This window comes from Musca vetustissima, unplaced genomic scaffold, assembly GCF_032173495.1.
Source record: "Musca vetustissima isolate MV318-11 ecotype Yass unplaced genomic scaffold, APGP_CSIRO_Mvet_v1 utg12664, whole genome shotgun sequence".
Taxonomy (NCBI): Eukaryota; Metazoa; Arthropoda; class Insecta; order Diptera; family Muscidae; genus Musca; species Musca vetustissima.
The window spans coordinates 1-64,377 of NW_026885900.1; the positions used below are offsets into that span (position 1 = coordinate 1).

Below are 64,377 nucleotides of genomic sequence, written 5' to 3' on the forward strand. Positions count from 1 at the left end.
TTTTCTGGAAGACCCAATTGGAAAGTTATTTCTCGGAAATAAAATTCTGGATTTCAATAATTGAAATATAATACGAGTAAATAACAATTTCTAGTTAAAATCTAAAGATGGACATTTTGAAGTAATTACGGACAACGGAAACTAATTTTTCTAAGTAGGTTTCAAGTGACCATATTATGCCATTGTACAAAAATATTACTTTGTTTTATTGTAAAATTTGTCATCTCAAATACATGTTCCTATTGGGTATCCAAAGAAATGCATCTAACTTAACTACATTGCTAAAAGGTATACACTTTTTTGCATAAATATTTAAATTACACACAAGCCACCCACCAGCACTCTTATATACACACACACACACACTGACAACATACTTAGAAGCAAATATTGAGGTTGTTGTTGTTACTGTTCTTGTGGGGTTTTGTAATTCCTTTGGTGTAAAAACAAGTATATTTGCATGTTTTTGTTGTAGAAACATGTTTGCAAAAGTGTATGTAGGTATGTGTGTTTAATTATAAGATGTTATATTTTTGGTCCATCGAAATGTAGTCAAAAACTGAAGTAAAGCAAAGTAATGTTTTATGTTACAGAATGCTTAAAGCATAAAAATGCATTAAAAATTCATTAGACAATGACTGGATGTTTTGCAAGGAAAGGATATATAAGGAGACGAGCAAAGGAATTTTAATGTTATGGTATTTTAGTAGTTTGAAAGGAAAAAGGAAAGGGAAATTAAGTGATTTAATGAAGAATGTTCAAAACAGAGGGAACTCATTTGAATCTATTTAAATGTGGAGAAGATTATTATTAAGTATATTGGATAATAGGGGAAGTTTTTAAATAAAAAACTATTTTTATATTATAGAAGAGGGAATGCTTGGCAAAGACTGAAAATGGTTGGTGGGGTTATTGGGAAAATTAGTGCATTTTGTAAGCTGCCTGAGGACCACACCAGTATTGGTCCTTCAAAACATTTCTTCTGTATAGGTTCTTGAAAGAAAATTTTTAATTAATCTACGCCTATAAAAATTCTCGAAAAAATATTTTTAATAAAGTCAATAAAATAAATTATTATTTTTTATAAATCAACGCCTATATTGGTTCTCGAGAAAATGTATTGGTCCTTCAAAAATATTTTTTTTATAAATCTACGCCTATATTGGTTCTCGAGAAAATCACAATTCAAATTTTTTTTTATAAATCTACGCCTATATTGGTTCTCGAGAAAATGTATTGCTCCTTCAAAAATATTTTTTTTAATTAATCTACGCCTATAATGGTTCTCGAAAAAAAATATGTTTCATAAAGTCACGCCTATATTATTTTTTTATAAATCTACGTCTATATTGGTTGACGAGAAAATGTATTGGTCCTTCAAAAATATTTTTTTATAAATCTACGCCCTATATTGGTTCTCGAGAAAATGTATTGGTCCCTCAAAATTTTTTTATAAATCTACGCCTATATTAGTTCTCGAGAAAAAGTATTGGTCTTTTAAAAAATATAGTTTTAGGAATCCACGCCCGTATTGACCCTTAAAAAAATATTTTCGAATATATTCAGGTATGTACAAATATATATTAATATGAAACGCCCTCAAATTATATCACACATATTCAGCAAAATTTCAAAATTTTTCTTTTGTAACCAAAAAAATATAGTTCTCACAGTCGTGTGTCCTATTTAAATGGTTGTCAAATAATCCTTTGCCTGTCATACTAACTACCATATCATTATACGGATTATACGCTACAGCCATCAAATATGAATATCAAATTCTGACAGAATTCAATCAAAAAAAGAAAAGCATCTCTCAATTTGTTCCCATCGAAACGTGTCATCCATTTCTATGAAATCGGAAACCCATACTCTCGAATTAAACGCTTATCCTGCAATTATTTGATGGTAAACACCCTGAAGAGGAGAAAAAACAAAAATCTGACACACCCAAACAAAAAAATCTGCATACTTTTCAAGTGAATCCGCTGTGATTCACAAATAATATTAAAATGTTCATTTTTGTGATTGACACTTTAACTACCACCTCACCCCGGGGGCAAATTTGACAAGCGAGAGCTCCGGGATTAGTTAAGCTTGTAGTGTTAGGTCCTTAAGAACACAATACACTGCAGCTAACAAGGATAATGCGCACAACAAATAAGGAGAATAGAAGAAAAAAAGATTGTTGTATTTAAGATAATTATGGTTATTAAATATGAAATCCTTTTTTGGTCGTTGTTCAACGAAATGATACGAATGTCGTTATGCATGACAGCCACAAATAATTGGACACCACAAATGTCAGACACTTTTGCTGGTTATCCTTGGTAACACCATTATGGTTTTTGTTTTGGGTTAACGAGACGCGTGCTATGACTATGGTTTCAAAATATCATTTCATATTCGACAATTTAATCACAAAATTCGTAAGTACACACACACACACACATATACCAGTACATACTGAAAATCACCCACAACTCAATACCAAAATTATTGGTTAACAATTTATTTAGAACTATGATCACAATAATAATAGTTAATAGGCCAGTTTCCCACCCTTAGGGTATTTTCATTCAATGGTCTTTTGGGTTAAATATCCTATTACATTCAGAGCATAGGTAGCCGAATGGAAGGGTGACTTAAATCTCCAAAGTTATAGTTTTCTTTACGTGTGCAAAATTATGTTTGCGTGAGTGTGTGCACGGCATTAAATGTTTCCTTATGCTCATGGCAATCCCAAAGGTCTACTAGAGATTGTTGTTGCGCCTGATGTTTCCTTAGAAAAAACACACGGCAAAGAACACGATTTGTGGTGTTTGTTTGCCGGTGACAGGACAATCATAAATATGTAAGTGGTCTACTAGGTATGATACTACTACCTTGGGTTTTGAGGGTTAGCATGTTGAAAATTACATAATTGTTGATAAAAACCGCACAGGTTAAAAATAATCAGCAACACGATTATGAACACCAACCAATATTGTTCCCAAAGGACCCAGGGAAATCTGTTGTTACTCGGAGGAAGGGGGGGAGGTAGTTGGGTTAAATGCCTGGTGAAAGTTAACGATTTTATTGTGAAAATATGTTTGCTGTCTTGGGTGAAAATTGCGATAAGGAAAGGGGAAAAGCGGGTTGGAAATTTAGGGGAACAATTATGGGAATTATTGAGCTTAAGGTCGGGAAAAATATGGACTTAAAATTTCAACAAATTTTTTAGGGACGGATTTTTTTAATGTTTTATTCAAATATACAACCGAAAAATAATCGTACGTATAAATATTGGATTGTTAAAATCTATTGGAACTAAAAATTAAGTTTTGGGGAAATGATCGAAGTTGACCGGCATGTTATCAGTGGCAATACCGCCCAGGAGCTAAAAATTGACCATAAAACTGATTTAAATCTTTAAACGGAATGAGAAAGACCCATTTCTTAAACGAATGGTGACGAGATATGAGAAATAGATCACATACGATAACCCTGTGCGAAAACGATCGTGGTCAAAGAGCGGTGAAGCACCTCAAACGGTGGCCAAATCAAGACTAATGACCAGGAAGGTTCTGCTATGGATTATGGCCAAATGCTAAATTCTGATCTCTCAAAAACAATAGGGGTCTTCTCTGGTCCGAACCGGCCTTACATGCCAAATTTCATGAAGATTGGTCCATAACTGTCGCCTGTAGCGTTTTTATAATTTATAATAAATAGTGGGACGGACACACATGTCTAGGCCGAGATATCCCAATGTTATAGTCAAGATATGATAATCGACATTTTTAGGGGTGGTTCTAAAACCAATATTTCGATGCGTTTCAAAGACTTGAGGACTCTCCAAAAAATTGGTCTACATTGAAATTGTTCTACGTTTTGAAAATGAAATGGGACCTCCATATGGTAAATATGTCAAAACATTGATCTATATTAAAATTTTGGGCAAACATTTTTCACTTTTCAAGAACCTAGAATACCAAACTACAGTCACTTCTGTTCAATGGGTCGGAACATCAAATCATGCTCACACATTGACAATACTCTGCGAGGAGTTACCTTTCCTTTTAAAATCAACTTCTTAAAATCTGTGTGTCCGAACTACATTCACTTCGATTGAAAAATGGGGGCTATGATATTTACCATTTTTAAAAATGTCTGTTTAATGAAAGTGTGTATTCGACTAGGTCCACTAACATTCTTACATATCACACCAACATTTTCCCAGAAAACGATATTATAACAAAAACTCACAGCTTCATATTTCCAGGATATCCCAAATGTGATTCAGCATACCGACAACATCACTCCTATTGACCATGGTTGGTTTCTTCTCTTTTTTCTTCCATTGGCAATCTAATAAAAATTGTGTTGAGCTATTCCTTTCAATTCGGGGGTATGAAAGGACATTTGAATGGATGACATAGGACATCAACTAAATAAATGAATGTCCTGTCAATCTAATGAGAGTACTCTCTCTCTCTCTACGAGAGAATGTGGAGACAACAAAACGATTTATTAAAATAATGATTACATACACACAAAGAATTGTATACAACAACATATCCTGTCTTTGGGTTGATTTTTGTTGTTTGTATGAGACATTTTGACGACAATATGAGTAATTTGTTTTCTGGCTTTTAATGGTCAACTGGAGTTTTTTGTGTGCCATCCATTCTCAACGATGCGTATAGAAAAAGAATAATACTTAGCATTGCTGCAAAATACTAATAATAATGATGATAGTTTATATATTTTTTGGTTTCATTATTATAACCCTCAGCCATTACTCCATGTTTAACATCATTGTTGTTGTCCTTTGCATCCGGAAACCGGAAGTCAAAAAGCTTTGGCGAAAAAGTCGCCATGAGAACAACCATAAAAATAACTCTGGATCCCAAAAAGGGAGAATATCCCCGTTATAAATTTGCCATAGACAAATGCATCACCAGGCAACAACACAATAACAAACAAACAGACTTCCAAACCAAAGGACTATCAAAAAAGGACCTCATATGTTATCTTCATAAGTGGTTTGTTAATTCACATTCTATAGTGGCAAAAGCTGACAAATATAATTTATATTAGAAAACTACAGCATACTAGAGCTGATGCATAGGACAACGACAACTCCACAAATCCCACACCAATGGACCATAGATTATTATTTGTCTGTAACAAGGACATCATCATAATTCATTACTTTGCAAGTTACGTGAGTCTATATATTGCGTACTATACCCATCATTGTGAGTGTGTTAGAGTTTCGGTGTATGTGTATGTCTGTCTCGAAAAGATACTACAATTTTTATATCCCATCCAGATGATGTCCTGCCAAAGGATATTAAATGTGCAAGCAATGTTATGTGATACAAAGATTATGTTGAAGAGCAAAATGTTGGACGACGACTGAATGGCCATTGTAGGTATGCATGTCCATGAATAGTTTTGACTTTGGGGCAGAGGATTGGGTAGAAGGTGTAATTTGTCATTACATTACATGCCAACAGGCTTTTAATAATAATTTTATGTTCTGTTCTTCTTGTGCAAATATTAAAATATTAAATGCTACCTTATGTGCATATTATATTTTTGTATGTGATAAAGATATGGGATACTGGCAGGATGCATAATAAAACGTATTAATCAAAGGGATCATTTATATGCAAAAATGAAAGAAAATATTAAAAAAATAAATTCATGGGAAAAATATTCAATTCTTGAAGATGTGATACTTCAAGTTATAGTACAACAACCAGGTAGTATATTTAAAGAAACATGATTTGCATTATTACCTAATGTTCAACACCCACTATTCCAAACAAAAAAATCACACATCTACAAAATTCCATTCACATCATATCCCATTCCATTTCATCATAATAAACCAATGATTCACTAATTTGCATATCTCAACGTTTATTAACATAAATATTGCAACACAAACTACATCTTTAGCGACTTTTTTGCCACTCCAACAAACCCGACTTTTGTCAAAAACAAAATAAAGAAATAATTGATGCTGTCAAATAACCAGTCACTGACACAAATTTCGTTTTTGAGGTTATCAACCGGACCGTACCGTAAACTTGAACCCATCCAAGCCTAACCTAAATTCGATGATAAATGAATAACACTGTAAATTAACACAAATCCATTGACAAATTTAGCTTTTAGTGTCAGCATGGGGAATTTCACTTTCAATGACAGAGTTAAATGGTTAAATACAACGGTAAATATATATTTGGTTTATTTATTTGTTAAAATGACAATTTTTTTTAAAATAAAAAAGTAAATGATTTCTTATGGAAAAGTGTGTTGTTTATAGCTATAAAATTATGAATTTGACGTTTATATATGTAGGTCGAACAACACAGGAAGGGACAGGACAATCATATATATATGTAAGTGGTCTACTAGGTATGGTACTACAACCTAGCGTTTTGAGGGTTAGCATGTTGAAAACTACATAATTATTGATAAAAACCGCACCGGTTTAAAAATAATCAGCAACACGATTATGAACACCAACCAATATTGGTCCCAAGGAAATCATTTGTTTGCATGATGAATGTTAAAAATTATATTGTTAAAGATTATATGGTTCGAACGATTAACATTTTTGCTCAAACAAATCACATTTTTATAGAAGGGATACCTCTAATGAATATTTATAGAAGAAAAGCCGATCTACGGGATATATGATATATGAGCAAGATTCGAAGTATGAAATATAGTTCCTTATATCAGTCCATGCTAGTACATAAATCCTTCCGATTAGATCCTTTCTTCTTCTGTAGGACACTGGAAGATTTTCTACTTACAGAATATTCGAAAAAAAAAAACAATCTGTAGAGAATTTCAAGAGCATACCTCTTTAAAGTCTGTAATACAATTGAATACACCATGAGCTGGATTTTCGAAGGAGACTTGAGGATCCAAGAAAATATTCAAAATTGACAGATTTTTCAATTCTCGTCCACGAACGTGTTAATATTATTTTATTATATATAGGTCTCCGAGAAGGTCTTCTGACTATTGAAGACTTTGAGAGGGGGGTCTACGCAGTTTTCGATTCCAAGCTTCAATAAAGCTTTATTATAATACGTTTTATGCCCTAAACAGGTATGTTGTCAGGGTATTATAGCGTTGTGCAGCCCCAAGTGTTGTAAAGCCGTGAAATATTGGTCCTAGACCCATCTTTAAGTATACCGATCGTCATATCTCAACTAGCTGAGCGATCAAGACATGTGTTTCTGTCCGTCTGTTCATTAAACGAAACACCGCCAGAAAGGGAATCTGGCCAAGGAATAAGTATGACTGGTGTGATGAATATCTATCAATATTAAGCGTGTTAAATGGACTCAGACTTTTGTGTGAAAACTGCCAAAATTTGCATTGTATGGCGAATATATTTACTCCTCAATGACAGAGACCCGAGAAGTTGATAGTATATCCAAGAGGCGTGGGAGTTGTATGTAAATATTTCAAGGTGCCTATGTGTTATGATATTGTTTAGTATTACTATTACCTCACTAAAGGTCGGAAATGTCACGCTGATCGCTTTGAAATTTTACATGAAATTCCGGTTATGGTAAAGGGCGACTTCTATAATTTCCGGTGATGTTGAGATGATATTTAGGGGTTGTAATGAACCGGAAATTTTTTTTGTCAGGTATTTTAGTCGCACTTGAGGTCATTATAGTAAGCAGAATATCACGTATTTTAAACGGTGTAGGAGATCTGACCAATTACTTAGAACGGCTGTTTAGATAATGATCGGTCAATATTCCGAAGGTCAAATCAACCAAAACCAAAAGTTACTAAATTTTTATTTTAGGAAAATATGCCAGGGTTAGCAAGTGGAAGTGGAGCTTTTGATCTATAATCGGTCAAGAGGATGCAAATATCGCGAAATATTACCCAGACATAACATATTCGTGGTAGTTGTGTAGGGTCCGTTCGATTATACTGCTCCGCTCAATGGGTTTAAGTTGGCTTCGCCACAGAGATTCACAAACTACTGACAGATCTTATAGAAATGATCGGGAAATTAGACAGGTATTTTTTATACAATATTTTACCTTTGGATGAAGATCTTTTATCTAAAGATGTCTTAATAAGAGGAGTTTTTGAGTCCTCCTCTGATAGTAATATACATCCTTTGGCCATCGAATCTTTTTTTTTTCATTATAAAACTAAATATCGCCTTAACCTTTAAACTATTCATTCATACTTTAAAATATTTTCTAAATGTTAAATACCCATAAAAACCTCCTTCGTAAAGTAGTACTTTTTATAAAGAAGATACAAAAAACAGAATTGTTTTCTATAAATTGACCTGTGTGATATTTTAAGGCATTAATTTTATTAACTACACTCAAAGATATAAAGATATTAATTATTGCATAATGATTTTAATATTATTTTACCACCTTTTTTAATTAGGTCCAAATTTTAATTTAATTTAATTATCCCAATTAAATTTAACCTTCTTCAAAACTAATTTGTTCCCAAAGCTTTCCACATTACGAGCCTATTAACAATTAATTACATTTTCATTTCTGCTAAAATTGCATTTCCGTAAAAAATTGCTGTTTAGCACCATCATCATTAACCAATAATCGTCATTCCCCAAAAATTACATTCACTCAACTTGAGATTGTTACCACAAAAGAGATCATTGCCATATCATCCACAGAGTTACTCCCCTCTTGCATTTGGCCATGAAATGTTGTAAACAAAACATTTTCTTCGTGTTTTTTTTTTACACAAAAATCCAGTTTAAATAAAACCACTTCCAACATGTGCGAGTTGTCAGCGTGTTTGGTGGCGATGGGATGGTGCTGGTATTACTTAATATTTATCGCAAACAAACAAACAAATGGAAATAAATAAACAAATAAACAGAAAAAAATACTGCTGGTGGTAATAACAGCAAATTGTAGTCGTTGTACTCTTTCCTACCAATTTTGCCGTTTTAGCCAACTTCAACGTCAACAACATTTATTGTCGTCTGTCTAAGTAATGCCCGAGCAATTGTTGTTGCTAACAATTGACGATGACGACGTCATAGTTTCTTGTACTCATGGTGCGAGTAATTTTGCAATGTTTTGGTTTTTTGCGCCATGTGAACTGGTTTCGCTATCGGTTTCGTCGTTGTTTGTTGGCGTTGTAACTTTCTCTGAGCCGGAATTTTACGGTTCATGGCTTAATTTTGTTTTGAGTCATCATGATCAGCACCATCATCCTCACCAACAAAACACAAAATAGACGACGGCCTTCCAGTTATCAATGAGTCGACCATCAGTCAGTCAGCCAGCAGCAAGAGTTTTTTTTCAAGATTACCTGAAGTGTGTTTTGTAAGCTCACCCTACCGGCTTTACTTGCTATGTGGATCAAAGTGCAGTAGTCTTCCCTCTTTGGTGTATTTTTTGGCACTTTGGGGCAGGGTATGGTGCTGATTTTATAAAAAGCTTCGCTTGTTTTGTTTTTTGTGATGGGTTTTTGGTTAAAAGAGTTGTTAACGAATTATGTTAATATGTTTATGTGGAACACACGCATACACAGACACAATTCCATAAAAATTGAATATATGAAATAACAACTACACATATTTTTGTTGGATGTTGTAATACTTGTTGGCCTGTCCAAATAAAATATCGCATACACAATGGAGATGATTTATTAAAGGCCGAGGTGTGTACAGAGATATGAATGAAATGAGTGGGTTTTGATTTTGAGAAAGAGTGAGATAGAATGGGAAGATGATGGGAAAAATAACTCAAAATAATATAAATTTGTGATGTGTAGGGAATAGAGAAATTTATAAAAATGTATATATCAAAAATCTATCAGTATGTATATTTTATCAAAAATCCCTTTTGGCGCCCATTAAAAATAGCTTGAAAAAATCAGGAAAAAAACGTATTTAAGTGAAATAAATTAAAATTGAATAAATATGAATAAATTTAAATTTACACAACTTTTTAAAAAATTTGGCAGTTTTTATATGGCGCCCAACGTAAAACGGCAAATATGGCGCCCAACGTGGGGGAGCTGAAATCTTCTTCTGAAATTACTAAAATAAATTAAAAGTGTAATAATGTTTAAATTCTCCAAAAAAATGTTGAATTTTTTTAATTTGGCAATTTTCAAGTGGCGCCCAACGTAGCCGCCGTACTTCAGACATGGCTACATCAATTAAAATGATAAAAATTTTAAATTTACACAATTTTTTAAAAAATTTGACAGTTTTTATATCGAGCCCAACGTAAAACGGCAAATATGGACAACATATGTTGAAAGCTTCAAATTTCTGTGGTTTTCCCGACAATTTTATAATTTTTAATATTTGGCGCCCAACGTGGGGGGGCTGAAATCTTCTTCTGAAATTACTAAAATAAATTAAAAGTGTAATAATGTTTAAATTCTCCAAAAAAAAATTTGGATTTCTTTTAATTTGGCAATTTTCAAGTGGCGCCCAACGTAGCCGCCGTACTTCAGACATGGCTACATCAATGAAATTATCTTCAAAACGGCAAATGTTGGTAATCTTCAAACCATAAATATAGTTTTGAATTCGTAATATGTTGCAAAGATCATTATTCCTAAATTTTTCCTGACAATTTAAAATTGTCACTCCTAACGGGAGACTATATTTTTCTACATATTGGCATAAGTGGTTAACAACTACTATTGAATCAGGTATTTTCGTGGACCGATGTCCAACCGAAGTGATAGAAATTTAAAGTGCAACACGATTTTTATTATATTTCGAAGAAATTGTTGTTTTTCTTTTCAAAACACTTGACAAAATTCCCATCAATCATACGCCTACCCTATGTAACTCAGCAAAAATCTCAAAAATGGTATTTTGACTCACTTGTTTTGAGTAAATTTCTCTTTTACTCAACCAAAACTAGACATTTAAAGAAATTTACATTTCACTCAAGCGGCAATCGACATCATCATCATTACCAACAACATTAAAATCGAAGCACAACGACCGGAACTACCAACAAACCGAGCATGGAGCCAACCAGCTAGTCGACAATGTCTCTACCAGTTGTCTAAACCATCGTCAGCGCAAACGTGCAATAAACTTGAAAGCAAACGGCCACAGCTACGCGCAAGCGCGTTAACGTTTCGTTTTTTGTGGGCTAAAAAATAAAATAAACACGACACAGTAACAAATTATAATAAAAGCAAAAGTGAAACAGACGGGGAAAATAAAAGTGTAAGTGCTATCGAAAAATTTGTGATTGAAAATTTCCAACAAAATAGAGGAAAATTAAATGAAAAAAATGAGCCCAACTGAAACGAATTGAATTATGTATCTCCCCTTTCAACAAAAATTAATTGCAACATCGAAACGAAATGAAAGCTACAACAGTTACAATTAAATTGAACAAAAAAAATCTGCAAATAATGATATTAAAACATTACAAAGTAACATACGTACAACAAAATAATAACAAATGGATGATTTTTTATCGAAAAGATACAAAAATTGTGAATAATAACAGACACAGTTTCGAGTGTAATGCGGTCAGTCACAAAACATACACACAAAACCAAAAAGGTTAAAAGAAAGTTTACAAATACAAAGAAAACAGCAACAACAACAATAAAAGCCAAATGTTGACATAATAAAACTACAAATTCTCATAAAAAAGGAAAAAAATATTGTATTTAACAAAAAAACTAATATTTTTTTTAAAAAAATATGTTCAACATACATACAATTTAATTAAAAAACAGCACACATTTTAATATTACATAAAGTTTTTAATAATAAAAATAAATTAAAACAAAAAAAAAATAAAGCAACAACAACATGACGAATTTTTTAATCAACATTTTGTGGTTTAGTGCTATAACTCTGGTCACGTTTTCTTTTTTTCTCATATCTATGATAACCAAAATGGGTTGCATTCCCACCGGTTTTTTTGTCTGTTTGAAAATCTAAAAGTGTGGAAATTATCAAGCTCAGTGTCATTGCCTGGTCTCCTAAATGAAAGGATATTTTTTGTTGCCAAATTTAAAAATGAAAACAAAATGAGGAAGAGAAAGAGTTTTCAGAAAAAAACAAAAACATTTAAACAACAGGAAAATCTACTTGGAAGACCCGTTTTTGAAAATGCAAAACACGTACATTTATATTATGTTGACATTTTCCAGTAAGCATGTTATGACATGCACAAATGACATTTCCGTTTCCTTTTTTATGTTTAGCATCTTTTGGGAAGATAAAAAAACACATTGGAGAAAATATATAAAACAGGGGAAGTATTGAAAGCTTTAATCTTCGATTGAAAAGGCCACTTCTATCGTATGGAGTTAATCGAGCGAATACTTAAAAGACGTGAGAGTATTGTGCCATATACGTTTCCCATGACAGATCGGTTCCAATTATCCTAAATCAGTACAAAGGGTTTAAAAACTTTGTGTTTAAAAAGATAGTGGTTTATATGAAACCCAAGGAAGCTCATATATCCGGAGATGGTCCTGATCTTCTATTTAGTTATAAGTGATGGTATTTTGAGCTAGAGAAGGTATCTATGAGATGTTATTCATATATATTATGTTAACGTTTAATATAATCTAACTATAGAAGACCTTTATGATCTCTTCTATCCAGAGAATATCTGCTGATATTTGTGAAGGCCTTTAATGCAAAGAAGTCTTTCGATCTTCTAGGAATAAAAAAATCCTCTGAGGGTTATCTATAGGAAGAAGAACTGAAATAGGTCCCATCGAAATTTTCTATAGATACATGAATAGGTTTTCTTTTACACGGAAAAGGTCCTGTAAATCTTCTGTAGAAAGTGAAAGCTTCTCCTTCAGACATAAGACCCCCTTTAAGTATTTTTTAGATAGAAGACCCCCTGCAAGGATTGCATAGCTAGAACAACACTTACTGGGTTTCTATAGACAGAGGATTTTCTATTCGTTTTCTGTTGGTCTTCTATCGGTAAAAAGTCTCATTAAAATTAGAAATAGAAGTCCTCCTGTACGTTTTCTATAGGTGGGTATGTTGCCCTATAGATACAGATATAGATAGATATATTATCAATCAAGAGGGAGTCTTCTGTTGATTGAAAATATATTGGAGGTCTGTATCTATAGAATGGGTCCACCTATCTACTTATAGAAGACAGGAGGTTTTCTATTTCTAGAATATTTCTATGGGTCATTTATAGATGGAAGGCCTACAGATGGCTCCCTACATATGAAAAACATTATCTATCTATAGGAGACCTCTGGAGTTATTCTAGCTATATAAATCCTATAGGACGTCTTCTGTCTATAAATGACCTAAGGAAGTCCTCTATCTACAGAAGACTTACAGGCCTCTATAAAAAAGGACATAAAGGGGGTCCTCTTTCTACAGAAGACTTAGTGGGGCATATTGAAGTTCTTCCACCTATGTAATACTTATAGGAGGATTCCTATTCCTAGAAGATGTAGACCTACAAGATATCCTCTATCGGAGAACTTATATGGAAGTTATGTCAAAATATGAACATCGGCTATCAAAATACCTGGTCGGGACCTTTAAATTAAGGCTGTTAAAACAATGGATATGTTCTTTGCCCTCCGTATTGTCAAATTACAGTCATTTTATTTGGAAAATATGGATAGGACCTTTAAAATAGCGAAAATTGGGAGGGATCATTATATAGGATGGATCCATATATCCCAGTTTTAATACCAACGATACTAGGAATATGTAGATTGTATGTACAAAGTTCAATAGATCTATGGTATATATTCCCATCTCTATTGAGATGGGAATATATACCCATTATTGGGTCTCCAAAGAATATTTCGGTTTGTTGCTATCAGGGTAAATATAATATATACACAGTTAAAGGGTTTACAAATGAAAAATTTCTCAACGTCCCTCTTGTAGAAGGTGAGAACAGAACTTCGGTAATATATTTGTCCTTATTAAAATATAGATCCAATATATAATTTTCTCCGATTATAAAGAAGTGAAAAACAAATGTTCTTTTATACAAATTCCTTCGTTGCAATTATGATTTTGCAGTATACTTTCCAAATGTATTACTTTCCTAAATATTTCCTGATTTAGTTGATTTCTTTTAGAAAGGGTTCCTTCCCCTGAGTACCAAAAACATCTCTTCTTCCAATTCTTACACCATCCTTAACTAAAAGAATAAACGTGTTTACGAAAAAAAAACCATACCATGCCACAGAAAAGAAATAAAGACACAACTCCCCATGGCAAAATTTTTGCAGCAAGGACCAACAAAACGAAGCCCAAGGATATGCTACATGCTACAAGTGTTGTCAAAAGGTTGAAAGGTTTGTGTGAGAAAATCAACCCGCAAAAGAAATGCACACAAACACGTAGCTACATAACTAAAATTTTGTGACTCTGACACCTGCTGCTACAGCAATCTCCTCAGACCTCCCCCCGCGGTGAATTTGGCAAAATATTATCCTATCCACCTTTTTGAACTAGGGGGAGCAATTGTAGAAAATGCATTTGAATTTTATGCTCGAAAAACATTTGAAGTTGCAACATTATTAGCTGTAGCAAGTTTGGAAATGGCGAGAGCGAGAAAAGCCAAAGCTTGTTCCTTTTTAACTAACTCGAATATTTATATTATGGCTGAAAACTAAAAGTGCAAAAAAAAAACAACATGGAAAACTCTTTTAATTTTGGTAATTCCAGTTTCTGGCTAAAACGTGTAAGTTTTAATTAAAGGAATAACCCAAAGATATTTACCAGCACAATGAAAAAACTGCATGGCAATTGTTGCTTAAATCCAGCAAAATATAGAGAGTTTAAAGTTTTTGGTTTTATTTTGGATTTTGGGAGTAATTGTTGGCTTATTGAAGCAATTTCCAAAACATTTCACCTTAATTTCCAATTTGTTGGGCAAATGAAAGGATGCATATGCCTGAATGTATTTGCAAGGGTTCACTTCCCTTTTTATTGAGTTGGCTGGGAGAATTAAGAATGACAATTTGCTTTTCTTTGTTTCAGAGGAGTTTTCCTTTTTCCTTTTTTCTCTCTCCTTTTACTAAGATGGTAATTTATATGAATTTTCCAAATGTGACTTTGCATAATCATTTGTTATTATAAATTTTCCATCTCTAACACGATGACAAATGTGGGGGGTGGTAAGAATGAGACTGAGAGGTGTCGTTGAGAATATTCTTATTTATGTGCAGAAAATATGGAATGGAAACCCGTTTGGAATTGTGTGACATGAAAAAAATTGCCATATCCTTATTCCCCCAAAGGGAATTGTTGGTAATGTTAAGAAGCAATTGTGAAAATCATGCAATTTATGTGCACCAGGAATAGCTACAAGGACATTGGGGGTATATTTGGATATTGAGGTGTTTGTAACCGAACAAGTGGGAGATTTTTCCTTAACGTCCATCTCGTAGCAACTGAGAAGAAATATTCCGTCATATCACTATGACACAAAATCGACCTCAGGGTCTGGAGGTGGAAAATTTCTTATGGGAATGAAAGCCCTTGGATAGTATCTTAAAAACCTTACAAAACAAATTTACCATGAACCAAATTTTTGAGTTATAGCATGATGGACTGGTTGCTGGTAACTCTAAAGTTTACGATGAAAATTAGTTTGATCATTGGTTGAGGTTATTGCAGATTAATTTTATGTTTGGTAGCTCTAAAGTTCGTGAAGAAAAATCTATGTATCTGTGTTTGGGCTATTACAGATTATTTTTAAAGTGACTTTTCTTCAGTCAAATGGTATGTGAAATATTTTTCTAGAACACATCCTCCCTCTATATCGAATTCTTCTGCGTCTTTTTAGTTCATAGTATTTCGAACCTTAAACAAAATACCACAAAACAAGATTTGTTGACTTGAAATCTAGTCAGTTATACAATTTCAAAGGATCAACACCTTTTCAGTAGACAGACATAGGTCTGTACTGGATTATTAATCTGAAATTGAATCTATATGTCGAATACATAGGTTCGGAATCTCGGAGGTTGAAGAGCCTCATAAGAGGGAACATCAAATATAGAGATCACACCCCTTTTAAAAACTTTGAAGCATCTGGTATTTCGACTATTCAGAGGCTGAAGGACTACCACACCGAAATAATTTTATATTTTTAACATAGACCTCACCATTCAAAGGAATTGGATCTCGCGGAATTGCCATATGGGGTTCTCAGATTGTAAAAGACCTCCTGGCAGGGCTTTGTCAATATAGGGCATATTCATAAGTCAGAACTCAAATTTGAGTAGAAAGTGAAATTGTCTCCGATTCAAAGCGGAATACTGCTGTCAGTAAGAAATAAATTCCATTTAAAATATTTTGAAAATCTTGGCCGCGTCTGCCATGCCCTCATAGATGGAAAATTTAATATAACGCCAATTTAATTCTATCACAGAATTAAGTATTATTTTTAGTCCCTAATTTCTATCCTGCGAACTTTAATATAAATTCCAGGACCACTTTATGTATATTTTCAAAATGATATAGGATATCATATGGTCGACCTCATCCGACTTTAATCCTTTCATTTCTGGTTTTCTACTCCTTGATATGCTAAGACTGTTGCCATTTATGAAAATGTTTAACGTGATCCCTGATATTCTACTACCCCCTAACAACAAAACTTGTGACTGTGACTATTCCGACTACTTAAGGATAATAACCAAATTATGTGCTGCAGTAGCTCACATTTATGAATTGTTGTACTGATGCTTGTCACAGCAAATACTGCTGGTTCTCCTGAGGAGTAAAAAGTAGAGAACTGAATGACAAAATAAAAGAAAACTTGCAACTTATTAAAACGTGTGACATTTTGTGCAATGATTACCGTTGTGGCCCCGGCATACAGAACAACAACAAAAAATGGATACTTGAAACGTGTGAAAGCATGAGTAACAGGATAATTCCTAACCTAGAAGCTGTATGTTAGTATTTATGAAGGCATTTTCCACACAGAGTATGTGATCTGAAGGCATTGATAATTTTTAGCCAGAAACCTTATTGCAATTTCTTTCATTTGTTTTGTTTGCATGAAGTTGTGACATTTGATTGTCAAGTCTGTGTATTTTTTCTGTTTTTGATTTAGATTTTTAATATAATTTTCTTTTGTTTTTCTTCTATTTTTGCAGAAAGAACCCTGTTTTCCATCTCAATTGGTTCGTTTTGCTGACTCCAGTATAACAGCATAATAATCACTGGATAGTGCAGCAGTAGCATCAGCCATTGTCGTCCTCATCAACGCGTCTCATTGTTGTCATCGTCAGGCAAATGTCAAAATGTTTCGTTTGTTGTTACCATCAACAACAACAACGATATCAGGCAAACAGCAACAAATTGCCATACTAATTATATCATTTTTTCTTTGCGTTGATGGCATACGTAATGAGGGTAACAATATGTTGCCGCTGCAACAGCAGCAACAACAACAGCCAATTGAAAATTCCAATTATCAAAGGTAAGTACGGCACATACATAGACATTTTCAACATAAGCAACAACAACACAAAAAATTCAAACGAACTGTTATAACTAGGAAAAACTTATGGCAGAAAAGAGCAGCAGCAACAACAACAACACATTCAAAATCAAAGTGGAAGCAAAAATTAAAGCATCAAACATAGCAACAACACAGTTGAAATGCGTACGGTTTTAGAACTCAAGTAGTTGAGAGCTTGGAGGAAATTGTTACGAACAGAGTCGACAGTTGTATAACCTACATTTAATAGAAAAAAATAGTTCTGAATACGGCTTTTAAGAGCCCTTATGTGTGTGTGTCATTCCGTCTTCTGAATATAATTTGTAAACTCGATACAGACCACAGTTATGGACCAATCGTCTGCATTTAGGTTGGGTTCTGGCTAATAATTCGTTAATATTTAGGGGATGAAATGGACCAACAACTTAATTTTTGTGTTTTTTTTTTTTTTTGTTTTTTGCTCTAAAGGTCACAACACATGACATTTTACACCAGAACGGAAAATCTGAAAACTGACAAAATCTGTATTCTGTGTGTATTCTAAAGGACATAAGTTTATAGTATATCCAAGAGGAGTGGTTGACCTCCAAATTGATACCAATTATATTGTTGTATCTACTCGTAAGAGTTATACGTAAATATTAAGTTGAGGAAACAGAAATCCATTATTTTTTCGGCAGATGTATCTATCAAACAATTTCAGATTTATGCTCTTTGGAAGATTGGCATTGCTTAATTGTCTGTATTTTGGAATAATGAGTTCCCAGACCATAAATAACCTCTTTGCAGAAGTTTTCTACATATGTCCTCAGACCTATGTTAAAATAAGGACCTAATATTAGGACTTTGAAGTAGCTTTATTTGTTTTTCTGCTTTGGGAGAATAAAAAACAATGGACCTATGTTAAACCACATACCTGTTTTAGGAATTGTGAATGTCAAATTTGAGTCCTCCTGATCAGAAACTACTTTGATATATCCATTAAAACCCTTATGATATTAACCTGGCACATATTATTTTCATTTAAAGGAAATTATATAGAATATTACTTTCCTAATCAAGTCTTTTGTGAACTGTTTCCAATGGAACGATAAACTAAATATACGCCAATCCCACATGCATAGTCTAGATTATTTCACACAAATAAACGACGGCACGATGAAAGTAACACTGGTAGTTAGTTTTGCTAAAAACGTTATTAAGTCATCAAACAGACTGTGAACGAAAATTCACGGTAACATAAGTACAAGCATATTAGTAGAACACACACATACACTCACATCTATATAGGATTTTTTATAATAACATTTAATAAGCAAACAAAAATTTACTTTACATTTTCCATTTCTACTTTAATTTCAGTTCTTCGGCATTTAAACCTTCACCTTTACTAGAATTTACACTGGACGATGTTACCATGCCACATATGTTGGCAGCTGGTGGTGGTGCCGGTAGGCCATCTAGTGAAGATGCCAAATATCCCAGCAATATACCGTCAACACCCACATCTCCCAATGCAGCGAATAACGATAACGAAAATGATAATCGACGCTATTCAACCTCGTACACAAATGGCGAAAAGCCATTCTCATTTTCTAATGGCCAGCAACCGGCAACACAATATCAGCAGCAACAACAACAGCAGCAGCACCAGTTTGCCCAACAACTAACCGAAACGCCAATTTATATTTACAAGGATCCATATACAAATGAAAATTATCATTATACACCAACTGAGCCCAACAGTTACAATAAGGATGTGGTGGTTACCTCGCCATATAATCAGCAGCCAAATGCCCAGAGTTTCCAGTCGGGATATTCACCACCTTCAGCCCCCTCTGGCACACAAGATAATCAAGAATATTTGGTGCATTCAAGCATGATAGTTGGTACGCAACAACAATCGCTGCCACCCGCCAATAAGGATGTATATCTGAAACGTCCTGGCATGGTATACGATGAAAGTTATATCACACATCCGAATGCTGTCGTAGAGAAGAAATCCGAAGTTGCGGCGGCGAAGAAAACAAATAAAATATCCTACGATTCACATGATTACCCGCCGCCAAGTTATCACCAGTTACAGACATCGAATTTCTTGCCCACACCAAATCCGGAAGGACCGGTCAGGGCAACGCCACCGCCAGTTATAAGAGATACACCGCCACCTCCTCTAAGGGCAACACCTCCGCCACCGCCTTCCTACTCGCAATCAGCTAACAATTATTATGCTCGCCCCACATCATCACCGCCAGCCTATGTTACACCACGTCCTTCTTCGTATAGCGATGAATATAGGCCTAAGCCTCCAACTTCGCCATTTGGCCAACAATATTTGCAATCATCGCAGAATGTCTTACCTAATTATGTAAACAATTTGGATAATTATTTATCGAACAAACAGCAAACACAGTATTACCGGCCTGAGCAGGCTGGTGGTCCTCCAGCCCGTCCTCCTGATGCTTTGCAATATCCACAATATGAGGAGAGCATACCACCTCCGTACAGACAACAGCAACAATATCAACAACCATCCTCTTACCCACCTTTTGAACAGCAACATTCAGCCTATCCCCCTTATCAAAGTCCGCAGTATCCCAACAGTCCTCCTTCCCGCCCTCCTCCACCACCACAATCACAACCACCATTTCCATCAAGACCATCTTATAATAATTATTATGACTATCAAATTGGCGAAGTACCACCCCAAACCCAAGGAGCTTTTAATTACCCCTATCCCAGACCACCACAACCTCCACCCAACAACAACAATGGTGCCTATAGACCACCATATGTGCCACCTTCAACCACCCAGCAACCGAGTGGTTTGGCCACTCTCGTGCAGTATGCACCACAGTTCACATCCCTGCTTTTGGGTGGTGGTGGTTCCTCCTCGAACAATAATAGTCCATTAGGTAGCTTGTTAGGTGTACTAACGGGTGCTGGTAACTCCCCGCAAACTTCGTCGTCTTCTTCATCGTCATCATCTTCGCTGCTCAACCGTCGACCCATCAACTCCCAGCTCATTAAGGCATTGGAGAACATTGCACGCAATGACGATTTGCAATGTGTGCCAAAAGTATTGTGCCAAATGATTGCCTCGCAAACACAACGTGGTCAGCTGCCCAGTTTTATAACATCACCGGCCATAACCAAGTGAGTAGTTGTAGTTGTTGTTATTTGTAGGCATACATTCATTGTAAATGTCTTATAAATTTTAGTGTTAATGACAGGGCAGGGAAAATTGTGGGTTAGAGAGATAAAAATTGGGTCACAATAGGAATATCGAATATTTGTATACCCTACACTATTGTACAGGACATTTTTTGACTTTAAACATTTTTGTAGTATAGAAAGGGTCAATGGGAAATGCGTCTGGGACCTTCAAACCTCATGAAAGAGCGGGGCTATGTCAAAACGAAAATCTTTATTGTAGACTGTGTGTAATACAGTCGTCTTATCCTCTTTGAACCTGATGTTCAAAATATGTATCCGTCAGTTGGAAAAACTTGGCTCGGGTCTTTAAAATACATAAAATTGGATCGGGCCCTTACATAGGGATAGACCAAAGGATGGGCGTAATCTGAAACCGAAAGACAAATTTTGTAAACCTATGTCAATATAGGGATCTATATTGAAAATTATTTTCAGGAGTCATTCCATCCTCTAAAAAATAGAAAATGAATATTATAAGCTCATAAGTTGTATCGAAAATGGGGGCTGTTACCAATCGTGGGCCGATATATCACATTTCAATACAAACATGGATGAATTATCCGAAATTTTTATAATTTATCTACCATAACATTTAAATGTATCTTCTCCTCCTTTTCAGTTTCTTGGCTGCATTCCCTGCTTCTTCGCCGGCATTAATTTACGGCAGAGCTGCATTACTGGGTATTAGTGGTGGTGACCGAAGTTGCCATCAAACCTATGTCAAATGTCCCAAAAATGAGGTAAACAGCAACAACTTTTTCTTTTAGCTTTCAAATTGAATTTTTAATTGAATGCCCTTTTTTGTCTATTCCTTCTTCTTTTTCTTGCAGATCGAAATCATTAATTATTTGAATAATTATCGTGGCGGTTTCTTTAAATTCTTTAGCGAACCGGATGACCAAACATTTAATCAACAAAACGGAAATCATGAGTCTGGCGGAGCCACATCATTGTTTAGTATTTTGTCTGCCTTGACGGGAACACCCGCACAGCCACAAGTTACTACACCCAGACCTCGACCCAAACCTCAACCACAGGCACCATCTTCCGATATAACCGAGACCATTGGTAATTTCTTTACAAATCTATTGTCGGATTATATGGGCGGTGGTGCTGTGGTGGAATATCAAAGGCGTAGTATGAGACGCAAACGAAGTGCGGCCGAAAAACGTGTACGTTTCGAGGATAACGATGATGATGAGAATTTTAATTTTGATGATGATTTCAATGATGAGGAGGATACCGAAGATACAGAGAAAAATGTTGAATTTCAATATGAACCTGAAGATAAAAATGGTTCAGAGTCGAGGGTGATACATCGTGTAACATTGTCAAAAGGTAAACGCCTGAAATTCTTTCCCGAAAACAATGACGAAGAAGCAGAAAACGATAACATCCATGACGAACAAACAGAAAATTTAAGAAAAGTAATTGAAAAATTTAATGCATTTAATAAAGAAAGGAAATTAAAGTTCCCCTCCGAAACCTCCGAACGTGAATATCTTGATGTGGCCGAAGAGAACATAAGAGGTGGCAAACAATTAGATAATAATCCAACCGTGCAACAACAAATAAACTATGGTCATCAATACAATAATTATGAACAACAAAACTACATTAGGGGGCAGGATAATACAAATAAAATTAAATTTTACAATGATCCCGAGGAACATGGCAAAGAGCTGAGGGATTTAAGTGTGGCCGAAAGCCAACACAGTGGTAAGAAAATTCGATTTCCAGAACGTGAACCAAAAATTTTAAACAGGCCACCGTATGCGGCCTCCTTTTCCTATAATCAGCAGCAGCAAACACCTCCGGAGTATGGAGAAAATGAAGACCAATATCAAACAACACAAAATCAACGGCCCAACTACTACAAAGAATTAGAAGAAGAACAACAACAAGCAGACCTATATAACAATCAACCCGAATACGAGCAGCCTCCATATCAACCCAATCCCAATGATTACAATCAATATCAAGCACCAACCACACCACAAAACTATTATGGATTTAATCAGGGCCATCCACCAGGCGCCAATATTTATAATACCCACCTGACATCGTTGAATTCGCTTAACAATTATGTTAGTAATTCGGCAACAAATCTTAACTATTTTCTAACTACCCAGCCACCTTCGAATGCAGGAGGTGGATCAAATTATTTCTTGCCCACACCTGCTCCAGATAATGATGAGGATAATGATTTTGATAATCATTTGTACAATAATAATAACAACAACTACAACTTGGCAGCAAATCATCAAAATTATAATCCAAACTACAACAGCAACAACAACAATTATTTCAACAAATATCAAAAATATACAAAGACCAAAATCCAAAACTATAACAGATATGAAAAATACACGAATTCGAATTCAAACAATTTAAGTCCAACTCAAACATACAACAACAGCAACAGATATAGGCCAGTGTACAGCAGTCAACAGCAGAGTGGTGTCTATAATAATAACTATAACAACAACAACAGCAATAACTACAACAATCGTTATCACTCCTCCTTGTACGATAGGCGTACAACAACGACGACCACAACCACCCCCCGACCCAATGACAATAATATATATGTCACAAATGCTAGAGGTGAAACCGAATATTATATAAGACCAGATGGCCGTAAAGTTTATTTATAAACAATTTCATATTAACTTATACACATTTATATGTATTTGTAAAGTGTTGCGGTTTATTGTATATTTATATTAAAATTATTATTATTTAATGTAGTCTAAAAATGCATTTATGTAAATAATCAATGTATAGTTTGTAAAATAATAAATTATTTATATTTATAAAACATATTTGAAAAGAGTTGTTATTGCTTTCATTTCTTTATTTGATTTAGTTGATTGTCATCCTAAAAGTATGCTTTAAATTTGGTTAATTAAATCCATGCACTTATGGTGCTACTGTATCATGGACGCATACAAGTTCTACACTTGTAGATGTTAATGGCGATCTCTAGATATAAAACGGAGCAACATTATCTCACAATTCCATGAAGGGGGACAGGGAAATGTAGGAATAGGAAGAATATTCGAAATGTTGATTTCAATATTCACCTAAGGTAGACTGGTAACAATTTTCTTTTCAATTTCATAAAAACACAAAATGCAAAAAAATTTTAAAAATCTGAGGAAAACTCCCTTCGATATAACCCTTGGCCACAATGTCAGATTGTATTGACCATAACTTCTAAACGAATACGCATGCCTTCACAGTTAAACAGATCGCAATTTTCTCTTTAAAAAAATTATATGGAAACGATTTTTTAGGTCCTAGTACTATTCAACTAAAAAATAGAAGAAAACTCAACTTTTCCTTGGGCCACATTGTCATTTACTATTGACAATTTATCGCATTGGCAGCTAATTTTGGTGTTCTAAAATCTTTATACTACTATTGAAAAGACTAAAAAAGAAGTCGACTGTGATCTTTAAGAAAATCGCAAAGTCGACTTTTCAAGATCGACTTTTGATTTTCTTCATAAATACTTGGTTTTTTATCACAATGCCGAAATTTCCCTAAAATTTCACATTCCAGAACTTTATATAATCTGTTGGCAACAATTATTATACAAATTTTTACAAAATCAAAAAGTCGACTTTTTACTCAAAGGCAAAAATCGAAATGTCTAAAAATCGACTTTTTGGTCAGAGGAAAAAGTCTAAAAGTAGACTTTTACCGCACGACTATATATTCCTACTCTATACCTCATTAAACTTTCAATATGTCTAACATCTGTGTGAGTTAGCAATCTTGAGCGACCAGATGTGATACATTTCGATTATATATTTCGTCTTTTACGAACAATTTGTACAATATTATGAGATAATTTTTTAAGTATTTAGCTATTTGTCTGCATGACTGCCCAATATCAGTCGGATGTACTATTCGATCTTAAATTTTAAAACTTATATTTCTGATGTTGTGGATACAAATTAATTATCAATTTGTATTTTAATAAAAATTTAATTAAATCGTGAAACTCGACTAAAACTTTTTAATGTGCACACAAAATCGATATCACGCCAACACTGAATCAAAAATACCGGTAAATTATAAATTGGTACTTGCAAAGTAACATAAACCAACAAGAGCAAAAGTGTACGAATTACAATTTATTGTTATCGTTCACAATAACCAGATTTTCTAATTATTATTTTTTATTATTTTTTGCACAATGATATAATCTAACAAATAGTTAATAAACATTCCTAGTTTCACTGAAATATATTTGCTAAAACAATTTTCATAGATATTACAGTAAAAAAAAATACTTTTGCTCGCCAGTGTAAATGGAGAGTCGAAGAGTGTTGAAAAAGGTTAAACAATGGTACCTGATAAACGAGTAGAGGTGGAAACCTGATTGGTATTTTGGATTAATTTTGAAAAAGTTGAAAAGATAGCTCTTTTAAACATCAAATGAAAATATCACTCAGTTAATAGAAATCCCAAACGAAGTTGAGGGAGTACATCTCCGGTTTCAGAATTAATATAATATAGTATCACTACAAACTAGTTGATCTATCCAAGTTAATTCACCTCTGTTTGTTGTTACCACCAATACATCTAAGTTACGAACCATACATTATATTTGTGACTAGTAATAACAAATAATAGAGGGCAGTAGTAGTTAGACAACTTCATCCCACTTACCTTTTAAAATCCTATCGCTCTGCTGTATCAATCAATTTATAGAGTTAACACTCCATATATATTCGAAATTATGTTTTTTTTAATATTCACTTTTCTATAACACCGAATTTCGAATATTATTTCTTGGCTAAATTATGTATGCTTTATCTATGCCCACAAAAATGGAAACACCTTTTATGGTTGAAACCCGAACTACGTGATAAACACTTTTAAACCGAAAACACATATTTATCTATCGAAGCTTTCGTAGTAAAACAAAAACAAACATAACCAACACTAATTCACCGGGAAACGTAATATCAACGGAGAGGATGTGGAGCTTTTGCTCTCTTTAACGCGAAAAGGCGGAAACGTTGTTGCAAAGGGATCATACTTTTTTTCATTAAAAGCTTTTTGTAGCCAAACGCGTAGAGATTTCATTGAACAAAGCCTAGGGGATACATACACACACGAACACTAACAACATATTTGCCATTTTTTGCAATCGATAATAGAATATTCCATAATACATTTATTACACAATATGAACGGATGGATTTTACACATTTGTTTGTATTCAACCTTTTCAATTATTTCACAAACATATTATTATCTCACTTTTCTTTAATAATTTGGCAACAAAAACGGACCGATCACAACAACGGACGTCTACACTTTATGAACGCGCTGGAAGAACTAAATGACTGGGCAGTTCTAGAACTTACTCTTGCCGATATGGGAAATGAGAGCGGCTTAACGAAGATATAGCATTGTTATTTTTTTAGGAGTGTGGTTTCAATGGAAAATGGAAGAAATATGGAAGTTAATAGTGTTTAAGTTATTTTATATTAATTGAATTTTTTCAGAATATATGCGGAGTAGCACGACGAAACATTAAGGGCTGAAAACGCCACGAAACAACAAAATAAATGTACGTCCTTTGATGTAAAAGCCCAAACATAGGCCTATTGAAGATCATTTCTTTATAAATCAATTCATAGCGGCTGTTAAATAAAATAAACTGGATAATCTGTCTGAAAAATAGGTGAAAGTGAGGTGATGAAATGAATTTTCAGTTTTTAAAAATACGTTGGGTTCATTTGGGCCCTAATGTTTTCAGTTTTTAAAAATATGTTGGGTTCACATATTATTTTTTATGTACATTTATATACTCGATAAGAATAAAATTATATTTATATTTAAGATAAACCTTCATAACAAATAAAAAACAGAATATGTCGAACATCGTTTTGTTGTAGCTCTCCATACAGTAGAACCCCTTAATATTGAGATTTTATATATGTTTTTAAAACGAATTAGTTTTCGATATTTTTGGTTCTCATTAAGTGGTAAATCTTCTTACTATACCCACATTTGGGTATAGCGCCCATATAACGAAATGTCCAATTTTCGGAATTTTTATAATTTCAGATACGCATTTACAATGAATTAGTTGATAATCTTGGCGTGAAAAATCCAACCATTCGGCATTCCAAATTCTTGGATGGGGAAATCCAAAAATTTTGGGGAAGATGTTACCTTGCAACTCTAACTGATCTGGCATTTGTTTGTTAATTATACCTTCTGCCTTTTTGCTTTTTTAAATTTAATACCGTTTGGTCCGTTAATTTGTGGTGGTAAAGCTATATTCAAAACATTTGGCAAATATCACTATATCACCTTTGAATTTAACACTGGTCATCATGATAAAGATCCAACAAAATGGTAAAATTACAGATATTGATAACCCTGCTGTGAGTGAATTGAAGTTGTAGATTTTTTTGTACCTTTACTCTATTGAATCACAAAATCAACATTCCCATTCCCAACAACCATACAAGTGTGTAATATTAGAAAACAATCCTTAACATAAAATTCTTACCTTGAAGAAATGCCCATTTCTTTACTCTCCATTTCCATTTCTTTGCTCTCCTCAACTCACGAGAGCTATAGATATCAAACGACGATGGCGGGGACTGCGACGACAACGATTGTTAAGAAGACCGAGGAAGACACGAAAAACATAAACAAACGAAATGAAACCACGGCATGACTACTTACTTAAACAAATAGTAGAAAGAAACACATAGCCCAACTTTATTTAACACAACATTTTCTATTGGCAAATAATTATTTTTTAATTTATATTTTAATGATTTGATAAATTCAATTAAAACATTTGAATCAAACACTTTTCACTTTTCCAATAACTTTGATTAACAAGGAGGAATGCAAACATTGATAATGATAAGGAGGCAAAAGAACACACAAAGAAAAAACGTAAACAGAACATAGATGGTCAACATGCAAATAAACTAAAACGCGATAAAATTAACAGTTTCAATAACAATTTTGGATTCACTGAATTGGTTTAAACTAATTATAAAAGTTTACAAATGACGAATCAATAAATTATTGCCGAAATTACAGAGAACACGACTCGCGAAACTCCCGACAAATTTCACGCGCCCGGTTTGAATGATAACACACAAAACAACTGAAGAGAAAATAAGTGTAGGGTTGCCCTTTTCCATGTAATTAGATTAAAAATGTGATGGACTACATTTAGTCATTTAATTTAGGAATTAAGGAAGTATTTAATAACATGATTTAAAATACTTAAAGAGTAATTGTAACTTCCAATAAATATTTATTTTTATTAACTATTATTGTATGGTATTGTAATGTAAGGTAATATTTATTGTCGACGATAAGCAATTTTAGTTAGCATATTTTGAAAGAATTCAATACCTAGTAAAAAAGTGACAGTCGGTGTTTTTGACAGTTATTTCAAAAACTCTATTTCAAAAAATAATGCGAGCTCTATAGTTATTTCAATAGACGAACAGAGAGACAGATGGACAAGGCTAAGTTGACATAGGATTTTATCAAAAATATGTTTATGAGTTTTGCCAATAAGGGCGATGATCATTTATTATTTTTAAACATTTTCTCTTTTGAGTCGAGCTTAAGGATCGAAGTTTTTGAAATGAAATGGAAATCCAGCCACCGTTACGCTAGGAGTTTCGTCTTTTGAAATAACGATAGGGCTCGAAATGTTTAAGATGGAGTTTTCAAATTTGATATATTCTTACATGTCGACAACACCGAACAGATATTTATTGGAAGTTAAAATAACTCTTTCTATACTTAAAATCACGTTATTGCTTGCTCCTCTAATCTCGAAATTAAATGACTGAATGAAGTCCGCCATCAATTACATATTTGATTTAATTACATTCATTAGGGCAACTCTACAATTACGCACTCTTCAGTTGTTTTGTGTGTTCATTAAAGCCGGGCGCGAGTGTTTTGACGGGAGTTTCGCGAGTCGTGTTTTCTTTAATTTCGGTAATAATTGAATAATAAACCATCTATAAATTTTTATATGTTTCCTAATTTAATCGCGTTTTTAGTTTAGTGTTGAGTTTTTATTTACAAGTGGTCCATCTATGTTTTGTTTTCGTTTCTGTTTTTTGTGTGTTCTTTTGCCTCCATGTCATTATCAATGTTTGCATTCCTCTTTGTAAATCAAAGTTGTTGGCAAAGTGAAAAGTGTTTGCAACAAGTGTTTTAATTGAAATAGTCAAATCATTGAAAATAAATAAATAATTATTTGTCAATATAAAATGTATTTCCTTGATTTCGTTTGTTTACCTTTTTCGTGTCAACCTCGGTCGTCTGAACAATCGTTGTCATCGCAATCGCCGCCGTGGTTTGTTTGTTTACGTTTTTCGTGTCATTCTCTGTCGTCTAAAATCGTTGTTGTCGCAGTCGCCGTCGTTGTTTGATCATAAGAGTTGAGAAGAGTAAAGAAATGGGACATGAACGTTTCTGCAAGGTAAGAATTTCATGTTAATGATTAATTCTAAAATTTCCCACTTGCATGGTTGGCAGGGATGGGGAAGTTGATTTTGTAATACAATAGAGAGATGGGACAAAAAAGAATGGGTGTGGGGTCTTAAAATAATATGTTTCAAGAGGCCAATAATGTGTGGAGTTTATAAATGATATTGAAGATAATTTTACATAAATTCTTTCATAGTGCTAGTTAAATAAAAAATCTGAAAGCGATATTTAATATTTAATTTTTAAAAAGGTTTGGGTTCACATATTATTTTCTATGTAGTACTTTTAGACAAATAAAGATATAGACATCAATGTGTCCAGGAAAGGATAACGTAATTATTCAAAGCCGAAAACTAACGAAATATTTGTCGTATACTTTGAATTCTATGTCTATTATATTCGGTCCTTGTTTTGATGTAACTACCCATGTAATATTACTCACAATTTTGAGAATTTTGTATACGTTTTTAATTGTTTTATGGTTCTCATTGTGTGGTAAATCTTCTTACTATACCCACATTTTTTATAGCGCCCATATAACGGTATACCTAATTTTAGGAATTTTGAAGATTTCAGGCATGATTTTCCTAAGTCGATAATATGTGTTATTAAGGGGTGGAACACCATCCTAATAAAAATTAACAATATCCCTCCTTCTTCAGTTATAGCCTGAAATAGCTGTAACTAATATATTCACAGACAATTGTAAATATGTTTACAGGACCCCTATATAAAGATACCACAATTTTTTCGATATTTAAATGGTCCCGAATTTTTCTATCTTTTAATTTTCCTGTCTTTTAGGGAACAACCTACTTTTATTCATATTTTTATTTATTTATTAATTATACATTACTAATTAATTTTAAATTTCACTTACAATTATATGTTATACGTTACTCCTTTCTAAGTTGGAATCCCCACTTGTATTTCTTTTTTTTATTTCTCTTTTTTTTTAATTATAATTCCCTTTTCTCCAATCCCTTTTCTTAAATCGATTCAAGGTTAGATTTTATCTATCGTTGATCTTTGTTTACATGTTCACTCCGCTACATTGGTAATTGTTGTTGTTGTCGCTTGCATATTATATGCAAAAGCACAAACAAACAACAATTCTAAAGACACGCGAAGAGCCTTATGCGTCATGGTCTTGCATTTAGCCATGCGATTCATAGAGTTTACATTTTTCTCTACCATCCTATATTAAACCTGAAGTACCAAAAAGTGTATGTGTCGCTCGGTACATTAATGTTATGTATGTATGCGTATAAAATTAAAAAAAAAATAACTTCTTATTCCTTCCGTTTCCCTTGGAACTACTCTCAGAGACAATGTAAACTCTCTTAAAAATCAATATCAATCCAATATCTTCGTTTAAACTTCTTTCGTTAAGCCGCTTTCATTTCCCATACCGGTAAAAGAGACTTTTACAATTGCCCACACATTTAGTTCTTTCGCCGCGTTCATAAAGTGTAGACGTTCCGTGTCGCGATCGGTTAATTGTGTTGACAAATTATTATAAAATGGGGAAATAATATTAACATGTTTGTGAAATAGTAGAAAAAATTCAATACAACACAAAATCAATCCGTTCATATCGTGTAATAAATTTATTCCACAATATTCCTTCATCTATTTGCAAAAATGGCAAAAATATTTGCCTATTAGACAGTGTTGTGTATGTATCTGATATGCTTTGTCCGGGTTGTTCTTTGATATTTGGGAGCGTTTGGTAACAAAAAGCTTTTTAATGCAAAAAATAGGTTCACTTTGCAACAACATTTCCGTGTCCATGATAAGGAGAGCCAAAGCTCCACCTCCGCTTCGTTTATTTTCCGTTTCCCGGTTAATGAGTGTTAGTTCGTTTCTTGTCTTTGTGTATGTGCGCATTCGGTTTAAGTTTGCTCCAAAACGTTATCTAGATAATTATGTGCTTTCATTTGTAGCTTGTTCATCAATTAGTGTGGTTTTGAACCATAGAAAAGTGGTTTAATTTTCGAAATCATAGATAAAGCAAAAATAATTTAGTTTGCAGTCGGTAAAGTTAAACAAACAAAATAAGTGTAAAAAAGCTAAATAAAAAATAATTTCGAATATCTAGCAAGCAGTACAATAAATTAATTTGTAGCAGTGCAATAGGAATTTAAAAGGTACGTTTTATCAAGTTATCTAAGTATGTTTCTATTACCGCCCTCTATTGTTTGTTATTTCTATTCACAAATATAATATAGGGGTTGTTATCTAGCTTTATTGGTTGTTACAACGATCAGAGGTGAATTAATTTACACAGATCACATATACAGTGGTGTTATCATAATTTATTAATTGTGAAAATTAAAGGTCGAATGTCATACACAGCTTTGGGTATATGCCTTAGGTACTCCTAGGATTCATAAACATAAAATGTAATGTGTTGATCGACTTAGTGAATCTATGGAAAAAAAAAGAAAATACACATTGTAAGATAGCTGCAGATAGCTGGACAATGTAAGATAGCTCTGAGTTTAATTGAGAAAAACATGACTTATTATTTTACTTATTTGATATAAAAAAACCGACATAATCTATTAAAAAATATCTTTTTATAACACTTATGGCTTTTCAAATATTAATTGCAACGATCTTCTGGTCTTGTGTCAGATCGTTATTTGTATTTGGCTGTAGGTAAAATCTTGAAATTTTTATGTAAAAAAACTACTGCTAGAATCTTGAAATGATGTCTTTTGTGCGAAGGTGTATGATGAGGCTGGGTTTGTGGAAATTCGCAGGGAACTCGTACTCATAATGTACTAAAAATTTTCCAATTCCGCGACTTTCCTGGCATTTCTCAAATTTTGTTTCGTAAAAACCTTCCCACTGTAATTACAAATAATCGAGAAAAATTAAGTCAAATCAGTTTCTATATAAAATACTAGCATATGACCGCTACATCGCTAGGGAATGTGGAAATTATTAACTTATGTCAACATATATTAAGTCAGGAGAGCAAATCAAGCTACTCACCAATATCGGCCACATCATGACTCGAGCTATATAGGTTCAACCAAATCTAAATTTTATATTAATGTGTACTAACATTAATATAAATTTATTTATTCACCTACCTCAACAATCCAATAAAAATCATATTTCCAAATATCAGGATTCTAGTTCACTCAAAGCTTCCCCAATCCTAAACCCAACAGGGAACCTAACTCGGATTTTTCTCGAGTTCAGCTCTATTGGTACACCCAAAATTCAAATTGTACCAGATTTCAATATTTCAGCTCCATCGGTTCACCCAAATCCAAATTGTACCAAATATGGTACGATTTAGTAATTTTCGTACAGATAAGTAAAACATTTCAGAACCAAGTACAGATCCCAATCCTACACTCTGACGGTAATGTTAATTTCAAATTCAGGATTCCAGGTCCATCAGTTTCATTCAATTAAAATTGTACCAAATTCTGTGCTGTTTAGTACTTTTCGTATATATAAGTACACATTTCCAAAACCACCTGTTTGGATCGACCAAACTTCTCAATCTTGATTCGCATTTAAGCGTATAGCTCTATCCGTTTGCATGCTACGATATTGTAACAAATTAAGCACATTTTAGTACATTTCGAAAAAAAAACTTTGGAACATCTATCCTACACTCCATCAGTGACCCTCATTCCAATTTTAAGTGATCTAGCTGTACCGGTTCGCCATGTACAAATGACACCATATTTAGTACCTTTCGTGCCGTTCTAGTACGAATTTCCAAAAACCTAGCAATATCTGACACCTTCGGACTAATAGTGAACCTCACTCCAAACTTCAATATTCCAGACTCAGGCGTTGATAAATCTTTAAGTCAGTCCATCAATCAGTCAGTCAGTAAGTTAATAACTAATAATCATATTTCCCACAATACATACTGTTAATTCGAAAGGAAACACTGTAGCAATTTTTAAATTCATATTACAGCCTAAAAGTATGCTTTCATTTATAGTTTAATATTCATAAAGCCCTTACCATGCTATAAAATAACTCTTGCAATAATAAAAAATACATTTCTATTTTAAATTTTTCATTTATTTTTTTTTCAACCATTAAAAATACACACTTACAAACTAAAAACAAATATTAACAAAATAAATAATTTTTAAAAAAATCATTATTATTATGGCTAAAAATATACAATTTTGTTTGCTTTTTTTTTTTTTGATTTTAAATTTCAATATTTTTTTAGTTTTGAAACAATAAAGGATCATTGGCGAAGAGAACAAAACAACGGCACGTAGGGGGCAATGAATTGCTGTAATCTATCTGTCTATATGAACTTCAGCAATGGGAGGTTTTGTTGTTGCTATTGTATGCTTTTTTGTGGAATAGGTAAATAAATGCGGAATCCTTTACAACAAGTAACATTTAAACCGAAAATCAACAAGTTAAGCTGTAAGGGCGGTGTGTTCGTGTGCGTGTATAACAGTGAATACCGTGTTGTTGCAGTGAAAATTGCAGCAGACCAAAAAAAAAGTAGACAAAAAAGATAGGAAACAGGCAAAAACTAAATCCCCTGATAAAAGTGCAAAATTAAATTGTGTTGGATGCTGTATGCAAAGGTTTTTTTGTGTGTGGTTACATGGAGGGACAAACAGAGACGTGGCAGAAACCCCTTTACCGTTTTGAAATATTTTATAAACAACATTTTGGCTATGTCCCTGTCTTCTGGATGTATATATATCCCCTTTTAAATTGACGGTGCGTCGCAATGTCATGTTGTAAATGATGTTCTTGGTAAATGGACATATTGGGACCTATGAAGAGACTGAAGTTTTACGCAACAAAAATATGCAACTTCTGCTGAATTGTTGTGACAGTAATGTGCCAATACTTGCAATGTGCAAAACTTCTTATTTTTGTTTTAACAATTTACAGGGATCACATTTTTTGTTGAGGTTGTTTCAGGGCGAGTGTACACACACTCACACATTTAATACATATTGTCAACAATTTGTTGGAATTTATATCCAAAGACCGCTGCAATTGCATTTTTTTCCACCGTTACCAAGCTTTTCATTTGCACTTGGCGATTTTTTCAATTTAATGAAAAAAACCTTTGGGTCCAATCGTTTTGGGTTTTGTTGTTGTTTTTTCTGTCATGGCTCTTTGTTCGGGGCTGATGATTGCTGACAAAATGAAATCGTTTGTAACTGTATTAAGGCAGCTGGAAATGAAATGAAAAAAAAACAGCAGATGAAAACTGTTTGTGCAACTCAGAATGGAAAACTGAAACAATGAAAAACTGCTGGTCATTCATTGTTGAATGGCGTAAAAAACAACTCAAGCGAAAGGAGGAATGAACAAAAAAAATAAAATTTAATGATGTCTCAGTGGAGTGGAGTTAACAAATTTTAAATAGTAACAATTAAACTTGCAATGGATGGAGAAAAAAAGGGAATGCATTCAATTTTTTTGTTAGGATCAGGGAAATAATCTCCACCTTTTTTATTAAAAAAATGGAAACACCCTTTCTCCCTTAAGTTGTATGGCAAAGTAATTTAGTGAAAATTTAATATGATGTAACTGTGGTATCTCTTGGCCACATGTCAATAACATTTGTTTAATTTATGCAACATAATTATTTACATTCCACTTTAAATTACTGGCCATGCAACAGTATTCTGTTACGTTGAGGGCCATCAAAGACCGCAATTACACGGCCAGATACAGGCAGCATTCAAAGAAAGGGGTAAAGAAAATGTAACAACACTTGCGGTTATACTCAGCTCCACACTTTGCAAGCATACACGTATACACTCACATACACACACTTGCACAGCACCCTCACAACCTTGCCTTGATTTCCTCCTCTGTGAAAGTCTTTAAATTTGATGCCACTCATTGAGGCAGGAGTTCCATGTCATACTTGTAAGAATCCTTTTTTATCCCCATTTTACCAATTCATTGCCTCCTTCTAGCCAATGTCCTTCAGCAGTAACAGCAAAAGTACAGAGAAACACAATAATGTTGGAAAAAAAGCAAATAAAAGCGTAAGATAGCCATTAAATATAAATAAAAAAGGGTAAGTTTTTGTTGTCTTCTTCGTCTTGCTATTTACACAGGATGTACGAAAGTAACGGTAAGGGACATAAGAAAATACTTTACTAAGAGGTAGTCCTGGGTAATCTACCTACTCTGCTCCACCGGCGTGTATTTCAGTCAGTTAACATTTGTTTCGGGATCTCCCGCCTTAACGTGGTTGTGGTGGCGGCAAGGGACCAACGCCTGGACATGGCATCCTCTTTGCCAATAAACGACAGAGGGGTACATCACGCACAGCATCACCAATGAATAACGACAACAAATACCATTGTTTCATACCGGTTGATTGCACTTTGTAGTTACTGTGAGAAAAAAACGGAACAAAAAGAAAAGAAAACAAAAAAATGAAAATAAAAATCACATAAATGATGTTTTTGTTGTTGTTGCTGGAAGCTTTTGTTTGAAGCTGTATATCTGATATCCAAATGATGCCATATAAACTGCAACCATATTAAAATAAAGCCAATGTTTTAATGCATCTACTCTCACAACTACTACGGAAAAAAGTGTTGCATTCAGATCTATAAACATAAAGTTCGTTGGAATTACTAGCCAAAGAGAAATATTACAGTGGAATCATGCTAGATTTTGAAGGGTTCATATCATATAACATATTTTACTAAATATATTTTTAGGAAATAAAAAGGACTTTAAGTTCGGGTGGGCCGAACCTGAGGAGAATATTCAAGATATCTAAAATTGAACGCGACTCTTATATTGGTGCTTTGCCACCGTACATTGCATGTTAGGAGAATACGAAACATCAAATAGCAGACTCTCAGGTCTGAAAATTGGGCAAAACCCTTAAATACTCAATATACCTAAGAATGGGTTCACCATTATATGGGGGACAGGTATTGTTAATTTGTTACAGAAAAAATTTCACCCAATGGGAACCCAAAATATTAAATTAGGGCCAATTCGGTTAAAAAATTCCCCAAAATCTTCAAAAAACCGAATAATGGTGAGTCCCATTATGTAGGGACTAAACAGAAACATGGGCCAATATTCATAAATTTTAATAAGAAAATTTGCCAGCCATATACTAGTTTACAGGCAATCTCGTTGTTAAACGCACTCAAACTCCCCAAAATACTGTAAAGTGTAGTACCGTTATATGGGTTCTATATCAAAAGGTGGATCGATATTTAAACTTTTTTGGTAGGGAGATTTTCTAGCTAGCCTAGACGAGTCACTGTAAATGTGTGTGGCCTAACGTTGTCCTGGTGGAACACGACACCTCTCCTATTGGTCAATTCTGGCCGTTTCTGGTCAATTGCTATCTTCAAACGGTCCAGTTGTTGATAGTAGAGATCAGAATTTAGCGTTTGGCCATATAGAAGCAACTCATAATAAATAATCCCCTTCAAGACCCACCAAATGCATAGCAGAACCTTCCTGCCCGTTAGTCCTGGTTTGGCCACCGTTTGAGGTGCTTCACCGCTTTTTGACCAACTTCGAGGTTTTGGATAACAAATACTTCACCTTATTGTGGGAGTATGATACATACAGTTTATAAAATCTTCCGAAATAATCCTTGGAATTCAAGACAAACCCCTATCACCAAAAATATGAATTGGGCGCCAAAAAATGTCCCTTTTTATTTAGGTCCCCCTGTTTAAATATATTTATATCTTGCAATAATATAAAAATTGTAACAAAATGATGCATTGTATTAAAAAAATAGCAAAAAAAGACATCAACAGGAGGTGATAGTTACGAACGAAAATAAAAAACCAAACGAAAACAATAGCAATGTCCTCCGATGGAGGGATGGCGGGTAACATGGGATGAAACAAGCGTAAAGTAAATATAAAAGCGGATTAAAAACAATAATATCTCATAAGTAGTAAAAAGTAGAGTGAAATACTTTTGCATGGAAACAATAAAATAAATGTTGGAGTTGTATTACAACAACAACAACAAAAGGAGACTTGTTGAAAATCAAACAGAAAATGAAGAGGAGACCAATCCCAGCTGCAGTTGAAGGATTGCAGCCACCACCACCTCAGCATGCATTTGAAAGTACAAGGACCGTAACTATAATAACAAGAATCATAATAAGAAGAAGTAGTAGCAGTAGTAGAAGAGCAAACACACATATATACAGACAATCGTGATATTGTTTTTAATAAATCAAGTGCAAATGAAAGTTGAGAAATTATTATGAAAGATTATGTAGAGAATATATATAGAAGCAATGGGGACAAATACGTAAAAAAACATCAACTAAAGGCCGGGGATATTTTGAGTATGAGAGAAGAACATAAAAACAGGACCCCTCTGTTTTTTATGAAGCGAACTATCTGTAGTGTTCTATTGTCTTGGGGAAAAAACAATGGAGTCTCATTTTTTGTATGGAGTAGAGTAGGATTTTTAATAGGTTATTACGTCTTAATAAAGGCTTAATTTTTAATTCTTAAATTAAACTTTACATCTCAAAAAGGGAATGTCATGAACATGGGGAAAAGAAGGATTAAAATTAAAGCAGTCATATTAGTCTTGAATATGAGAACCTTGTTTACCTTTGCAATACAAGAAAACTTATGTTTTGCAATGCTTTTTTAGTTATTTTTCAATTTTGTTTGTACATTTATTTCAAAATTCAATATGACATTTTTCTCTTGAGATTTTTAAATTTCGGAATTACATCTAATGCATTTTGACAATTGCCATGTAACAGCAAAATTTAATAAAAACACCCCATTCTGTATTACAAATGAAAACTTGTATCGGAAATTTTTTTTCTACACAAAATTTAAATAAACAAAAAATCGTTTCTTTACAAATTTTGTCTGTCAGAATGAGTGTGTTTCCATGTGTGTGAGATAGTGAAGTGTAAAAAATTACATTATCAACACATTGTTAAAATAAGCTCTCTAAATGAATAGCAAAACAAATAAGTAAACAACAACAACAGCACCACTCGAACAAAAGTTTCTAATAATGTGAACATAACGACTATCACAAAAAATAACAAGAAATTTTGTTCGGAATGAAGGTGATGATGCTGACGACGACATTTACATATATGTATGTACTCGTAGTAAGTTTTGCCTTTCCTATGAAATTATATTTCACACTCTTGCCCCTATTCAGGTTTTGTAACTTTAGCTCAGATTGCTTGAACAAAAAGTTATGCATTCCATTCCAGCCATTCATTTATTCGTTCATTCATTCACTTATGACAATGGAGTTCACAAAGTTTACATATGTCAAGTGCACACACATAACCTAGACTTGTTTCGATACAAAAAAAAATATTTAAAAATTTGTACTATGTCATAACACACAAATTGGGAGCGGAGAGTGGTAAGAGTTTTGAATGTATTAAAACTTATATACAAAATTTATTTTAAATAGAAACCAAAAATAATAATTTCCCCAAAAAAAGGGTCACTTCACTCGTCTTATGTGACAAATGTCCAGAAAATATACAACTTGTGGTCAGCAACAATAAAGTAATTATTTTTGTATGTTATTGGGAGGTAAGAGTGCGTTTTCAAAATTTAATCATAAACAAATATTATTAAAAATGATAACAAAAGCAAAACAGAATTATTCAATAAAACTTTTTAATAGAATTCATTGTAAAATGTATTGTGCTCATAATGAAATCAGCACCTTTGTTTGAAATTTGCACACATATAATAAATGAAAATATTTTTAAATAAATGAAAATATTTTGCACCACAGGTGCTCTACAAATCGTAATTATTAATTAAAGAAATGCAACATTAGGTAAAAAGCAAACAAAAATACTTTGAGGGATTTGACACCCAAAAAGAATTTCAAATATAAAATTTCCGTTTATTTATTTATTTATTTATTTTTTTTTTTTGAGAAACTAGCCCAAGATACCGAATTTGGGAAATATCAGGTTTTACTTTAAAAAGATGACCTATATTGATAGGAGATTAGCTATACAATTAGAACCCAAAATACAAAATTGCAACCAATTCGATGAAAAAACGTTCCCAACATTCTCAAAATACCACATGTTGAGAGGAACCGTTATGTGGGGGCTAGCCCAGAATTTGGACCGATATATCCCATTTTCAATAACAAATATCCTAGATATACTTGCAACGTCTATATAAAATTTCAGAGCTCTATATTAATTATTGCTATCTCTTGATTTCAAGAGCCGGATGTCTTATGGCGAAGGATATATAAAAATATTTGATATTGAGAGAAAAATCCCTGGCGTTTTCTGAGTTAAAATTGATATAAAATGTTTTTGTCGGTTGTGTATGATTAATAATAATTATAGTACTTGTGGCGTATATATTATTTTTATACCAAATAATAAGTATACGCATAACCCTCCTCTAAATAAATAGCATTGAGCGGTGCCGTCATATGGGTCCAATACCAATGTGGAAAAAAAGGAACCAATATATTACAATTGCAATACCAGACATCGCAGGTATACTAGAAATATCTATACAAAATTTCAGAGCTCTATCATAATCGTTTCGATCTCTATCGTTATTTCAACAGCCGGACATGCAAACAGACAGTGGAGTGAATATAAAAATATTAGATATTGAGGGAAAAATTCCTGACGTCATCTTGGTTAAAATCGATATATATATATATTAAAATGAGATGTCTCATTATAGGTTGCGTATGATTAATAATTATTATAAAACAGATGGCGTATATTTTATTTGTATACTCAGTAATACGTATAAGCAAAGATATAACCTTATTCTTTTGACATTTGTATTTCATTCTTTCAACTACGGAAATCACGTTTATTTTTTTTCTCAATTTATTTTCAAATCGATTTCCAATTTTCTACGAAAAATCACCTTCCTTTCTATAATTCATCACAATTCCTTTGTTAATTCATTCGCAGTACCTCACTAACTATTGTCCTGAGTAAGGTTATTGCTGTTCCGTTATATGGGGGCAAGCTCAAACGTGGACCGATTTATCACAATTGCAATAAAAAAAATATTGTAGATGTGCTAGCAAAGTTTATACAACATTTCAGAGGTCTATATTAATTATTGTGATCTCTATCCTGATTTCAACAACAAGAAAGAGAAACACAGTCATTATGGTGTATATAAAAATATTATATATTCAAGGGAAAAATTACTGGCGTTATCTGCGTTAGAATCGATATAAAAATTTCAAAATGTGATGCCTCGTTATGGGTTGCGTATGATTAATAATAATTATAGTGGCGTATACATATTTGTATACCAAATATAAAGTATACGCAAAATATTTCCTTTTTTGTGGAATTCAGAAATGCATATTTTTCGTACAACCATTTTCAAATTTATTTTATTTCCCTAATTTTTTTAATATATTTTTCAACTAAAATCTCTATTCCTCTTAAATTTTAACAATTTCTTGGTTATTTCATTCATAGTACCTCACTACCTATTGTCTTGAGTAAGGTCAGTGCCATGACATAAACATTACACCAGAATATATAACTACATACATATATATTTCTTTTTTTATGAAACTCAGCACAGTCATAACTTTTTTATTGATTTTCCACGCTTTAATTTATGTATATTGTTGTCATTTCACAAAAAATATAAAAATTATGAAATAAAAACTGAATTGTTGTTTTTTTTTTTTTGTTTTTCTATAAAATTGAATATTCTGACTGGTGGGGGTGTGTAGGAAAAAGTTTATTTAGATCTGTGCTGTGTAAATTAACAATAAATGTTAATCATGAACAAAGAACGGGGATAATGGATACAATTTTTACAGTTTTTACAAGAAAAAAATATATTTTGAAATTTTGGAATGAAAAAGACGGTTTGAGGAATTGCCATAATTTTATGATATTGAAAGCAAGTTGGTCGTAATTTGGTGGACATATCAACATAGGACATTTGTTGGTACCACAGTTATTGAACATTCAAAAACATTCAAAATTTTTTATGATTATTCATATAGAAAAATATTTAATTTTTTTTTTAATTATGGGATTCAAGAATGATTCATTAATTTACCCGGTTATTCATTGTAGGGTTAAATAGATTCAGATCCCAGTAATCGATTTTTCCCACAAGACAAACTATTTTTTATCAACATTTCACGGCCCTAATTATAAGAAAAAATCTCCAAATTTTGTTTCCAATCTGGCAACATTAATCCTCGTCGTATTTACTTTTCTTGTTTACATTAATTCGGTTTATTTTCCCCTTTTTTGTTAAAATCCCTACTTGTACTTCACAACCCTCAACAAACCGCACCTAAAGATGACAACTTCTTTTCACGAATACAAAATTTGTTTTGATTTTTTTTCAACTCCAAAGATAAAGTTTCCCTGCAACGTTTATCTCTGCTACAACACGACAAAAGCCAACAAAAAACATTTTACTTAACTTCGGGACAAGTGAAAAAAGACATTAAATTATGCACAAATGAGTTGGCATTTTTCAAATAAAAATTGATTGGAAAACATTTTGCCATGGAGACATTTGGCGAACAGCAAAGCAATTGCAACTACAACGACAAAAACGAATCCCAATAACAAATGAATGCATTTGACAATGACATCTTTAGTTGAGAGAACAAAAAAATCACCCAAAACGAAAACAAAAATTGCAAGTAATCAATGTTAAGATGACGATGCTAAGCAATGGCAACGTTAAACCCAAGTACAACATAAAACTTGACAACTCATTACACATGTAAACGCTGCCTCATCATTTGGTTGCAACAACCAACCACCCGTAACAACATAGCTAGATGGCTTATTGACATTTGGGATACCACTTTGACTTCAGTGGACCATAAACTCCAACAACATGCAGAGGGACAAGCAGACAGACATACCTGAAGATTTCCGCCCAATTGGGATGTGTTTGGCTGGCACGTCCTGGACGTGAGGCATGCAGACGACATGGTTCCTCCAAAATGCAAGCACGTTGACCAAATTCCCGTTGGATTTCTTTTTGGGCATATTCCGCATCATAAGCCAAATGGGCAGTATCACGTTTGCTGCGTGCCCGATAAGTATCTGGAAAGAGAAAGAAAAACAACAATAACAACAACATGAAATATTAACAACTTTTGATTAGCATTATTAGCTATTGTTAGTCTTCGAGTTTACAGAAATAGCTCACGCTTTATTGTGCCATCTTATCCAGCAAACATTAAAAATTTTTGGTTTTAGAGGCTACAGCCATATTAAATATTGGTTGGTTTCTCATCCTCTACGTTTTTTTTTTATTGTTTGTTTATTTTTTCTTCGTATTGTTGTTTTTGTGCGGTATTTCCCCAATACCCCTGTTTTTTTTTTTGGATTTATATTTCATATGGCCTTGACCCATATTTTCGATTTGGTTTCTTCGGACAGGTTTGTCGTTTAGCATGCGTTGAAATGTTTGTTGATTGATTCAAAGCATATAAGTGTGGCTGTTAACATGGTCGGATGGATGGATGGTTGGTTGTTTAGATGATGATGGCTTCAATCAAATACAAAAAACCACGTTTCTTACAGCGTCAAAAACAACAACCACAACAATGGGTTGCTAGATTTCAGTACTTATATGCATATCAGCCACATGTCATGTACGTGCTTTGATTCAAGTTTAAGAAGTAGAAAAAAACGAAGACCTATTGTCACCAGCCATATGGTTAAGAGGGAAGGAGAAAGACTGCAGTTAACCCAGTCAGCCATTTAGTTGACTATGTACATGTATGTTAGCTTAAAAAAAATATGTTACTAATTTGATTTACCCTCCGTTTTTTGGTGACGAGGGCATATTGAAGTACTGCTTTAATTGGGTTAGCGGTTCAAATGTCAAGTGCCAGGGAATGTAAAATATGGGGCGAAGCATTTTTGAGGGCAATTAAAAATATGTTGGGAAAGGTTACTTTTTTCTAACAATTTTAAGTTTAAGGGTCATTTAATATTCTCCACCCTTTTGATCCCAGTTCTCCACCCAGTTTTGAAGGCTAGGAAATTCATTATGGGGATGGAAGTCATGCCGAGTATATACAGGAACCGCGACAAATTTGCCATAAGTCAAGTTTTTAAGTTATAGCGTGATGAGTTTTATGTTGACAAGAGACAAATCTTTGTTTGCGGCTATTGCAGGTTATTTTTGAGATGTCATGTTTTCAGTCAAATCGAATAGGGAATACTTTTGTAAAACATGTCCCCTTCCATCTCGAGTCCTAGAACGCCTTTTTCATCCTTATTTTCTTGAACTAAAACGTAATTTTTTGATCTCCAAATATTCTACAAAAAGGTCGATCATTACATTTTATATAGGATCCTCAAAGGAAATGAATCAAAATTCGTAAATTTTCATCGTCCTTTTACACATTTACCCGATCCTTGCTCAGATTACCTTACAAATTGTACATTATATAAAACTGTAGGATTTGTCTGAAATAATTGCGGATTTTGCGGAACTATATTAATGCTGCCAAATTTTAATATATCTATCTGATCGATCGAAATTTTGGCCTCTCGTCGAAATCGTATCTTCAAGATCGAAATAAAATTAAATATTGCCAGAATCAAGTTCTAATGTACATCCTAAGAGGATCTCCAGGATAAACCCAACAGAGTATCATATAGTGGCTCAAATCAGGCATTGGTCATTTCCTCACAGAATTTCAATCGAATGGGAATGCTCCTTATATCATATCAGTCAAATAGTTTGCAAAACCTCGAAATATTGATCTCTATCCCAATATTTGAAAATATGCGGAAATTGGACAAGTTTTTCAACCGAATTGGCTACAATTTTTGGGTTCTCAATGTATAGCTCATCTCCGTACTAAAAATTATTAATATTGACCTAAGTTTAAGGGTAGCACCCATACAACGGTACCTCCCAATATTTCGTTTTTTTTTTTTTTTGGGATTTTGATCAGGTTTCCCAACCGAATTGGCTGTAATTTGGTATTTTGGGTTCTCATTGAATATTACATATCCGTACCAATAAAATTTTATATTGACCCAAGTTTCAGGGTGTCCCCCATATAACAGTACAGCCCTGTATCCGGTATTCTGATGATTTAGGACACGTTTTTTCACCGAATCGGCTGTAATTTGGTATTTTTTATACTCAAAAAATACTCCAAATATTGATCTCCGGTTTATTATAGCCCCATATATCGGTAGCCCTATCATAACATGAGTTTTTTTCTAGGAGCCCCCATTAATTTTGGATATTTTAAATGTCATTCTCATGGTGGAGGGTATAAAACGTTCGGCCAGGCTGAATTTAAAATCATTTTACAGGGTTAGTAATACTTCGGGTAAACAGAGGTTTTAGCTTCATTTAGCTTTTATCCTGATCATCGTTTGAGTATTTCCGATTTTAAGAATTTTTTGGGAATATTTTCTGAGAGTAGGGTATGCTTTCTGTTCGGTTCTAAGGATTAAATATTCACATGTATATAGGAATTATATATACTTTTGAAGATGTTCCAAAGTTGAAGGGTTTTCTGTTCAAACCAGTACTTATTTCCAAAGCTCAAAATCTAGATCAATACATCAAATTCCAAATAATTTTGTTTTCAATCAAAATCATTCTGATTTAATTAGCACCAGACGCCTAATCATTAATTAAAATGTAAATTATATAGCCAATATTTATATTATTTCTAAATATAGTATATATTTTTATTTTCAATATAAACAATTAATTCAATTGATGCACTTTGATTGGTTTGTCTTACGCCATGAACTGGATTATTGCAAAAATTTCCGTTACGGATTTGGATTGAATTAAATTAGGTTTTTTTAATTCCAATTAACATTTTAATAAAAACAAAAAATCCGAATATAAACACTCTCACCAAGAGTCACGGTTCTAATTGTCAAGATACATAGGTTTCTTTCGAACCGATAAAGTTCCAATATTTCGGCAGATCAAATTGGTACAACTTGTTAATCATTTTCTTTTTTAAAAATTCACTTTTTTCTTCTTTTCAATTTCCACCACTTACTTGGATTCAATGAATATGCCAATTTCTTGGCAAATTGTGATAGACGAACTGATGCCACAATAACCGGAAAACCGATCAGCTGTACGGGTATTTCAAACAATGGCTCATTACTTTGGGCCATTACACCATTATCTAAAAAGTTCTCCAATAAAACAAACAACACATACAGCGTGGGGATGAAGGTTAAATTTAAAACAAATTTTAATTTCATTTTGTTTAATTTTTTTTTTCTTAAATATTTTTTTCAAGTCCTTTGCAAAAATTTCAAAATATGTTGTAACGCAACGACTGGTTTATTTCGTGGTTTAGGTCTACTTTTTCGCTCAAGGGACCACCGCTTTTAAGCAAAGTATTAAAGCAACTGATTACAAGCTTCGCTTAAAAACACCAACAAACTTGGCCTAAAAGTTTTGCAGCCAAGACATACCATAAACATAAAATCAACAACGACAACAACAACAGCAGCGCCAGCAACAACATAGAAAAGAGTTGAGCCAAAAATTTACCAACAAAAGACAAGACAGCAGACAGACAACTGAATATGAGAGGATGATGACAAACGGCATGACGTTTTTGTGTAAAAAAAAGGTGTTGGTGGTATGGTTGAGTGGCTGGCTGGTTGTCTGTCTGCCTGGTTGAAGACCTTAAAGGCCGCTCAAAAACTATAAACAAATATTGTAATGTAGAAAACAACAACAAAAAACCACCAAACTGGAAAATATTTGTTTAGCAAAAAAACCCTAAGCGCCAAAAAATATTTAAACAAAAAATTGTTTATTGGCAATGATTACTTAACTCTCTTTTGGCCAAATATTGGCCAAGTTTTTTTTTATTTATTTTCATTGCCGGCGTCTTAACTGTTTGCATGCAATCGTGGTGTGTGGAAGTTGTTGCTTTTTATACTCATGAAGATCTACAAGCCTCCCCATAAGGAAGGCAAAATAATAGGAGTCATACTTTTATGCTTTGTTGGAGCGAATTTTACTTTGCAAACAATATTTTAAGGCGAAAAACCCAAAGCGAAATGAAAACCACTTTTATTTATTTTAAATACCCTATAAAAGCAATTTCTTCTTCATCCCAGGAAACCCCTTTCTCTTCCTCTTTAATTAAAAATTACTCATCCAATCTTCAACCATAAGTGGCTTTCAATTGAACAGGTGAAAGTATATTTTTTGTCTCCCGCTCAGCTGTTTGTAACGGACCTACCCTAACCAAAAACAAAAACAAAACGAAAAAATGAAAATAAAAACAGAAGTGAGGCCACACAAAAACTTTGTCCAAACCAAATGCTGATTGACCACATTGGAATTCATGTGGCGTAGTGGCCGCTGCTAGCAATTTGTTAGCCGCTTTGCACGTTGATAGGGTATTCGACTGCATTATTATGAAATTCATGTTGGGATTTTTTGCATTAGCATTACAAAATAATATTTATTAAAGGTTATATTTGCCGTATTAAGATCATCGACTAAAGGTAAACAGTTATGGGTAGGTGGGGAAGTATCCCAAGGGGAATAGGTGATGAAAAATTTAGGCTTAAATTCAATAAAAAATCTAAAATTAAACCTTATAAATAACACTGTGACACAAAATCGAGGTCATGTTGTAGGCAATGTAAGGCCTAGGGGAGTATATTTGGATCTCTGAGGTACAAATTCGTCATAGGTCAAGTTTCCGTACTACAACGTGATTACACAACACAACTATGTTGTCAGGGTATTAACCACACGAAATATTGGTCTTTTACCGATCGTTATACCTCGACGAGCTGAGTCGACCTAGACATGTGTTTCTGTCCGTCCGTCTGTCAATTATAATTTGTAAACACGATACAGGCCAGTGTTGTGGACCAATCGTCACGAAATTTTGCATGTGGCATGGGTTCTTTGGCCAGAACCCATCCCCATCCTGGGCCGACTTTAAGATACCCTTCCCCTATTGTCTTTAGTAATGATCCGTCAATATTTAGGGGATGAAATGGACCGAAAACTTTATTTTTGTCTGTTTTTCTAGTCGGTCTAGAGGTCACAATTATGACGATGAATTGGTTAATATTAAGCGGATCAAATGGACCCAGACTTTTTTGTGAATAATGACAACATTGGTATTCTATGGCGTGTATATTTACACCTGAAGGATCTAGGGTGTATTACTTAAATATTTACATTGGTTTATGTATTCTGATATTGTTCAGTATTATTATTAGCACCCTAGAGTGCGGAAATGTCGCGCTGGTCGCTTTGATATTTTACATGAAATTCCGGTTATTATCAAAGATGACGCCTATAATTTTTGTTGAGATGATATTTGGGCGTCTATAGGTGATCCTTGAATACATATTTTAAACCAGTGAGCGAAGCAGTATAGTCGGACCATATGATACCCTACACAACTATTACGAAAATCTAACTTTTTGCGGCTCTATATTCGGAGTCTAGGAAATATTTTGCAATATTTGCACCCTCTTGACCGATTATAGATCAACACATCCACTTTCTAAGCCAGACATATTTTTCAAATCTTGTTTTCCAGAGGTAAATATTTACGCCGCAAAATTAAAAATTGGTCACTTAAGGTTCTGGTTGATTCGACTCTTGGATCAAGGATCACCTATAGGCGCCGATTAATGGACTCTGATTTTTTAAGATTTTTAGTTATGTATACTTCTCCAGTCCTCAATTTCTTAAGCCTTAATAGCATCTCCCTCGTATATGTATCCATTTGGACCTGGAATTTCTCTGTATTGTTTATATTGTTGTGTTTCTTGGCCCGCTTAATACAAATTTCCGCATATTTGGTAATCAACTTGTCGCCGAAACTACTGGAAATTTTAAGCCATATAAAAAAAATTACAACAATATTATTCGCTTCGATAGACTAATATAGCTGAAAATCCACACAAACGACAACAACAACAAAACCAAACCACGACAATGGACAATTACGTGAATTTGCTGCCACATCAAAGTCACACCACACAAAAGACAAACATCGGAGACGCAACAAAAGGAATGCAATGAAAATAAAATCGAAACTAGGCAAACCACAGACGGCTGACTGCAAGTTGTAATAAATTTTTGAAAAACTAAGGCAATGGTGCAAGATTGCACGCAAACGTCAGGACCAGCCGGCAAACCTTCTTCATAAATAAAGTCTGTAATCGGTCAAAATAAAAAAATCGGCAAGCTAAAACCAGTTTGGTTTGTGCCACCATCGACAACCATTTTTGGCCAATGAACGGCTAACCGCACCACCACCACTATCACCACCAATCATTATGACTCTTGCAAATAGACTTTGGTGTGCAATTTGTTGTTACATAATAAACATGCTATCCAAATACAACAACAACAGCAAATATGGCAATACCAGCGACCATCCATCAGCTGAGTGTGGATATTGAACGACAAACGGTAAACGTTGCAGACTTTGACTGAGCTTAAAGTGTTAGTGCTATGCCCACCGTTTGTCTGCAAAGCTCTTCTACTACGACTACGTGATCATTCCATTGTAGACCAGCATATAGTAATGGTTGGCTGTAAACTTCCTTGAAAAGCAAAAAAATACAACAACAACAATCCGATTTGTAATTGCCATGTCATCAAGTAAATGAATCTCTCTATGTGAAGTGAAAAATAAATAGCAACAATAGATAATTATTGCATTTCGAAGAGGTCAATTGAAATATTTATATAGTGCCGGCAGTAATATTTACAGTTAATAGTAAATATTACTTTGTAGTTAATTATAATTGTATGAATCACAAAGTAAATCCAATCAAATTGATTGTAATTGATAACACCCAACCCTGGCAATATTAATAAATAGTGCTATTATGCTGTCTAGAATCTGTATAAAATATTTCGAACATTGACTTTAAATTTTGTAGAAAAAAACGAAAGATTAGCAGTAAAGACAATCGATTAGAAACTATGATTTGTTGGTTTCTTTGAGATAATTAACCCTTTATGAACTGAGAATTTGTTGTGAAAAATTTCGTATTAAATTATATATGTACATGTGGGAGCTGTATCGAAATCTGAACCGATTTTTCCGAAATGTATATATAGGGACTTTATATATAGGGATTTGGTGCACTATTTACCTAACAAGTGACTTATGCCAAATTTCATCCAATTCGGTTCACAAATGCGACCTGTACCTTTACTTTGTTTACAATTTAACACGGACAGACACACGGACGGACGGACATGTATAAATCGACTTAGAAAGTGATTCTATGCATATTTTCAAAAGGAATCATGTGTCTATCTCGTTTCCTTTTGTCTGTTACAAACATATGCACAAAGACATAATACCCTGTACCACAGTGCGGTGGAGGGTATAAAAACTTTATTTCAGAAAATATAGTACCATATATTTTTTAATAATTCACAGTTAACTCGTCTAATTTGAAATTTGCGAATTTTCTAAAAGAGGGAGCTGAGTTTTATATCTCGTTTATAAACGTCGATTTTTAAAAATCTCGTTTAAATACTGAGCTATGGGCGTGGATTTTTTAAGCATATTGTTTTCTTTCCCTGGAACCGTAGATGGAGATCCTTAGCACCCCACCACCATATGTGATCATTGTTATGATCTCATAACTAAAATATTATTACTTCATATAATTGCATAGGTATAAAGTTTCTATTTCAATCATTACCAAATTCCTATTAATAAATTTTATCTCAAGCCACAAAAAAAAATACAATTCACAAATTTGTGTAAAAAAAACAAACTATAAAATATTTTAGTATAATTATTTCAAGCAGTTGGAAGGATATTAATATAGAAAACCTTCCAAAAAAGCTTGTGACAACATTTGACCTTCACTAACCTCTGAGAAGATTACTTTTCAAAAAGTTTGTATCTAACAAATGAAATAGCTTAGTTCACCAAGTTAAGTACAACTAATTACCGTACCAAATAAAAAAAACTCAAGCAAACAACACACGCATCTCATGTCACTACACCCAAACAATAAATGTTAGTTCAAATCCTCTACAGAGATACAGATAAGTTACAACAGCTCTCTCGGTGTTTGCTAGAGTAATAACCTCTATCATCATTTTGCTTCCATTAACCCAGTTTTGTTTTGTTGTTGTAGTTTTTTTTTTCTCTCTAAAAGCCACAACAATAACTATATTGTAGTTGTAATTTCATGCCACACCGACTTTCGTTTACTCTTTTCGCATTAGAAATTCCAATGATTTTCAATTCTAAAACGATTTTAAATAATTCAAAGGGGGAAGTCACTTTGACAAAACAACCTCAAATTTATGGTTGTTTGTTGTAATTGTTGTTTTTGTTTAAAATGCACAACAATGCAATGCATTCACACTGTCTAGATCACATTCACGTTGTTGAGTTGACAAACTTCATGTTTAGAAAAGGAGGCTATTTTGTGTTAACATTGGCAACAAAATGACATAAACAACAATTGTTGTAAAATACACAGTCATACAAACATACAACTTTATTAGTGAGTGCTAAGATAATTTATGAACATGTTAACAATTTTTTTTATTTAGAATCGAATAAAAGCCGGGTTTAGCCTCAAACACACACACACAGACGCACAAGGAATTGTTTAGCGTGTCGTTTAACAATGAAATACTAGTTTAAATGACGGAAAGTGATGTCGGTTTTTTTGTCTTACCTCTAACTAGGTAATGAGTTGTATAAATATTACACTGAACAAAAAATTGTAGGTGAATAATTTGGGAAATGAAATCCTAAGACCTTAGGCGTGTATTTTTAAAAGTATTTTTTGGACAAACCTATATCGTGAATTTTTAACAATATTTTTTAGACAGCACTATAACCTTGGATTTTTTTCTCAATATTTTGTTAAAAGTTCGCCCAAAAGCGTGGATTTTTGAAAAACATTTTTAAGGCTCACCAAGAGGCTCATTTTTTCAAGGCCCATATTTAGGCGTGGATTCTTATACCCTTCACCACACTGTGGTACAGGGTATTATGTCTTTGTGCATATGTTTGTAACAGCAAAAGGAAACGAGATAGACACATGGTTCCGCGAAATATAATTCCTGAGCCAATTTACGCACAACACCGATCCGTCGTGTATTATTGTGGGCAAAGTACAGGTCGCATTTATGATCCGATTTGGATGAAATTTGGCATATTTGGCCCAAGGATGAACCCTATTGAAATTGGGAAAAATCGGTTCAGATTTAGATATAGCTCCTATATATATTTTCGTCCGATTTAATGTAAATGGTGCACCAAAGTCCCTATATATTTTTCTATTTGCACGAAATTTGGCACAGCGTAATGACTTAGGTCTAGAATGATGTGTGTTAAGTTTCCTGAAAATCGGTTCAGATTTAGATATAGCTTCTATATCTGACCAATAGAAAAATTTAGTATCGGTTTCAAAATGGCATGTTTATGGATCCAATTTCATTTTACCATGAAATGAACCAAAAACTTTATTTTTGTCTGATTTTCGGGTCGCTCCAGAGGCCGTTATGGCCCAAATATCGAGGAAGCAATTATGGCCCAAATTATGGCCCAAAGAATAAGAATACCTGTTTTGATAAAGATCGATCAATATTTAGCGGATCAAATGGACCGTGACTTGTATGTGAAAAATGACAAAATTTGTATTCTATGTCGTATATATTTACCCCCTGACGGACATAGACCCGAAAAGTTGTAAGTATATCCAAGAGGAGTGGTTGACCTTTAAATGGATACCAGTTATATGGTAGTATGTACTCAGATGCGGGAGTTACACATAAAATTTTACAGGTGCTTACTTAGTGAGATATTACTTACTAACCCAATGCCACACTTAAGGGCGGAAATATAGGGCTGATCGCTTTGAAATGTTTCATGAGATTCCACTTGTGGTCAACGCCTACAATTTTCGGTGATGATCAGATAATAATTTTGGGAAAAAACTTAATTTTTGGGACCGAAAACTTAATTTTTTTTTTTTGTCTTTTTTCGAGTCAATCTGTAGGCCACAATTGAAAGCCGAACATCACTACACAACCCACGGTGAAGGGAATCTGGACAAATAATTAGAAAGTAACGCGAAATATGGCCCAAGCTCTGAACATATAACCACAGAAAATTAGGCGTGTATGTTTTAAAAATATAAATAAATCACCTAAAGGCGTGGACAAAAAAATAGTTTTTCAGGGCTCTGATATAGGCGTGGATTTTTTAAAAATATTTTCTTAGGCTCAGATATAGGCGTGGATTTTTTAAAAATATTTTCTTAGGCTCAGATATAGGCGTGGATTTTTTAAAAATATTTTCTTAGGCTCAGATATAGGCGTGGATTTTTTATAAATATTTTTAAAAGCCGTGTCAGGCCTATAGGCGTGGATTTTTTATAAATATTTTCTTAGGCTCAGATATAGGCGTGGATTTTTTAAAAATATTTTCTTAGGCTCAGATATAGGCGTGGATTTTTTAAAAATATTTTCTTAGGCTCAGATATAGGCGTGGATTTTTTAAAAATATTTTCTTAGGCTCAGATATAGGCGTGGATTTTTTAAAAATATTTTCTTAGACTCAGATATAGGCGTGGATTTTTTAAAAATATTTTCTTAGGCTCAGATATAGGCGTGGATTTTTTAAAAATATTTTCTTAGGCTCAGATATAGGCGTGGATTTTTTAAAAATATTTTCTTAGGCTCAGATATAGGCGTGGATTTTTTAAAAATATTTTCTTAGGCTCAGATATAGGCGTGGATTTTTTAAAAATATTTTCTTAGGCTCAGATATAGGCGTGGATTTTTTAAAAATATTTTCTTAGGCTCAGATATAGGCGTGGATTTTTTAAAAATATTTTCTTAGGCTCAGATATAGGCGTGGATTTTTTAAAAATATTTTCTTAGGCTCAGATATAGGCGTGGATTTTTTAAAAATATTTTCTTAGGCTCAGATATAGGCGTGGATTTTTTAAAAATATTTTCTTAGGCTCAGATAAAGTCGTGGATTTTTTAAAAATATTTTCTTAGGCTCAGATATAGGCGTGGATTTTTTAAAAATATTTTCTTAGGCTCAGATATAGGCGTGGATTTTTTAAAAATATTTTCTTAGGCTCAGATATAGGCGTGGATTTTTTAAAAATATTTTCTTAGGCTCAGATATAGGCGTGGATTTTTTAAAAATATTTTCTTAGGCTCAGATATAGGCGTGGATTTTTTAAAAATATTTTCTTAGGCTCAGATATAGGCGTGGATTTTTTAAAAATATTTTCTTAGGCTCAGATATAGGCGTGGATTTTTTAAAAATATTTTCTTAGGCTCAGATATAGGCGTGGATTTTTTAAAAATATTTTCTTAGGCTCAGATATATAATTACAGCACTATTCGGGTGAAGGGCAAACTATAGACAAGGATTTTTAAAAAAAATTGAAGGCTTATCTATAGGCGTGGATCTTTAGATATATTTTGAAAGGCTAACCTATAGGCATGGGGATTTAAAAAAATAAAATTTTTTTGAAGAAAGAGAGAGATTGCCTAATGTTCGGTTTAAAAATCAGACACTAGGCTTAATAGAATAATGTAATCTGGTTCGTATGGAAACATAATTTTTGTGGTATATAGAATACCTAATTACATTTTTTGATATATAAAAAAGATGTAAAATATGGTTTTTTTTATAAAATATTTTTAACTTTATTTACAAAAACAATAGTTAACACATTTCTTTTTTTGTTACTAGACTTAAACAAGAAAGTCTCTCCTTTTTTTGCTAAAAACAAACTTAAAACTTAACAAATAGCCATAATTAAACTTATATCGATCGGTTTATGGATTAATTACTACATCGTATTGTCGTACAAAAGCATAGTCGACTAGTGTAAGAAAAATTTCACAATTTTTACGGATTCGTGTAAAAAAAATCTTAAAATTTTAACACTAAAACTAATAATTATTTGCATTAAATTTTTTTTAAGCTATGAATAAAGAAGAACTTATAAAATATTTACAATGGATAGAAATAGGCATAAATTAATGAAAGAAAAATAAACTGCAATGTAATGAAACGGTCATTTCAATTTGAAAATGATTGTCTAATGATGTGGGGGGTGTGACGGTGGCGGTTATGTTTTTTTTTTGCGGATTATTTCCTATGCGGCAATTTTACAAATGAAGATTTTTGTGATTGAACACATTTACACAAATGGAGATTTGGGCAATTCTGTAATGTAGATGATTTACATTTTCATGACATTCTTCTGCTTGTTCCTCTTTTGTTTTGACACATCGAAAACAAATAAACATAATCACATGATATGAGTTTTAGCTGAGATTTCCAATACTTCAATTTAGAGCTTAACTTTATAGGATAATTTCATTAATTTCTTGGAACTAATTGGACAGTTGGGCCATAGATTGGCACAGCCCATGGGTCCACTCATACTGTCGCCGGTGAAACGTAGCAATTCTCCCATGTGGGCAGCAAAATGCCATTTGCTGGGTGAGCCATTCATGGCCAGGGACATGGATGAGGATCTGTAAAGAAAAAAAAAAATATTTAATAACATCTTTTAAAAAATTCTTACAGTGTATTTTGTAAACAATTTTAACAAAAATATTCTACACAAGATTCCTTATTTAGTATGCTAAGCATTTGCCGGTTTATTTTTTGTTAGAGACAGCGGCAGTTCGTTTAAACGTGAATTCAAAGCAAATCGCCTTCAAGTCAAGTGCGAGGTTATTACTAGTCCCCAACACACTGCCCCACCTTGCATTATAACAAAAATATCACTGAAGTGGAAATTTGCGTTTTGTTTGCAATTACAAATTGATTGTTTAACAGTCAGTCGTCCGCAAATAAACATGTAAATTACTTAACAAATATTAAATAGACATAAAAATCATCGTCGTCAATGTTTATGAAATGTGCATTAACAGCTAAGCAAATAAAAACTGGGTGATTTATGTTTTATTTTCGCCTAGGCTGGCTGACTGGCTGGCTGGGTTCATTAACATTTCACCTCCTAACCCAACATTGAGATGTCTTGCTAAGCTAAACTTGAAATTGTTTGTTTTTATTAATTCAATAAAATTTACTTAAATATGCAATTGCTTCCTTAAGATGTTGCGATATTTTTTAATTTCATTTAAATGCATTTGCATATCAGAAGTTAATTGAAAACGAAAACAAAAGAAATTCTATAGGAGAAGTATATATATTTCAATAAGTGTGGAATTTGGCGCTTAGTTTCATATTAATTAGTTTCAATTCTGTTTTTAGTCATTCACCCGGTTATGTTTAATTCATTGTTTATTGCTTATCAAAATTGTTTGGTTCAAAGTGCAAACTCCTTTTGTGCCATCAATAGCAAAACAAAAAGTTCATTCAAGTTTAGAATCACATCTTTCAAGGGTAGCATAAATTATAAATGTTCGCCAGCCAGTCAAAAAATGAAATAACTTGATTTTAATCATCATGTTCGTCATCAGAAACGACTTTAAATAGCTATGCAGATTTATGTTTATGCTAATTTTTTTCACAAATTTTAAATTGAAAATATTCCATTTAAATGAAATATACGTATAGACAAGAAAAAAATATGCCTTATCATGGTGTTTTGTTTAGCAACATGAAGTCTGGACAACTCAGCAAAGATTAGGTTAGGTTGGAAATCTTAAAAACCAATACAAATCAGGATCCTGAATATTTTTATTTTATTTTATTTTTATTGTGTGCAGATGTTTAATTGTTTGGTATGTTTTATTGTGTGCATTGTGGATAAATTCAATGTGGAAGTTCCGAACTCACATCTTCGGTTGAAAAATGTGATTCGAACCATTAAAATGGGTTGGACCTTTCTATGGTGACTATGTGAAGTTTTCCACATAGGTGATATATAGTCCCCATATAATGGATAATGAAGGTATTATAATTACCCCATAAAAGCTGTACCCCCTTTTTCCAACTACTTTCATGAAATTTTACATTTTGGAATCTCAAAGGATAAAAAACAATACAATCTTAATAATTAACCCTCAGATATAGGTCTTGTAATTCTACAATCCCGGGTTTCAGACCAGAAAAATTCTCCTTTAGGGTTGGAGCTTGCTCAATATAGTCAGTATTATGACATAGAACCTTACCATGTTCGTTAAGTTCGTAATGGTCGTAGCCTTAAGAAATTGTGATGGAAGAAGAAAGATATATGCCCATTTTTATATACAAGACCTTTTTGAGGCCCTTAAAATAAAGAAGAGCTCTTCTGTCATTTTGATATGGATTTTTATACAGAAGGACTTCTTCCATTTACTGAAAACCTTTTGAGGTCTTCAATTTAGGTCACAGAAAGCAAAGGAACTTCTTGCAGATAATGTTCAATATAGTCGGTGTTTCATAGAACCTCATTTGCAATGTTCAGCATTTTGATGGCCCTACCCTGATTGCTTTACAGGGCGGAGGCTTTTATGAGTTCCCTTCTGACTTTTTGGCGTACTTCTGTATTTTTTATACAGAAGTTCTTCTTGGGACCTTCCACAGATTAAAAGCCTTTTTCTATACTTGAAGAAGGGCCTTTTATATAGAAGGACTTCTTCAGAACTTCCATAGATTGCAAGCCTTTTAGGTCTTCTATTCATTTAGGTTCACAGAAGATAGAGGAACTTCTCGTAGAGAATTTTTAATATAGTCGTGTTTTGACACAGACTAAATTTTGAAGTTTCACCAATCGTGTGGATTTTTATACCCTTCACCACGCTATGGTACAGGGTATTATGTCTTTGTGCATATGTTTGTAACAGGCAAAAATAATCGAGATAGACCCATGGTTCCTTTTAAGAATATGCATAGAATCACTTTCTGAGTCAATTAATGCATGTCGCTCCCTCCGTCCGTCTGTCCATGTTCAATTGTAAACAATGTACAGGTCGCATCTATGAGGACGAGCCCTATTGCAATTGGGAAAAATCGGTTCGGATTTAGATATAGTTCCGTATATATCTTCGTCCGATTTAAGGTAAATGGTGTACCAAAGTCCCTATATATATTTCGATTTGCACGAAATTTGGCATAGCGTACTGAATTAAGTCTAGAATGATGTGTGCAAAGTTTCGTGAAAATCGGTTCTGTTTTAGATATATCTCCCATATATATTTTCGCCCGATTTTATGTAATTGGTACACCAAAGTCCCTATATATCTTTCGTTTTGCACGAATTTTGGTACAGGGCACTGAATTAAGTCTAGAATTTTTTTTTTCAATGATCATCTTTAGGCATGGAACTTTGAAAAATATTGAGGAGTTTTTCAGCAGAAACATATCACAGACTAAATTTTTTCTAATATCGGTTCTGATCGTGGATTATGATCTGGGAATACATGGTTATTAAACAAAAGGTAAAAATATGAGGTAATTTTAATGAAACCTGAGATTTATGGCTGCAAAGATAGTTGTGAAAGGTAGGATTTTTCCACAGAAAGTTTTCTTAGACTACAATTTTTTAATTATACATGGTCAGGTAAGGTAATTTTATGAAATTGTTCTCAATCGAGAAATTTAGCTCTAAAGTGGTAGTTGTGTTGCATATCACCTCATAAATCAAATCATATTCAAAATCTTAAATAATATATATTTTCAATAATGTTTACCTTATCAAATTCATAAGATCCTTTTCCTTCTCTGTTAACGCATAATCTGGTTTCGCTGCCATTTCACACAGCATTTTTGGCAGACAGGAGTCTTTAATGGCATCTGATAGCTGGGATTTCATGGAGTTACGTTTATTCGCCAGGCCATCGGCAGAGAATTCAGCCAAATCAGCAACTAAATTGGGAAGAGAGAAAGAAAGAAAAAATTAACATATTTTTAAAACTATAATTAAAAGAATACGCAAAAACAAAAACATTATGTAAGAAATTATCTAATTATTGAAAGTTGTTTTTTAAATACCCTGGTGGTCAATAATGATTATGCTTTTTGTTAAGAATAACAGCTTTCTTTTTTTCAAAAATATTTCTTTGTTTGAAAAATGAGTGGTGAATGCTTAACGCTTCAAGTCAAGCAACTATAATTAATAGCAATTATAATTTTTGTCTAAGACGAGTAGAATATTTTGGTTGTTATTAGAGAGAAAAAAATTCTAAATAAATTCAACAATCCATGACGTTGAGCAAATTTATTTAAGCTATGTGAGGGTTTTATTTACACTCAAAATTTAAGCTTCTCATACGAGGCTCGTGTTGGTAGAATGGTTGATTTACTTCAAACAAGCTTTAATCTTTAAATATCTAAGCCCACAACACAAGCCTATTATGTGACAAACGGCCTAAAATTTATCTCGTTGTTTCTGGCAAAAAATCTAAATCACAACCCGGAAAATATTTTGTGTGTTTTTGTGAAAATAAAAACGAATTGTTGTTGTTTATTGTTTTGCTTGCCATATAATTTACACATTTATCATGGGCTGTTAGCAACAACGACAATAAACTTGTCAATTAGTGTAGATATCATGCAGAACCTTTTTTCCTGCTATGTCTGGCTAGCTTGTAATTATGGCAATGTGTTAAGCAGGCTTTCAAATAACAACAACAACAGCAAAATAAATATAAAAAAAAACATTGAAACACACGCTCACACTTGACGGCATTTAACCTGTCTTTAATTTACCTTTAAAAAATGCAATTAAGAATATTTTCTTTATATGAAAAAAGAATAATTTATTTTTGTTATTTGTTTATTGCCAAGTGGGTTCTTAACCTTCATGGAAATGTTGATTTAAGCGAGAATTAAAAAAAAACTAAACTATTACCACTGGTAATGCAGAAGTTGCCAAGTCAACAGAATAAATTTGTCAATGAAATAAATGGGCGATTCGCCCGCCAAGTAAAACAAAAACTGCACAATAAAACAGAAAATGTATTTAAGGTAATTTAAATGACTTGAATGACTGTTTGTTTTTTGTATTTTTTGCTTAATTACCAACAACAAATTGTTTATGCAAGCCACTAAAATTAAATCACAACCATGGATTTTTAACTTTGGAAGGCCCAAAGCAGTTGACATAGAGGGAGAGAGGCTAAAGACTAGAATCTGTAGAACAATTTTTACTTTAGCGGAATAAATTTAAATATTCTTTGTCATTTTTACAAGTTTCCGGGCATTTGGATGATACAAACTTATAATTTCAATTTGTAGATCCATTCACTGACCTTGACACTACCACATATATCTCCGAACTTTATTTTTCTGGCATTACAATTCTAGAATTCCCAGTATTTGATTTTCTTTTATTGCATAAAAAAATTGGTTTCAATTGTTTCATTCATTTATTCTTGAAGAACAACAAAAAATTGGAATATTTCATTGCTTTGTCTTCTGTCTACATTTGTTGTATTGTTTCAAAATACACACAGACATCACGATTTGAATTTCTCGAACAGCTGTTTAGCATTTGAAAGATTAACCTGACCGAACGGATCGTTGGCAATGTTCAAAACAGATACATTTTGTTATTGGCTTTACTCATAGTCAGCAACGCTGAGAAATTGCTATGGTATGGCTAAGTTCAATAAACTTCTAGCCTTGAGCTGAGATCAAGAAAAGCACGTAAAATTTATACAAATTTAGCGAATTTCAAAATCAAAGATCAGATTGACTATTTTGGCCACAAAATAAAAAAAAATAAAAACAAAAACACAACAAGCGGCCGGCAAAATAAAATAATAATTTTATATAAAGTTAAATTATAATTTTATATAAAGTCTGTATATAAATTTGCATCGAATTAAATAAATTAAATCTGTAGCCCAAGTTCTCTGACTGCTAAATGAAATTACATTTGTAAAGAAAAAGTAAAAGTCAGTACTAAATTCCAATGCAAATTCGATTTTAATTAATAGCTCCTGGTCAATTATAGTTAGACGGCAGATAACTGTTATTAGCCAATTGCAATATAGCAACACATTTAATTTTGAAATAAAACTTTATGAACTTTTATCTCCGACAGAGGTTAAGAATATTTATATCAAGATCATAAAAAAATTGCAAAATGTAGAGGGGGAAACTTGTATCCCACAGATAATAATTTTGTTGCATCTTGTTAATAGTGGATTTAGTAGATTGTAAAAATATTAATTTGTTATTAATTGTTTTATTGTAATTGCATAATAATCTAATAGTAGGTTTTGAATAAAAATGCAAAAAAAATGACATGTAAAAATGTCGTTAAATTCGACCGAACGAATCTTTTTTATACCCTACAACAAGTTCTAAGTGCACACCACATGTTGAGCGGTATCAAAAATTCCTTAAATAGGTCAGAACCCTTATATGGGGTTTGAAAACAGGTATTTGTGTCATATGGAAACAGAGTTATCGAAAATGAAAAATGAAAATGGCACAGGACCTTTATATAGGGGCTATGTTAAAGTGGCGAAATTCTTCAAAATACCAAACATGAGCTGGGACCTTTATATAGAGGCAATGTCGAAACATGGTCCTATATCGACAAAATTCTGCACAGACTTTTATCACAGTCCAAAATCCCGAAATGCCATTAAAATTTAGGCATATTCGATTTTTTTAAGATGAATTTTGGTTGAAAAATTCGGCTAAAACCGGCACCGTTATATGGAAGCTATTCCAGTCTGTGAAACTATATTTGCGAAATTACAGTTACTTTGGTGTGAAGATGTTAAGAAAATGCTGTAAAAATCTTTAATACGCCGAAAATGTGGTGGGACTGTGTTTTGTTAAAGCAAGGACCTATTTGAAAATTTCACAAAGACGTGTATCGCGTTGCAAGTACCCGAACATTTTAGGTTTTCGTTTGGAAACTACGACCGAAAACCATAAAAAAGTTTTTTCTGCTATATCAAAACGTAGACCTATATTCTAAATTTTCGGTAAAAAGATTTGACACCCATTGCGAATCCAGAATATCCAGAATACTAAACCCTCTCCTCAGAGACACCGACTAGCACTTTTTACTTGTTTTGTTTTTTCAAGACACTTCAGTTAAAAATTCACAATGGGGAGTTTCTATTATTTTTATGCTATTCCCAAACGGAGGCAGATATATCCAGTTTTCAATATCTAACATATTTCAGGTTTTTTATATGACAAAATGTCGCATTTTTTTCAAAAATTTCGTTATACTGTCCTTTATTCACTTTTTTATTCATGACACGACGCCACATATTGACATTATATTATTATACAAATTAGGTAATATTTAGAACTACTTTCATTTTAAACTATTTTCTATTAGCATAGAAAATAAAACTAGATTTCATAAGTGTTAATTTTCCCTGACATTTTGATATTTAAAAAATTATTTTACTATTAACAAATGCCAAACATGCATTAGGGCCGGTCTTTTTTTTTACTAAACAAAAAATTTATAAAATAATTCCATTAACATTTAACAAACAAACTGGAATGTGACAATACATGTGATCGACCAGTTGCCTCGGATAATTAAATGCAAGTTCTGAAGAAATGTTTTATCTTAGAACGCCAAACCATTTTTAGAAATCAAAAGAATTTAAAAAAAAGTTTTATTGCAGGTTTTATAAAACCAGAACAGGGATACGCCATATTCACTAAATATCGAAGCTAGAATTTAACTTCTAAAACATATCTGAAATACATTTTTAATGATAAGATGTGTCCATATTGGCAGAAGCAGTTATACCATTATATGATTGTGATTTATATATGTATATAAAAAATTAAATTTAATGCATAACTAGGTCTCAACTAGGATGTTTGTTATGGTTAAACTATTTAAGGGAAAATAATTATTTTTAAATGAAAATACTAACATTCACCAATAGGTCTGTAGTATTTTTATCTAAATAAACTTTTTGAATATTTTTTTTTTCACAACAATAAATAATTTCTAATTAGCTAACTCTCAACAGGTTAGCCAAAAATACACAAAATTAAAGAATCATGAATTTATGCTGAGGCATCATCATCGTCGTCATTGGCGCTAACAAGCTTGTTCAACGGAATTAACTCAGGAAACGATTTGTTAAATTTATATATTTTTATTTTTTTGAAAAAAAATGTTAGGTTTAAATTATAAAAATATAGAAATATTCTGAAGAAAAAAACAATGAACATGAAACTTTTTCTCATTTGTTGTTAAAAAAAAGAACACGTTTTGTGTTTTAAAGAGGAAGGGATAAGGAGGCAAAAAATCCCAAATCTATTGGTGATCTCACTAATGTTATTAACACAAAAGTTTTGTTTTTAATGATTGGAATATGACTTTTATAAAAATAAAAAAAAACAAAAAATAATAATTATTGATTAGAGAGAATTACGCAAACTTTTTTTCTTGAGGATATAATGGGATATGTATTTAAAAAGAATAATTACTATATTTTAGATAATTGTGCTTAAAGAAATCATGTGATGTTAATGAGGAATTATTGTTTAATACTAAATGAGGATAAGAAATACATAAATGGCAAAAAAACTAAAGAATCTCACGGATCTTTTTATTCCTTCTTCATAAGTTGGGCGCCTAAAATCATGCGGAACGGCTATTTGTTTTAAAATCTCTGCCAGGAGGTTTTTTATTTTCTAAGAAAACGAAATACTCAAAAGATACTCAAGTTAGCAATTTTCTACGCTGATCTTTTTTACCCACTAAGAACTATGGGGTCTTTATCATTTTAAAAATCTACCAGGAGGTATTTTTCTTCTGAGAAAACTAAATTAGCTAGTTGGAAAATTCGCCTACCATCTTCAATATATCGCAATATTCGACTATTTCAGAAATGGACCATTATTGAAATATTTCTAAGAACTGTAAAACTCTTTTATGAGGTTTATATCATCTGAAATGCAAATAACAGACAACATACCTAGACCTTAATTGACAATTTTTCGAAGATCTACGGGGCTATGTCATTGAAAATTTAGGGGATTAAAAATTCGGCTAGGGTACTTAAGATACAGTTTTAGGTGATTATATAACCAGTAAGGAAAGTTCAAAAGTCGGACTGGACCGACTATATGATACCCTTCACCACTTTTTACATACAAGAGATGCTAGTATATACAATATCCTGTAGATAGAAAAGATATAGCATCGTTGGATTAAAATATATATGAGCTCTATGTCTAAATCCGAACCAATTTCAACTAACCTTAACACACATCATTCTTGAATCAATTGCATTCGCTATGCAAAATTTAATCTCAATCGGACAAATAATGGAAGTTTGGAGCTCCAATCAGATAAAATCTGACGAAACTATATATAATTCTAAACCTATTTACGATTTATACACCAATCTAGATCGAATTCAGTACGTTGTGCAAAATTTGGTCGCAATCGGAAATATATTAGGAGTTTGGTGAATAATTTACATAAAATCGGACGAAACTATATATGGGAGCTATATTTAAATCTGAACCGATTTCAATGAAACACCGCATACATCAACCTGGACCTAATTCAGAACGCTGTACAAAACTGTATCTCAATCGGATAAATATTAGGAGTTTGGTGCACTATTTAGATAAAATCGAACGAAAATATATATGGGAGCTATATCTAAATCTGAACCGATTTTCTCCAATTTAAATAGGGTTCTTCCTTTGACCAAAAAAGTGACCAGTGCCAATTTTTTTCCAATTCGGATCATAAATGCGACCTGTACTTTGTTTACAATTTAACATGGACAACGGACGGACGGACATACATAAATCGACCCAGAAAGTGATTCTATGCACATTCTCAAAACGGACCGATATACCCCAAAGATCCTATTAGCAGAAATGTTACTACTAACATATTTTGCAAAAATGTTGCAAAATGTCAAAACCCTATCATAGATATTGCGAGCTCTATCGTGAACAGGTTTAAAGTTAAATGTATGTGAAATTTTTTAATTTTAATTTTTTACAAGTCTTGATACCTCAAACCATAATTAAAATATACGACTTAAAAAGAAACCCCCTTAAACGTTTGAGATTAGTCCCATTTTCTTTCTTAGCCAAATTTGTGAAATCTAATAAAGTTTAGTGATTAAATTCAATTCCATCCAATGTAATATAATATTTAAATTACAAAAAATTTGTTATTTACTTATTTTACAAACCACTGTTATGTAAAACAAATATTTATGTAAACAAAAACAGAAAAATC

General features: G+C 33.0%; 3 protein-coding genes across 3 annotated transcripts in view; 1 reads left to right on the forward strand and 2 right to left on the reverse strand.

The window, feature by feature from the left end:
* Positions 1 to 17,290: 17,290 nt before the first annotated feature.
* On the forward strand, positions 17,291 to 23,365 carry LOC133333218 (uncharacterized). Its single transcript, XM_061541546.1, has 5 exons — positions 17,291 to 17,471; positions 18,855 to 20,648; positions 21,328 to 21,448; positions 21,539 to 22,963; positions 23,042 to 23,365. Exons 1-5 carry the CDS (start codon positions 17,293 to 17,295, stop codon positions 23,363 to 23,365), a joined length of 3,843 nt encoding a protein of 1,280 aa, XP_061397530.1. The 5' UTR covers positions 17,291 to 17,292.
* A 12,077-nt stretch (positions 23,366 to 35,442) lies between these two features.
* Positions 35,443 to 45,456, reverse strand: LOC133333220 (uncharacterized). Its single transcript, XM_061541548.1, has 3 exons — positions 45,246 to 45,456; positions 42,111 to 42,294; positions 35,443 to 35,596 (listed from the first exon to the last, which is right to left on the reverse strand). Exons 1-3 carry the CDS (start codon positions 45,454 to 45,456, stop codon positions 35,443 to 35,445), a joined length of 549 nt encoding a protein of 182 aa, XP_061397532.1.
* A 9,108-nt stretch (positions 45,457 to 54,564) lies between these two features.
* LOC133333217 (uncharacterized) overlaps positions 54,565 to 64,377 on the reverse strand; it is a 14,577-nt gene continuing 4,764 nt past the window's right edge. The window contains exons 2-3 of the mRNA XM_061541545.1: positions 57,860 to 58,034; positions 54,565 to 54,751 (exon numbers count right to left, since the gene is read on the reverse strand). Coding sequence (XP_061397529.1) covers positions 54,565 to 54,751; positions 57,860 to 58,034 — 362 coding nt within the window. The remainder of the gene's footprint in view (positions 54,752 to 57,859; positions 58,035 to 64,377) is intronic.

Coding starts and splice junctions, on each gene's coding strand:
- LOC133333218 (XM_061541546.1), top strand. CDS start 17,293: ATGTTTCGTTTGTTGTTACCATCAACAACAACAACGATATCAGGCAAA. Junction 17,472..18,854: donor GAAAATTCCAATTATCAAAG/GTAAGTACGGCA, acceptor CTTTAATTTCAG/TTCTTCGGCATTTAAACCTT. Junction 21,449..21,538: donor TCAAATGTCCCAAAAATGAG/GTAAACAGCAAC, acceptor TTTTTCTTGCAG/ATCGAAATCATTAATTATTT.
- LOC133333220 (XM_061541548.1), bottom strand. CDS start 45,456: ATGAAATTAAAATTTGTTTTAAATTTAACCTTCATCCCCACGCTGTAT. Junction 42,295..45,245: donor GGCATATTCATTGAATCCAA/GTAAGTGGTGGA, acceptor TTCTCTTTCCAG/ATACTTATCGGGCACGCAGC. Junction 35,597..42,110: donor AATTGGGCGGAAATCTTCAG/GTATGTCTGTCT, acceptor TTTTTCTCACAG/TAACTACAAAGTGCAATCAA.